Source organism: Ovis canadensis, chromosome 22 (genome assembly GCF_042477335.2).
Source record: "Ovis canadensis isolate MfBH-ARS-UI-01 breed Bighorn chromosome 22, ARS-UI_OviCan_v2, whole genome shotgun sequence".
In the NCBI taxonomy this organism is placed as follows: domain Eukaryota; kingdom Metazoa; phylum Chordata; class Mammalia; order Artiodactyla; family Bovidae; genus Ovis; species Ovis canadensis.
The window spans coordinates 65,911,880-65,972,827 of NC_091266.1; the positions used below are offsets into that span (position 1 = coordinate 65,911,880).

Consider the following 60,948-nt stretch of genomic DNA (forward strand, 5'->3'; position numbering starts at 1 on the left):
GAGAATGGCACTGCCCCCCTTGCCGGGGATCCTCTCGGGTGACAAAATGACTTTTCTGCATCCTACTGCAAGTGGTAAGCTGTATTTAAGACCTCACCTTGCAACTGTGTTAAGCAGACTAAATAAATCAACACTGGCTCTTCGTCCATTTAAGGGAAAAACCTGAACTGCCTCTAATTTAATAAACATCTGAAAAGTCAGAGCTGATGAACCCTTTAATGCTGTCCAAAGCAAGCAGATTTGACCTATGGTGATGAACATGGGGGTGGCGTTACCTGCAGAGCCCTGTGTCGCGGGCAGGGGAGGTGAGCGGATGGGCCTTGTTCTGGACCCGAGGTGGGAGAGAAAGACGGGGTCACAGGAGAGGAAAAGGTAACGGGGTGCACTTGGCAGGACCCAGCGTCCGGGGTTCAGAGACTCACACGCCTGTGCCTCTCCTTCCTGCTTATGAGCCCACGGGCTCGTCAGAGAGCAGGCTTTTCACAGAGCTGCCCTGCTGCCCTTGAATCAGCAGTGTCCCCGAGAGGTCTGTGCAGGGGGCTCTGCAGGGCCCTTGGGTCTCCAGGGCGCCACTTGCCGGGCACATCCCACAGCTCTGATCATTCCCAGGAAGAAAGCTCTGTCTCCCCTGGCTACGAAGTATGAGCGCTGCCACGGGGGAGGGCAGGCCAACCCACTCCAGTGCTCTCGCCTGGAGAAGCCCTTGCCAGGGGATCCTGGCGGGCTACAGTCCACAGGGCCGCAAAGGGTCAGACACGACAGCCGCACACTCACGAGCACTGTTAAGAGGCAAAATAAGCCCTAAGACTGAAATCGAGACCGACTTCCAGACGAAAGGTTTCAACACATTCAGACAGCCACATGTCCAAATACCACCACCAAAGGCCTGAGCCACTGAACCCAGCGACTCCCTCCTGGCTAGTGGGCAGGAAGGAGAGGGGCTGGGGAGGCCTGCCAGGCACCAGGCCACATCCCCTCGCCTGCAGGAGGCGAGGCCATCGGACGCTGAACTGCTCCCCCAGCGTCATCCAGGGAGAAGCCAGGGGTCCGGCCACCCATGCCAGGTGGGATGACACCTAACCCGAGGCTGCTTGTACTTTCTCCAGACTCAGAGGCAGAGAAGCTCACCACACCAGCAGTCTCGGGTGCGGCCTGGGGCTGCCTGCCACACGCAGAAAACATGCAAGTTTTATTCACTATTTTGCAATTCCAATATTTCACCCTATCAGGATACACTTTTGCAAAAGGCCAGCAAAACTTCAGGACCCTGAACAGAGGCGGCGGGCTCCCCACCCTTTAAATGAGGTGCAAGGGCGCCACCCCGTGGCGGTTCGCTCCCATCAGCCGTTTGCAGTGGGATTTAGTTCTCCAACCCAGGCTGAACCCAGGCCAGGCAGTTGGGAGCGCCCCAGGGAATTCCCAGCATCTTCCTCCTAATTTTCTTTGGGTGCCCGGGACGCCCTCACACCCCACCCAGCATGCACATCCGGCCGGAAGTGTCCAGGGGAGCCAGGCGGTCAGCGGACAGCCCCCCAGCTGCTCCCCGCGTTCCTTCTGCCCAGGGAGCCCAGACCCTGCCCCACCCTGGCCGAGGGGGCATCCCCCGAGAGAGCGTGTCTCTGGATGGCTGTCCCCACGGGGCCCGCCCAGAGCTCCAGCCACAAAGCCTGGAGGGTGGACGCGGAAGGGAGCTCCCTGGTCAGGGAACTAAGCCCCCACAAGGCGCAGTGCCTGCTGCCTGCTAAGTCCCTTCGGTCGTGTCCGACTCTTTGCAGCCTCGTGCACTGTTCCCCGTCAGGCTCCTCTGTCCGTGGAACTCTCCAGGCAAGAATTCTGGAGTGGGTTGCCAGTTCCTTCTCCAGGGGAGCTTCACAAACCACACAACACAGCCAACAACAACAACAAAAAGAAAAAACATTTATTCGGAAGCACATTAGATGCACGTGGCCCCCGGCGCTTGTGTGAGTCTGTGATGAGCCAGACTGTGCTCCAGGCGGGTTTCTGATTGAACGTACCTTGGCGTCACACGTACATTCTAGATCAGAGCAAGACTGACTCCCGTCACTTCTGTCGCTGACCTGTGGCCTCCTCACTGCGTGGCCTGACTACCCTGCTTACCCTTGACCCAAGTCGGGGCAGGCCCCCCGGGGCCACTGGGCTGACCTCACAGGCGCTGGCACGAGGCTCCATTTCCGCTAAGGAGCTCTGGAGGCTTCCTCCCGGCGGCCTGCCTTCCTGGACGGCCCTGGACGGGACCTGTATGTCCACGCCCTGCGGGGCTGGGAGCGCCTTGAAGCAGAGACCCCTCCCCGCCCGTGTTCTCCAGCTGTAGAGCGGGCCTCAGAGCAGAGCAGGGGCCGAGCTGATGTGCGGCAGTCGGACCCAATCCCCGCATCTCTTGCTTTAGAAGGAGGTCCCAGGAGGGACCCGCCCCTGCTGGGCCCCCTGGGCCCCTGGGGCGGAGGAGGAGCCCGGCTCGATAGGAGGGTGGGGCTGGCCAGCCCTACCGCCATCACGAGGGAGGCGGAGAGAGGCCGCCGCACAGAGCGGAGGCCGCGTGGGGCGAAGGCAGAGACCGCAGCCGGGCGCCAGCGGCCCCTGAAGCTGCGGAGGGCGCGGGGTCTCCCCTCGGCGCTCCGGACGGAGCGGGGCCCTGCCGGCGTCTCGCTTTGGTCCCAGCGGTTCTGATTCTGGAGCTGGGCCGCCCGGGCTGCAAGCGAACAGATTCCTCTTTTTCCAGCCAGCAGGGCCGCGGCGCTGTCACACAGCCTCGGGGCACTCGCCCGCCCCCGTCTCACTTCTCTGGACTCCTCTGTACATTTTGGATACAAGTCCTTCATCAAATGTTGTTTTTGCAACTACATTCTCCCGGTCGGTGACTTATCTTTTTATTTTCTTAACAGCGGTTTTCACAGAGCAGAAGTCTTCTTTTATTCCAATGAAGTCTAGCTTATCCATTTTTCTCCCATCTGCTCTGTAGACGCCCCTTCTATTCCCCCTCTGCTCCGGGACCCTTCCTCACCCCAATCAGACCCACCAGCTCCCGCCCATGAGCCGACCGCCCCGCCGCCCACCTCCTCCCTCTCTCCAGTGCCCTCGGCCACCTGAGTCTTTCCTTTAATCTGGAGAAGTTGCAGGCCACAGGATAAGCACAGTGGATTTAATCAAACCACTCTTTTCTTTTTCTAAAAGAAACATTTCCTTTCTAAAGTAGACTTTAAAATTACACACTATATGCTGGGCCGTGTAATACCTTCGTAGGCTTGTGTATCTGTGAACACCTCCTAGGTACAACCAGGGGCCTGCATTTGGCCAGGACTCAGGACACCCTCGCCCAGAGCGAGTTCCTGGGGTCTCAGGAAGCAGTGGAAGGTGGGCCTGGATGGGTCCCCAGGACACCCCCGCCCCAAATCCCTCCGGCCCGCCTCCCTCTGGGACCGACACTCTTGTAGGGGTGGCAAAGGCCCACAGGGAGATGGCAGGAGGCACCGGCGTCCACTGTTGGCAGGAGAGCCACCTCCCGGGGTCTCAGAGACCCTGACCTCCCTCTTCCTGGTCTCACAGGCTCACCTTGTGCTTCCCCTGCCCAGATTCGGGGAGCAGTGCCCCGCTTAGCGGGAGCTGATGCTGGAGACCAAGAGCAGACACAGGGGCTCTGGGCCGTGTCTGTGGCCGGGGCCAGGAAGCGTCTGGGGTGTGTGTCTGTGTAGGGTGTGTGCATAAGTCTGTGCGTGTCTGTGTGTGTCTGTGTCAAGACCACAGTCATAGGGCTTCCCAATCCCAGGTCCAGGAAGGTCCCACATGCCACACAGCACCTAAGCCTGTGTGTGCAGCAGCTACTGAACGCTCGCCCTGGAGCCTGGGAACTGCAGCCACTGAGCCCGGCCCCCTGGAGCCTGTCTGTGCTCCCCAGCAAGAGAGACCCCCACCAGGAGAGCCCATGGCCCACGACCAGAGAGCAGGCCCACCCCCCATGGCCTGGGCAAGCCTGCCGAGTGATGCAGGCCCAGCACAGGGACGGACGGTCAGATTCTCCTTCGACGACCACGCCCACGAAGTCGCAGCTTGACCCTCAGGCTTGCGCTCAGCGTCTTCAGTGAAGATTTGCTCCTCATCTTGGCCCCTGCCTGCGCAGCCCCATGGCTCATCCACTTCGTCCCACGAGGAGGGGCCGAGGCGACCGCTGGGCTTCAGCTCCACCCCCGGCAGGGACAACCGGTGGGGGGTGGGGGTGGCGTCCGGGAAGACGGGGCAGCCAGCACCCCCGCACACCCCCAGCCTGCGCACTCCTACCCCACCCCTTACCACCCCCACCACCAACACCCCGAGCCGGGCGGGTCTCGAACCCTCCCGATGAGCCTTGGGAAGACGATCCAGGCCACATTCGGCCGCAGCCCTGGGGCAGCGCAGGGAGCACAGAAAGGATGGGCGCCTGGCTCCACTCGGCCTCTCAGCCAGAGCCATGAGCCTCCTACAAAGCAGGGCAACTCACGCCTCTTCCTGGGGTGCGGACTTGATTTTTTTAATTTAAATAAAAGTAACTGAAAGGATGTGTTTCCTCCTAGGATGGCTCACATTCATCAAAACATCAGACTCACAAACACTCTGCAAGACACTGGCCGTGGGGTAGCCACGGCTCTCCAAGCAGAGGCTGTATTGCAACCGGTGATCGAAAGACCAGTGCGGCCTCCCACAGGGCTAGGTGCAGCCCTGAGCTCGGAGACCCCTGAGCGGGGAGGGCTCTGCCCCTGCTTTTCTGCGGTGGTTCTGGGCTGGTCGGGTGAACTGTCCGCCCCAGGCAGGCCTGGTCCTCACCACCGCTGGGCAAGTCCACCCTCAGCAGGTGGCCCCACGGCCTCTCCCTCCATTGCGGACGCGGACACAGAGCTCTCTGAACCCGCTGCTGCTCGACCGCAGTGCTCACCCGCCCCGCAAGCCGAGCCCCCAGTGTGGGCCCCGCCCCTAGGGTCCCCCGTTTCCAAAATGCTTCTGAGGCCACAGTGCCCAGCTCCCAGAGCAGCCCCGGGCTTGCTCCCGCAGCGGCCTCGCGCTTCCCCGCGTGGCCAGCAGAGGGCAGCCGAGGAAAGGCCCGGGTGCATCCGGGACGGCCACCCGCGAGCGGCCCGGGACCCTCGCCGCCCCCTCCAGCTGACCCCACTCTGCAGAAAGGGATCGGGGCGGGAGCGTGGCCGCCCGCTCTCTAAAGCTCAGTAACAAAAACCACCCACAAGTAGACACAGCGACAGTTTCCAGAGCTTTCCTCCGTCTTTCCTGTGACCTCCGTGGCCGCGCGGGGTGACTGCGCCTGTCCGCCAGGAGGCGGAGACAGACTCGCACTGGGGACCGAGCGCCTGCAGCCGAGTTGCAGGGCAGGCTTCGGAAACTCGTGACCCAGAGTCCGAGCGCCTTGGCCCCGTGTCCCCGGGGAGGGACGGGTGGACACCAGCCCCCACCCCGGGGCTGAGCACGCGGTCACCAGGCTGCCCATGCCGGGGCCGCCTGGGGCGCGCGTTCACCCCAGCTGTCATTCCCGGAGTTGCTGTGTATCGGGCGTCCATGCCCCAAATCCCCACCGCGTACGGGGCCTTGTTCTCAGAGCTCAGACTGGACTCCAGGGAACCGGCACCGTCCAGGGCGGGTCCTGGGAGCGACGCCCTCGCCCTGCGCATTTCCAGTTGGTGCTGGAACGCAGCCTGAACTCCTGGGTGTCGGGCCCAACTGTGTGCCCGCGAGGGACCCCCACCGTGCAATCGGAGGTCTGCACCGCGCACCCCGCACGGGAGGCCAGCGTCGGAAGCTCACCGTCACCACAGCAGAAAGAAAGCGGCCAGGGAGAGGGGGTCCTGGAGGCAGATGGGAGCTGACCAGGAGGCAGAGGAAGAAGCGCGGGGTCTGGGGCGGGGTGTGGGTGGGGGTGGGGGTGCGAGGTCTGGGCACGGGGTCTGGGCGGGGGGGGGGGTGTGGGTGTGGGGTGTGGGGTCTTGGATGCGAGGTCTGGGTGCAGGGTTTGGCATGCCAGGGCAGGCGGCCCTCCTCTGGGGCCTCCTGCAGGCTCCAGCCACCCCATCAATCAGGCAGTCTGGTCCCACAGGAGACCAGGAGACTCAGATTGTCAAGGAGCCTTTGAAGAACAAAGATCTTTCTCAATATACAGAATTCCTAAGTTACTGAGATAAATGGAGGGAGATTTGACATTTACTGCGCATAATTTAAAATTCAAAACTGCTCCCAGCAAAGGAAAATCGCCAGACAGCCTCAGCTGCGTGCTTTGGGGTCTGATCCTTCTGCCGACAGGAGGGCTCCATGCCGCCTTAGATCGGCCTTAATTTTTAGAATCTAGAGAACAAAACCACGTTGCAGAATATCATGATGTTCATGTTTTTGCTTTTGAAAGGAAGTTATCCCCACTGTGAATTATTTCTTTAAAAGAAAAAACACTTAAAATGAGCAAGTGTTTTCTCAATTTTAAATATCTGATTCAGAGATAACACCACATGACTGACAGTGTTCCAGAACACTGAGAAACACAGGTGCAGGTGGGTGTCTAATTTACAGAGAGATTTTTTTTTCCCCCAGGAAAACCTATGACGTTTCTCCCAGACCCCTCTGCTCAGGGACACTCGGAGATGGAGGGTCCAATCACCTCACACCCATGAGCTTGGTCTGTTGCTCCAAAAACCACAAAGGGCAGAGAAGCCCCTGAGTATTTCTGGACAAGACCACGGTGGGAAATCCCCGGCCGCCTCCGGGTCTGGGGGTCTGGCCGTGCCAGGTCCCTCTGCGTAGGCGGCGCTGGCCCAGGTGCCCCCCAGGTGTGGGCACTGGGCTCTGGCTCCGCCCTTGGCCTGAGCTCATCCCCTCAGGGGAACCCGAAGGGCTGGGGGCCCCCAGGCAGATTAAGCTACAATCGAGTGTTTCCTCCTGTGAGCTTGTGTGCTGGGCGTCCTGAAAAAGTTGGGGAACCAGAGGAAGAGAAGAGAGCAGTTGGTTCCGCTGTGAGCAGGACACTGTGGGTGAGGAGGGGGGACGGGTGTGAGCCCCTGGCTCAGAGGAAGGGCTTGGTGACCTCTGACCCTCCAGTGACATGCATGGCTCCCCAAATGTTACATTTTGGGGACCTGCCTGCAGTGTTGCTGAGATTCTGGGACACTTGGCCTGTCCTAATGCTACAGGAAGCAGCTGTGCTGCGTCATGTCTGGGACGCACCTACACGCCCCAGAATCGGGGTCAGTTATGACTCTGTCTCCCATCAATCTGAACCACGAAACACATCACCTGCTAAACACAAACACATCCCCGAGGGCACTGCTGGAGGGGGCCGGGCGGGGAGGCCAGAGGAGGAGTCCACGCCCCAGACCCGGAACTGCAAGTGTGACCCTGTTTGGGAAAAGGGTCTTTGCAGAAGGGATTACATTGCAGATCTAAGATGAGGTCATCCTGGCTTCTGAGTGGCCCTAAATCCAGTGACAGGTGTCCTTACCAAAGAGAGACAGAGGGACATCAGACAGAACGCTTGGGGGGAGGGAGGAGAGGCACCTGATGGAGGCAGAGGCTGGGAGGACGCCCCACAACCCAGGGACACTGTGGCCACCAGAGCCAGGGGGGCAGGAAGGGCCCTCCCCGGGAGCCTCTGCAGGCAACATGGCCCTGCTCACACCAGCCTCAGGCCGTGAGCACAAGGGCCAGTGGTGTGGACCCATCGGGCTGTGGTCATTCCACACAGCCACCAAGGAAGTCCTGTGGTTGCCTCCTCTGGGCTTCGTCCCCACAGAATCTTTCAGCCACGTCCCAGACCTGCTCCTCCAGGCTCAGCCACTTGGCAGCCTTCCCTCTGACTATCTTCCTAAGTGAGGTGACGATGACCCTGCTTGCCTGGGGCTGTCCTGGTTCTAGCACTGAGAGTCCTGCCTCCCAGGAAAAGTAGGACAGCAGGTCCCATTATCGGTGAGGCTTGTCAGATAGCGAGGCTGTCAGATACATACATAGATAAGAAGACTCCTGAGAGCCCCTTGGACTGCAAGGAGATCCAACCAGTCCATCCTAAAGGAGATCAGTTCTGGGTGTTCATCAGAAGGACTGATGTTGAAGCTGAAACTCCAATACTTTGGCCACCTGATGCAAAGAACTGACTCATTTGAAAAGACGCTAATGCTGGGAAAGATTGAAGGCAGGAGGAGAAGGGGACGACAGAGGATAAGAAGGTTGGATGGCATCACCGACTTAATGGACATGAGTTTGGGTAAACTCTGGGAGTTGGTGATGGACAGGGAGGCCTGGCGTGCTGGAGTTCATGGGGGTTCAGAGGGGTTGCAGAGTTGGACACAACTGAGCAACTGAAATGAACTGAACTGAACCGAACCAGATAGATAGCCGTGTGTGTGTGTGTACATATATATACATATATACATACATATACATATATATATATGGCACTAAGCGCAAGCGGCAGCGCCAGCGGGCCACATCCAAGGTCAGGGGCGGTGGCCGGGAGGAGCTACCCAGCGTCCCAGGCCAGTGGCGGCCGGGAGGAGACAACCCACATCCGAGGTCAGGGGTGGCCGGGAGAAGCCACCTTGCGCCCGAGGCCAGGAGCGGTGACCCTGAGGAGCCACCCCGAGCCCAAGGCCAGGGGCGGCAGCTGGGAGGAGCCACCCACGCCCAAGGCCAGGGCCGGCGGCCGGGAGGAGCAACCCGAGGAGGGTTGCACAGGAGGGCCTAGAGGAGTATTCCCACGTTGAAGGTCAGGAACAGCGGCGGTAAGGAGATACCCCTCGTCCAAGGTAAGGAGCAGCAGCTGTGCTGTGCTAGAGCAGCCGTGAAGAGATACCCCACGCCCAAGGTAAGAGAAACCCAAGTAAGATGGTAGGTGCTGCAAGAGGGCATCAGAGGGCAGACACAGTGAAACCATACTCACAGAAAACTAGTCAATCTAATCACACTGGGACCACAGCCTTGTCTAACTCAGTGAAACCAAGCCATGCCCACGGGGCAACCCAAGATGGGTGGGTCATGGTGGAGAGGTCTGACAGAACCTGGTCCACTGGAGAAGGGAATGGCAAGCCACTTCAGTATTCTTGCCTTGAGAACCCCATGAACAGTATGAAAAGGGAAAATGATAGGATACTGAAAGAGGAACTCCCCAGGTCAGTAGGTGCCCAATATGCTACTGGAGGTCAGTGGAGAAATAACTCCAGAAAGAATGAAGGGATGGAGCCAAAGCAACAACAAGACCCAGCTATGGATGTGACTGGTGATAGAAGCAAGATCCGATGCTGTAAAGAGCAATATTGCATAGGAACCTGGAATGTCAGGTCCATGAATCAAGGCAAATTGGAAGTGGTCAAACAAGAGATGGCAAGGGTGAACGTCGACATTCTAGGAATCAGCAAACTAAAATGGACTGGAATGGGTGAATTTAACTCAGATGACCATTATATCTACTACTGCAGGCAGGAATCCCTCAGAAGAAATGGAGTAGCCATCATGGTCAACAAAAGAGTCCGAAATGCAGTACTTGGATGCAGTCTCAAAAACAACAGAATGATCTCTGTTCGTCTCCAAGGCAAACCATGCAATATCACAGTTATCCAAGTCTATGCCCCAACCAGTAATGCTGAAGAAACTGAAGTTGAACGGTTTTATGAAGACCTACAAGACCTTTTAGAACTAACACCCAAAAAAGATGTCCTTTTCATTATAGGGGACTGGAATGCAAAAGTAGGAAGTCAAAAAACACCTGGAGTAACAGGCAAATTTGGCCTTGGAATGCAGAATGAAGCAGGGCAAAGACTAATAGAGTTTTGCCAAGAAAATGCACTGGTCATAGCTAACACCCTCTTCCAACAACACAAGAGAAGCCTCTACACACAGACATCGCCAGATGGTCAACACCAAAATCAGATTGATTATATTCTTTGCAGCCAAAGATGGAGAAGCTCTATACAGTCAAAAAAAACAAGACCAGGAGCTGACTATGGCTCAGATCATGAACTCCTTATTACCAAATTCAGACTCAAATTGAAGAAAATAGGGAAAATCGCTAGACCATTCAGGTATGACCTAAATCAAATCCCTTATGATTATACAGTGGAAGTGAGAAATAGATTTAAGGGCCTAGATCTGATAGATAGAGTGCCTGATGAACTATGGAATGAGGTTCATGACATTGTACAGGAGACAGGGATCAAGACCATCCCCATGGAAAAGAAATGTGAAAAAGCAAAATGGCTGTCTGGGGAGGCCTTACAAATAGCTGTGAAAAGAAGAGAGGTGAAAAGCAAAGGAGAAAAGGAAAGATATAAGCATCTGAATGCAGAGTTCCAAAGAACAGCAAGAAGAGATAAGAAAGCCTTCTTCGGCGATCAATGCAAAGAAATAGAGGAAAAGAACAGAATGGGAAAGACTAGAGATTTCTTCAAGAAAATTAGAGATACCAAGGGAACATTTCATGCAAAGATGGGCTCGATAAAGGACAGAAATGGTCGGGACTTAACAGAAGCAGAAGATATTAAGAAGAGGTGGCAAGAATACACAGAAGAACTGTACAAAAAAGATCTTCACGACCCAGATAATCATGATGATGTGATCACTAATCTAGAGCCAGACATCCTGGAAAGTGAAGTCAACTGGGCCTTAGAAAGCATCACTACGAACAAAGCTAGTGGAGGTGATGGCATTCCAGTTGAGCTGCTTCAAATCCTGAAACATGATGCTGTGAAAGTGCTGCACTCAATATGTCAGCAAATTTGGAAAACTCAGCAGTGGCCACAGGACTGGAAAAGGTCAGTGTTCATTCCAATCCCAAAGAAAGGCAATGCCAAGGAATGCTCAAACTACCGCACAATTGCACTCATCTCACATGCTAGTAAAGTAATGCTCAAAATTCTCCAAGCCAGGCTTCAGCAATACGTGAACTGTGAACTCCCTGATGTTCAAGCTGGTTTTAGAAAAGGCAGAGGAACCAGAAATCAAATTGCCAACATCCGCTGGATCATGGAAAAAGCAAGAGAGTTCCAGAAAAACATCTATTTCTGCTTTATTGACTATGCCAAAGCCTTTGACTGTGTGGATCACAATAAACTGTGGAAAATTCTGAAAGAGATGGGAGTACCAGACCACCTGACCTGCCTCTTGAGAAATCTGTATGCAGGTCAAGAAGCAACAGTTAGAACTGGACATGGAACAACAGACTGGTTCCAAATAGGAAAAGGAGTATGTCAAGGCTGTATATTGTCACCCTGCTTATTTAACTTATATGCAGAGTACATCATGAGAAATGCTGGACTGGAAGAAACACAAGCTGGAATCAAGATTGCCGGGAGAAATATCAATAACCTCAGATATGCAGATGACACCACCCTTACGGCAGAAAGTGAAGAGGAACTAAAAAGCCTCTTGATGAAAGTGAAAGAGAGTGAAAAAGTTGGCTTAAAGCTCAACATTCAGAAAACGAAGATCATGGCATCTGGTCCCATCACTTCATGGGAAATAGATGGGGAAACAGTGGAAACAGTGTCAGACTTTAATTTTTTGGGCTCCAAAATCACTCCAGATGGTGACTGCAGCCATGAAATTAAAAGACGCTTACTCCTTGGAAGGAAAGTTATGACCAACCTAGATAGTATATTCAACAGCAGAGACATTACTTTGCCAACTAAAGTCCGTCTAGTCAAGGCTATGGTTTTTCCTGTGGTCATGTATGGATGTGAGAGTTGGACTATGAAGAAGGCTGAGCGCCAAAGAATTGATGCTTTTGAACTGTGGTGTTGGAGAAGACTCTTGAGAGTCCCTTGGACTGCAAGGAGATCCAACCAGTCCATTCTGAAGGAGATCAGCCCTGGGATTTCTTTGAAGGGAATGATGCTGAAGCTGAAACTCCAGTACTTTGGCCACCTCATGCGAAGAGTTGACTCATTGGAAAAGACTCTGATGCTGGGAGGGATTGGGGGCAGGAGAAGAAGGGGGCGACCGAGGATGAGATGGCTGGATGGCATCATGGACTCGATGGACGTGAGTCTGAGTGAACTCCGGGAGTTGGTGATGGACAGGGAGGCCTGGCGTGCTGCGATTCATGGGGTCGCAAAGAGTCGGACACGACTGAGTGACTGAACTGACGTATAGATAGATAGATAGATGGCTTTCCTGGTGGTTCAGCAGTCAAGAATCTGCCTGCAATTCAGGTGACTCAGGTTTGACCCCCGAGTTGGGGAGATCCCCTGGAGGAGGGCATGGCAACCCACTCCAGTGTTCTTGCCGGGAAAATCCCACGGACAGAGGAGCCTGGTGGGCTGAAGTCCATGAGGTCGCAGAGTCAGACACACTCTGCACACACTGAGCACATGCGCAGGCACACGTATGTGTACACGTATAGAGAGAGACATTATGGAGGCTGAGGGCTGAGAAGCCTTAAGACCTGCTGTCTGAAGACCTGAGTCCCGGGAGAACCATGGTCTGAGTCAGAGGCAGGTCAAGACCAACGTGCCCGCTTCAAGACCGGCAGGCGAAGACAGCACAGCCTCGTACACTCAGCCTTCCGTCTGCTGTGTTCAGGCTCCGAGGGGCTGGCTGACACCTGCCACCCACATTCCCACCCCCGCTCGGGAGGTACCTCTACTCAGCCCGCCAACTCAGCGTCAGTGTCTTCCATGAATGCCCTCACAGACACGGGAGCGTGGCTCAGCTGGCCCCGGCCTGGAGCGTCCAGGCGGCCCTCAGCAGTGCCATCCCCCAGATGCTCTGGGGACGCGTGTCCCTCGGTTTTCCTTCCAGCTGTTGGCTGTTTCCTGGCCTTTGAGGTTAGTGGGTTGTGGAACCAGGGACCTCCTCGGGAGCCTGGCCCCGGCTCCTCCAGGCTGCCTGCACTCCTTCCTGTGCCTCCCACGTGGTCCCCCAGCACGGACAGGCCAAGGCCTCACACACCGCGAATCTGACTTTCCCGTCTGCGTGTCTCCAGCTGGAGAAAGTTCTCTGCTTTTTTACGCGCTGTGTGGTTAGACTCCACACAGTTGCTCCTGGATTACCTCTCTGTGCTCAGGTCTATAGCCTTTTCTTTCTTTTCATTGTTGCTCTTGCCATACCTCGCAGCTTGCAGCACCTTTCCAGGCTCTGAACCCACGCCCCCAGCAGTGGAAGCATGGAGTGCTAACCACTGGGCCGCCAGGAAGCCCCTGAAGTCTGTAACGATCCCATCTGCAAAGTCCCTTTTTAACATGTAATGTAGCACAGCAGTTTCACTTTTCCTCCCTTAATCATTTGGGGAAAAATCCAGGGATCCGGTCATTGGCAGGAGTAAAGACAAAGACAGAATAGCCTGGAACGCTAGTGGAGCTCCAGCAGTAAGGAGGCAGCAAATTATGAAGAGCCAGGGATGTTTACATCAGTTTTATTCAAATTACCAAAATTCGGGAGCAACTAAGATGTCCTTCCGTAGCTGAACGGATTAGTAGACTGTGGTCCATCCAGACAAAGGAATATTGCTCAGCAAGAAAACCGAATTATTTGTCAAGCCATGAAAAGATATGGAAGAACCAAATGCACATGAAAAGAGCTGACGGAGACCTTCTGGAAAAGGTGATACCATGGAGGCCCTGACAAGATCAGCACTTGCTGCAGGGAGGGAGGGAGTACAGAGGACTTTTAAGGCAGTGGAAACACACGGTGTGATGTCACAGCGATGGAGACGTCATGACACGTTCATCTAAACCCACAGAACGGACGCCATCAGGAGCAAGCCCCGGTCACACTGGGAACTCTGGGAGGTGATCTATCAACACGGGTTCATCCTAGCTCTCGCAGGCACCGTCCTGCTGAGAGATGCTGACAAAGGAGGAGGCTGTACAGGTGTGGAAACCCAGGGTACAGGGGAAACCTTGGCACTTCCTTCTCAATTTCATTGTGAACCTAAATCTTCTCTTAAAAAGCTGTCTTAAGAGTCAGAGGCATGACCCAGCAGCTGCACTCTGAGCCAGACACCACCCCAGGGCCACAGGAGGGGTGTGAAGGGCCCAGGGTAGGCGCTCCGGAGCTGCTCACACAGCCCGCCTGGCCCCAAGCAGCCCAGGGGTGGGGCCAGACACCCAACCCCAACGAGCTTCTGAATCAGGCTGCCCTACTCCAGGAGGGTCTATCTCTAGGTGGGCGACTGTGTCTCAACTGGAAAATAACCCTCATTTAGCTTGTTAAATGGCATTTAGTCCCTGAACTCTGAATACCTCAAAGAAATTTTTTTTTAAAAAATATAAGCATGCCGGGAAGATTAACAGGGCATGTTTCTCCATGATTTCTTCCAAACTCATAAGACATAAAGTCCTCTTTAGGCTTGGAGAAAAATTACACATATGGCAAGTTGTAAGCTATAATTTTAAAAAGCTATTTTATTGAGATGTAACTCACATACAGTAAGTAAAACGGACCCGCCTGCACTGCATGGCTCGGTGCTGAGGAGTTTCGATGGCTGCGTACGTGCGCTTGTGTAATCTCTTCTCCAGTAAGACCTGGAACGTCTCCATGACCCTGGAAAGTTCTCTCTTGCTCCTTCCCAGTCAACCCCCCTCCCTGCTCGGCAACTACCACCCCTACCACTAGCGGGTTGTTTAGCCTTTTTCAACTTTTATTTTGTATTGGGGTATAGCCAATTAACTGGAGGAAGAAACTGCAACCCACTCACTCCGGTACTCGTGCCTGGAAAATTCCATGGACAGAGGAGCCTGGTGGGCGATAGACCACGGGGTCACTAGGGTCGGACATGACTGAGCGCCTGAACAGCAACAACTGTAGCCAGTTAACAATGTCGTGCCAGGTTCAGGCGAGCAGCGAGGGAGCTCAGCCATACATACACCGGTATCAGTTCTCTCCCAAACTCCCCTCCTGCCGAGGCTGCCACACAACACTGAACAGAGTTCCCTGCAGGTTTAGCCTGTTTCAGAACTTCAGGGTTCTCCAGAGACACAGAGCCAACTGGATATATGAGACACATTAAGAGACTCATCTTAAGGAAACAGCTCACTTGATCTCAGGAGCTGGCACGTCTGAAGTCCGTGTTACAGGCTGGAAACTCACACAGCGGGGGGTTTTGCAGTCTTGAGGCAGAACTTCTTCCCTGAGAGACCTCAGTATTTGTTCGTGAAGTTTTCAACCGATGGGGTGAGGTCCACCTACATCACCAGGGGTCACCTTCTTCCCTTAAAGTCAGCTGATCCCAGGGGTTAACCACGCCTACGAAATACCTTCACAGCAACACCTAGATTCCCACGTGACTTACTCCTGGTCCTATGCCCTAGTGAAGCAGACACAGAAGACTCAAATCATCCCGCAGCTGGAATCACACAGCGTGTGCTCTTCTGGGTCCGGGTCCTTTCCTTCTGTGGAAAATTTCTGACTCGTCCCTGTTGTTTGTCTCCGTAGTAGGTTCCCTATTATAGGTATCCTCTAGTATGAATACAGTAAGCTAGATTCTAATACACACCAGGCATTTCGCAATTTAGCCAAGAGATCTACAAATAATAAAACAAGAAAATTGCTTCGTGATGCCCAGGGACTTGTAAGAATCCACCAGAGTAACTCGCTGGGTATTTCAAGTTCACTGGCATTATACAACAGAACGGTTTAAAATATCTCAATATCAGCTGAAGCACAATGGGACGCAAAGGAGGTGGCTCAGCCCTTTCGGGAAGGCATTCATTTCGTGTTGTTTTTGTTGTTTTAGGATTTTAATTTAGTGGCAACTAATTTACCAAAGAATACAGTCTAAACTAAAACCAGTTCTCTTGTGGTCACTTCAGAAGACTTCTCTGCAGCACACACTAAAGCAACTGCATGTAGGAGAGTCTGAGAGTGAGCCTGGGTTTCCAGCTGCCCAGGGAAAGACCAGCGAGATCTATCAGTTAAAGAGGAGGTCACCGCCCACCGCACTCCGCCTCACAAAGGGCTGCTGCCCCTCACCGCCTTCTCTCTTCCCTGACTTCCCTTCACCCCTCTCACAGCAGGCTGCACCAGCCACCCTGGCGTGCCGGCTCTCAGGTCAGCGCGGGCACGCACACGGCCACACGGCCCTCCGGCAGAGCTCCTCCCCAGGGGCCTGCGAGCGGGCCCCTCCCCACCCTGTCCGTGCTCCTGGTCCTCCCATAGGGCTCCTCCTCAGCCTCCTCCCGGGTTCTGACCCCGGTCCTCTCCTCCATCTGCCCTCCCTCCAAGGTGAGGAGCTCACCGGGCTCTTCTGGCTTGAAACGCCTCTACCTCCAGGGCCTCCGGAACATACACCTCCAGGGCCTCCTTCCCCAGGGCTGCAGATCTGTACCTGCAACCTTTGCGACCACTCCGCAAGTTCACGACCAGTCTCTGCGACGGCCTGCACGCCTGCGCCGGCCCAGCTGCCGCCATCTCGGGGCCAGGAGACTCCCTGGTCCCGGGCGCTCAGACCAAGGCGTGCAGCGTCCCTGAGTCCCTTCTCTCTCACACTGCGCCTACTTCACCACGGCCCCAAGCGCTCCACCCTCAAAATGCCGCTGATCCCTGACCAGCACTCAAGTCCTCTCTGTACAATCACCACATCCATGACGGCTGAACGCTCATCCCTCTGCCTGGACGGCCTTGGCTCCCTACAGTGTGTTCTCAGCACAGCAGTCACGGTGGCCCTGTTAAACGCCAAGCCACCCGTGACCCCTCTCTGCTCATGGCCCCACAGCTTCCCATCTTGCCTGGACTCCATCCCACTCCCCACACACACTCCTCCCACGTCGGCGTGGCTTGCTCCCTCATCCTCCTGAGCTCTTCTCCAGGCACCCTGTTTAAAACCGCCACCATCCAACAGGCACTCCCTCGCGCTCTTTCCCCCTCTAGTTTTCTGTCCAACTCCATCTGATCTACTACAAGATTTGCTATATTCCTGCTATTTTCTGTATCCCTAAACCAAGATGCATCTGCCTGCAACGCAGGAGACCCCAGTTCAATTCCTGGGTCAGGAAGATCTGCTGGAGGAGGGATAGGCTACCCACTCCAGTACTCTTGGGCTTCCCTGATGGCTCAGCTGGTAGAGAATCTGCCCGCAATGCGGGAGACCTGGGTTTGATCCCTGGGTTGGGAAGATCCCCTGGAGAAGGGAAAGGATACCCACTCCAGTATTCTGGCCTGGAGAATTCCATGGACTGTGTAGTCCATGGGGTCACAAAGAGTTGGACACGACTGAGGGAACTTCACTCACTCAAACCAAGACATGCACTCCCTGAGGGCAGGCATTTGCTGTTTACCCTCCAGCCTTCTGGGCCATGAGCAGTGTGGCACACAGCCTGAGCGAATCAAAATGCTCTATTTGTGGACAAATGTTCCTGATGTTGGAGAAGGCAATGGCACCCCACTCCAGTACTCTTGCCTGGAAAATTCCATGGATGGAGGAGCCTGGCGGGCTGCAGTCCATGGAAGAGTCGGACACGACTGAGCGACTTCACTTTCACTTTTCACTTTCATGCATTGGAGAAGGAAATGGCAACCCACTCCAGTGTTCTTGCCTGGAGAACCCCAGGGACGGGGGAGCCTGGTGGGCTGCCACCTATGGGGTCGCACAGAGTCGGACGCGACTGACGCGACTTAGCAGCAGCAGCTCCTGATGTAGGAGGGCCATCTTCTAGTGTGACACGCGGTCACCACCAGCTTTACAGTATCACTGAAAGTTATGACTTCAAACACATAAACCCCACAAATGAATAATCTCTGCGCAGGCCACAGAAAACACACCCACGAACGAAGGGCGGCTGGGCCACACTGCACTGCACCACCACTTCCCCAAGAGCGTACACTGACGGGGGCGCGGGGGCTGAAGGAACCCAGGCAGACCAGGCTGCCGTCAAAGGTGGACACCGGCCCCGGTCGCCGGAGCCGGGGGCGCGTACGGCCAGAGTCAGCGGGCCGGCAAGATGCCCTCAGGTGAGGGAGGCCCCACGTGGGCCAGGCGGGCCCGGGACCGTCTCGCGGCCTCCAAAGCTGCCCGGCGGGACGGGGGGCCAGCAGCAGCCGCGCGCGGGACCTGCAGGGCTGCGCCAGGCCTGCGGCAGCGCGCGCGGCGGCCCGGACTCCTCCCCGCGCGGGGCGGGGCGCAGCGCGGCGCGGCGCGCGCAGGCGCAGTCGGAGCGCCCGCGGCCCTGGCGGCGGAGAGCCCCGCCCCGCGCGGGCGAGCCTCCCGGCGGACCCGCCCCCGCCCGGGGCCTGAGGAGGCGGGACAGTGACGTCATCGCGCAGGGCGCCATTTTGGAAAGGGATAAAGGTGCCGCGGCGGCGGCGCGGCGGCCGGGGCTGGGCTGAGGTGCTCGAGCGGCGGCGGCGCGGCGGCCGGGGCTCCCGCTGCGCGGGGACGGGAGCGCCTGAGGGAGCGCCGAGCGCCCGGTGTTTCCGCGGGAGCCGGAGCCGGCGGCTGCCCGGCGGGCGGCAGCGACTAGCCGTGGTGCCGTGGACAGGCCGTGGCGGGAGGCGGGGGCGCGCGCCTGGCGGCCCCTGCGCTGGGCGAGCGGCCCGCCGGGGGAGGCGGCCCCGGGGTTGCCTGAGGAGCCCAAGGCCAGCCTCAGAGCCCGAGCGGACCGCGGCCCTCCCCGCTGCGGGTGGCTGCCGCCTGCGCTGGACCGCTCGCTCCGGTTTCCTGGCCGTCCTTCCAGTGAGGCGGCGGAAAGTGCCGACTGCAGGCCGCACTGCTGCACCTTATGGGACCACTCGAAGCCGGGCGGTCTTAGTCCCGGCGCAGAGCTTCAGGGCGCAGGGCGCTTCCCGCCGCCTTGTGTGTCGTCTCAGACCCTCCCGTGGTGCGCAGGGGGCGCGGTTTGTACTGTAGTGACTGTTGTGTGTGATCACGCTACTCAACTAGGGACCCTTCAGTTCAGTTCAGTCGGTCAGTCGTGTCCGACTTTTTGGGACCCCATGGACTGCAGCACGCAGGCCTCCCTGTCCATCACCAACTCCCGGAGCTTGCTCAAACTCATGTCCATCCAGTCGGTGATGCCATCCAACCACCTCATCCTCGGTCGTCCGCTTCTCCCGCCTTCAATCTTTCCCATGGTCTTTTCAGATGAATCGTTTCTTCGCATCGATGCTGGAGCTTCAATCCTTCCAACGAATATTCAGGACTGATTTTCTTTAGGATGAACTGGTTGGATCTCCTTGCTGTCCAAGGGAGTCTTCTCCAATACCACAGTTCAGAAGCATCAGTTCAGCGCTCAGCTTTCTTTATAGTCCAGCCTTTAAGCTTCTCTTTAAAAAGTGTCTTCCCATGAAGTATACCTTCTTTGCCCGGAGGAACTAACAGCCTCTGTCCAGCTGTCCGCCCCCTTTCCTCCACCTCGTCCCCTCCCATGACCTTTGGCTACACCCGTCTTCACTCTGCACCTCTCCCTGGTAGAATGACTTCTGGACACCCTTGGCCTGGGAGCGAAAGTGCCCAGGTTACTAAGCAGGTAAAGCTATGCTTGGGACATTTGTGCAGATGTATATCATTTGAGATCGAATTGTTTCTTTGTATTCAGTTAACACATTTTTCATTTGCAGTCTCAAATGAGTAACTTCAGTTCAGTCGCTCAGTTGTGTCCGACTCTTTGCGACCCCATGAATCGCAGCACACCAGGCCTCCCTGTCCATCACCAACTCCTGGAGTTGACCCAGATTCATATCCATCAAGTCAGTGATGCCATCCAGCCATCTCATCCTCTGTCATCCTGTTCTCCTCCTGCCCCCAACCCTTCCCAGCATCAGAGTCTCTTCCAGTGAGTCAACTCTTCACATCAGGTGACCAAAGTATTAGAGTTTCATCTTTAGCATCTGTCCTTCCAAAGAACACCCAGGACTGATCTTTAGAATAGACTGGTTAGATCTCCTTGCAGTCCAAGGGACACTCAAGAGTCTTCTCCAACACCACAGTTCAAAAGCATCAATTCTTCAGTGCTCAGCCTTCTTCACAGTCCAACTCTCACATCCATACATGACCACAGGAAAAACCATAGCCTTGACTAGACAGACCTTTGTTGGCAAAGTAATGTCTCTGCTTTTGAATATGCTATCTAGGTTGGTCATAACTTTCCTTCCAAGGAGTAAGGGTCTTTTAATTTCATGGCTGGAATCACCATCTGCAGTGATTTTGGAGCCCCCCAAAATAAAGTCTGACACTGTTTCCACTGTTTCCCCATCTATTTCCCATGAAGTGATGGGACCAGATGCCGTGATCTTAGTTCTCTGAATGTTGAGCTTTAAGTCAACTTTTTCACTCTCCTCTTTCACTTTCATCAAGAGGCTTTTTAGCTCCTCTTCACTTTCTGCCACAAGGGTGGTGTCATCTGCATATCTGAGGTTATTGATATTTCTTCTGGCAATGTTGATTTCAGCTTGTGCTTCTTCCAGCCCAGCATTTCTCATGATGTACTCTGCATAGAAGTTAAATAAGCAGGGTGACAATATACAGCCTTGACATACTCCTTTTCCTCTTTGGGTAACTTCAGCTTACTGAAAATTGCTTTTGGGAGTAAAGCAAAACCTGTTGGTTTATGGCTAGAGAGGTGGCAGGGCTTACTGTCTGTCTTAACTTCTAGTTTCTTCCCTTTTTATAAGAAGGTTTAGTTGATAACCTAAGTGAATTAAAATTTAAGTCTAACTAAAACGGTCTATTTTAAGTGTTGATGTTATACTTTGAAAATGGTATTTTTACTTTTAAACATCTTGACAAAAATATTTTGTTCTCTGAACTGAATTCAGACCTTCTTTCCCAATTTTAAATCCCTACTTTAACTAAAATTTTGAATATATCTAAAAGTTTGATATTTTGAGTTATCTATTTTCTTAGATCACTTTGTGGTAATTTTTGGTTGTTGTATGTATTCAAAGCTTTCTGTTTTACTCCACATAATACTTCAGTTTTAATGATCCTTCAGGGTTAACATTGATGACACTCATCATTTTATCAAACAGGTGTGACACTGTTTAAATTGTATCATTATCTTGAAAGTCCATGAGAAAGGAAGAAAAAGTAAAATGGCGTGATTGTTAAGCAACCAGAATTAAGAAGCCAAGTCGGTCCTGAAGCTGGTTGTGCCCAGACTCAACCTTGGTGAAGAAATGTTGATTGTGGTTGTTCAGAGTACGCTCGGCGTCTCTGTCCCTCACCATCTCCCAGAGTCTGCCCAAGTTCATGTCCAGGGACTCGGTGATGCCATCCAACCATCTCACCCTCTGTCGCCCTCTTCTCCTCTGCCTTCCGTCTGTCCCAGCATCAGGGTCTTTTCCAGTGAGTCAGCTGTTCGCATCAGGTGGCCAACGTGTTGAAGCTTCTGCTTCAGCCCTTCCAAAGAGTATTCAAGTTGATTTCTTTTGAGATTGACTGGTTTGATCTCCTTGCTCTCGAGAAACTTCTCCAGCACTAGATTCTAAAGCGCCAGTTCTTCAGTGCTTTGCCTTTTTTGTCCACCTGTCCTTTCCATACATGGCTAATGGAAAGACCGTAGCGCTGACTAGACGGGTCTTTGTTGGCAAAGTGGTAGCTCTGCTTTTTGACACACCGTCTGGATTTGCCGCAGCCTTCCTGCCAAGAAGCAGTCGTCTTCTAATCTCCATGGCTCCAGTCACCGTCTGCGGTGATTTTAGAAGAGGAAGTCTGTCACTGCTTCTGCCTTTTCCCCTTCTGTTTGCCACGAAGATGCCATGATCTTAGGTTTTTTAATATTGAGTTTTAAATTGGCTTTTTCACTGTCTTCCTTCACACTCATCAAGAGGCTCTTTAGTTCCTCTTCCCTTTCTGCCATTAGAGTGGTATTGTCCAAATATCTGAGGTTGTTGATATTTCTCCTGGCAGTCTTGATTCCAGCTTGTAACTCATGCAGTCTGGCATTTTGCGTGATGTGCTCTGCGTGTAAGTTGAACAGGGTGACAGTAAGCAGCCTTGTTTCTCCTTCCTCCATCCTGAACCAGTCAGATCTTCCATACGGGGTTCGAACTGGCGTCTGAACCCTCATACATGTTTCTCAGAAGAATGGCAGAATCGTAGTTTAAGGGAGGTGATTGTACACTGTCCGTCTGAAGGAGATCAACCCTGGGGTTTCTTTGGAAGGAATGATGCTAAAGCTGAAACTCCAGTACTTTGGCCACCTCATGCGAAGAGTTCTCATTGGAAAAGACTCTGATGCTGGGAGGGATTGGGGGCAGGAGGAGAAGGGGACGACCAAGGATGAGATGGCTGGATGGCATCACGGACTCCACGGATGCGAGTCTGAGTGAACTCCAGGAGTTGGTGATGGACAGGGAGGCCTGGCGTGCTGCGATTCATGGGGTCGCAAAGAGTCGGACACAACTGAGCGACTGAACTGAACTGAACTGATCGTACACTGATCCTTGGACTTTCGGACTAGAGGTGCAGTGAATTTATTTGTTCAGATTTGTGGCTGGTGAGTGTTTTGTTCCTTGAGGTTTTGTTATACTCCAAGCTCCACTTTGAAGAGTGCTCTGGTAACCTTAGAGTCCGGAGGTCATTCTGCTTTGCGCTGCGCTGGGGATGAGAAGGGGAGGCTAAGCTGAGCGCGGACAGTGCTGAGTGAGCGTGAAGGCACGGGGTGGCGTGGGCTCCCCTGACTTCTGAAGGCTGCAGGGTCAGTACAGTGGAGAGAAGCTTTTGATTTCCTTTCTGTTTTTAAAACTGTTAATTTTTGGAGACTCCTGAAGAAAGTATTATAATGTGTAAGATTTGATGGTGGCTTTCTTTCTTTTTAAATAACAGGGTATTGTTTGTGGGTCCGCCAGCTGTCGTGCTCCCCTCAGGCAGGGATAGAGGTGGACTCAGGACGCAGTCAGCGTCTGCTGCTGGTGCCGGATACGTGAGTGACGGTCGCTGGAGGCTGCCCTGCCTCCTTCCCTGCAGCACGCTGGCCCTGGTGCTAGGCCAGCCTGAAGGTGGAGCAGCTGAGAAGCATCACAGTAACAAAGCCGGGGAGGCTTCCAGACGGAAGTGAGGAGAGCTGTCAGCTCCCGCTCCAGGTCCTTAGGCCCTAGACTGCGACTGCTCTTGGGAAGCTGTTCGGTACTGGGGCAGATTCTTCCCACTTGGTGCTACTCGCCGCCTCCCAGCACTCTCCCTTCCCTTGGGCCTCTCTCACCGCACAGAGGTCTTTTGCAGGTGTCCCCCGTGTTACCCAGAGAAGGCAATGGCACCCCACTCCAGTCCTCTAGCCCGGAAAATCCCATGGACGGAGGAGCCTGGTGGGCTGAAGTCCACGGGGTGTCGAAGAGTCAGACACAACTGAGCGACTTCACTTTCGCTTTTCACTTTCATGCGTTGGAGAAGGAAATGGCAACCCACTCCAGTGTTCTTGCCTGGAGAATCCCAGGGACAGGAAGCCTGGTGGGCTGCCGTCTATGGGGTCGCACAGAGTCGGACACGACTGACGCGACGCAGCAGCAGCAGCAGCAGCGGCGGCGGCACGTGTTCCGGTTCTTCGCTTGTCCGTCTCCAGCAGCGAGCGCTCTGCTTGAAGCTGGAGGGCTGGGTGCCCCCTTCCCCGCCCCACCACCTTATAGAGCCGAGTCCCCAAGCTTTTTTGGCAGCAAAGGCCGGTTTTGTGGAAAACAGTGTTTCTGCAGACCAGGGGTGGGGGTGGGGTCAGGGTGATCCAAGCGTGTTCCATTTACTGTGCGCTTCGTTTCTAACCTGATGCCACCACGGGTCTGACAGGAGGTGCCGGTCCACGACCCAGAGGGTGGAGACCCCTGCTGTAGAAGACCCAACCCAGGGTCGTCGAGTCTCTCACGCCCAGAGCTTGCTGCAAGGGCCTTGTGTCCGTTCGTTCAGCCTTCACACCTTGGGGGAGGGCCTCTTGCTCTTCCCAGCTTTAGACGCAGAAGCCAAGGCATGGGGGCAGGGCGCTTGGTCAGCAGGGTGGCCAGGCCGGGGTTTACAGCTAGCCAGCTGGCTCCCGAGCCCACGCCTGCTGGCCTGAGTCAGCGGCCGTCTGTGGCCAGCACTGATGAAGCCCCCGCTGTGGGATGTGGCTGCCCAGCTTTGCGATTGCCCTGTCCTTCAAAAGCTCGGGAGAGATCTCCTCAGCAAGAATTGCAGAAAGTAACCTCTGAAAGAAAATGAAAATGAGATGTCTTTAAAGGAGGTGCTTCTCACAATGATGTGAGATGAGTAACAAGGGTTTCCGAGAGGCCATTCTCAAAGTCCTGGGAGAACACAACATAGACACGTCAGGTGCCAAGATGGCCTCTCACAGGACCACGGCCGCCCTCCTGCAGGGAAGCTCTGGCTCCCTGCTTCTGTGTGTTCACTGCTTTTCCTGATTTCCTGGAGGAACAGTGGGAAAGAGAGGAGGGGCTTGTCATGAACTGGTTCAGTTCAGTTCAGTTGCTCAGTTGTGTCCAGCTCTTTGTGACCCCATGGACTGCAGCATGCCAGGCCTCCCTGCCCATCACCAGCTCCCGGCGTTCACCCAAACCCATGTCCATTGAGTTGGTGATGCCATCCAACCATCTTATCCTCTGTCGTCCCCTTATCCTCCCGCCTTCAATCTTTCGCAGCATCATGGTCTTTTCAGATGAGTCAGTTCCTCGCACCAGTTGGCCAAAGTATTGGAGTTTCAGCTTCAACATCAGTCCTTCCAGTGAACACCCAGGACTAATCTCCTTTAGGATGGACTGGTTGGATCTCCTTGCAGTCCAAGGGACTCTCAAGAGTCTTGTCCAACATCACAGTTCAAAAGCATCAATTCTTCAGTGCTCAGCTTTCTGTGTAGTCCAACTTTCACATCCACACATGCCCACTGAAAAAACCATAGCCTTGACTAGATGGACCTTTGTTGGCAAAGTAATGTCTCTGCTTTTTAATATGCTGTCTAGGTTGGTCATAACTTTCCTTCCAAGGAGTAAGCGTCTTTTAATTTCATGGCTGCAGTCACATCTGCAGTGATTTTGGAGCCCGCCAAAATAGTCTGTCACTGGTTCCACTGTTTCCCCATCTATTTGCCATGAAGTGATGGAACCGGTTGCCATAATCTTAGTTTTCTGAATGTTGAGCTTTAAGCCACCTTTTTCAGTTTCATCAAGAGGCTCTTTAGTTCTTCACTTTCTGCCATAAGGGTGGTGTCATCTGCATATCTGAGGTTATTGATATTTCTCCCGGCAATCTTGATTCCAGCTTTTGCTTCATCCAGCCCAGCATTTCTCATGATGTACTCTGCATAGAAGTTAAATAAGCAGGGTGACAATATACAGCCTTGACGTACTTCTTTCCCAATTTGGAACCAATCTGTTGTTCCATATCCAGTTCTAACTGTTGCTTCCAGACCGGCATATAGATTTCTCAAGAGGCAAATCAGGTGGTCTGGTATTCCATCTCTTTCAGAATTTTCAGTTTATTGTGATCCAGTTTGTTATGATCTACAAGTCAAAGGCTTTGGGATAGTCAGTAAAGCAGAAATAGATGTTTTTCTGGAACTCTCTTGCTTTTTTGATGATCCAGCAGATGTTGGCAATTTGATCTCTGGTTCCTCTGCCGTCTCTAAAACCAGCTTGAACATATGGAAGTTCATAGTTCATGTATTATTGAACCCTGGCTTGGAGAATTTTGAGCATTCCTTTACTAGCATGTGAGATGAGTGCAGTTGTGTGGTAGTTTGAGCATTCTTTGGCATAGCCTTCCTTAGAGATTGGAATGAAAACTGACCTTTTCCAGTCCTGTGGCCACTGCTGAGTTTTCCAGATTTGCTGGCATATTGAGTGCAGCACTTTCACAGCATCATGTTTCAGGATTTGAAACAGCTCAGCTGGAATTCTATCACCTCCACTAGCTTTGTTTGTAGTGATGCTTCCTAAGGCCCACTTGACTTCACATTCCAGAATGTCTGGCTCTAGGTGAGTGATCACACCATCGTGATTATCTGGGTCCTGAAGATCCTTTTTGTACAGTTCTTCCGTGTATTCTTGCCACCTCTTCTTAATATCTTCTGTTTCTGTTAGGCCCATACCATTTCTGTCCTTTATCGAGCCCATCTTTGCATGAATGTTCCCTTGGTATCTCTAATTTTCTTGAGATCTCTAGTCTTTCCTATTCTATTGTTTTCCTCTATTTCTTTGCATTGTTGCTGAGAAAGGCTTTCTTGTCTCTCCTTGCTGTTCTTTGGAACTCTGCATTCAAATGGGAATATCTTTCCTTTTCTCCTTTGCTTTTCTATGCTCTTCTTTTCACAGTTATTTGTAAGGCCTCCTCAGACAGCCGTTTTGCTTTTTTGCATTTCTTTTTCTTGGGAATGGTCTTGATCCCTGTCTTCTGTACAATGCCACAAACCCTTATTTATATGAACATCCATCCATAGTTCATCAGGCACTCTATCAGATCTACTCCCTTAAATCTATTTTTCACCTCCACTGTAAGGGATTTGATTTAGGTCATAGCTGAATGGTCTAGTGGTTTTCCCCCACTTTCTTCAATTTAAGTCTGAATTTGGCAATAAGAAGTTCATGATCTGAGCCACAGTCAGTTCCCAGTCTTGTTTTTGCTGACTGTATAGAGCTTCTGCATCTTTGGCTGCAAAGAATATAATCAGTCTGATTTCGGTGTTGACCGTCTGGTGATGTCCATGTGTAGAGTCTTCTCTTACGTTGTTGGAAGAGGGTGTTTGCTATGACCAGTGCATTCTCTTGGCAAAACTCTATGAACTGTTACCCAGATTTAAACATTTTTTTGTATAATCAGTTTCTTAATCCATTATCTAATCTGTTCCTTTGAATTAGGCATTAATCTTTTTCTGAGGAAATAGTGCTTAACAAAATTAAAGGTTCATCTGCTAAACTCAAGCTTGAGTCTGGGAAGTTGTATAAATCATATGGGTATCTGGGTAATCTGGTATGGCCAGCCTTCCTAAATGGGTTTCCATGGATATTATGAAAGAAAGGAACATTTAAATTGGGGAAGGATACCAAAAATTAAGAGTGTTTGGGCATCAATAGCAGGGATGTTCAGTATGTTTCACTGACTGTTAGACACATATGATTTCACAGACATTAAAATGAGAGGAGATGTTGCATGCGTTTTCAGTCAAGGTCATCATTTCTGGAGCATTGAGTTGTTTCCTGTGGAAAGAAAAAACAGATGCAGTCTTTATCATTCATCTTTTTTTTTTTTTAAGTCACAGTGGGACACCTTATCTGATTGTTTGAATCGTTTTCAGTCTGGTGTCTACCTTCCATTTTAGAATTCCCATTTACTTAATATTTATACCTGTGTCACTAAAAAGAGCCTTCAGGAAAGCATCTTGTAGGGAAGGCCATCAAACAAGAAAACAATCTGGTAACATTCTTGCAGTTTCATTTAGGAGATTCTGCCTTTAGGAAATCAGAGACAGATGGTTTCCTTAAGATGGATGCGTTCGCCGCGCCTGCTGAGCACAGCTCGTTTTCATGTCTGCAGTCAGGCTGTGCCGCCAGGAAGCTGGACAGATCCTAGTTACATAATCAGGTGCAGGTTCGCAGGGTTCATGGCAGGGGCAGATCGTATCCCTTGACTTTTAAAATCTCTTGTTTTGATGGGAAGTTCTGGGTTCAGTTTGTGTCTGCTATTTATCAAGTTTGTAGGCCCTTTCTAGACTTCAGCTTGCTTATCTGGAAATCACATAATAAGATTTTTGTTGAGATTAAACAGTGCAGTGCTTTTGAACTTGTAAGGTGGTGTTGGAGTGTTAGGTCCAGCTGTTCATTAATTCTCATGTATTTTAAGGTGTTTGGGTTTGGTTGTACCTATTTTTAAACGTGAAAGTAGCAGTTTCTTATTTTTTCCTGACCTCCCGTTCCACTCACCCAGGTCCCTTCCATGGGGCCTGACCTCTTTTTTTGTTATTATTTAATGATCTTTCCCCTCGCTTGCTCTTGGCTCCTGTTTCTTACCCAGTGTAGAATACCTGTTTCCCCTGCCATCCTCTCTGGAAGAGCCTGTCTACAGAGCCCATCCTATCTGCAGAGACTTCTGTAAGCTGAAGTGGTGTGAAGGGAAGAGGCAGTTGCTTAAGACACATGTTGCTGATGGAAGCACAGAGAAGCCGAGGTGGAACCCAGACACTCAGACACAGTCCAGAGCTCCACCGGCCTGACGCTGAGGTGCTGAGTGTGGTTCCTGGAGATGGAGCTTGCCGAGCCCCGGCTGCTCAGGGTTCGCTGCCTGTGTGATCACTTTCTGCAAAACAGTTGCTGAAGGTTTTTTTTTTTTTTTTTTTTTTTCGCTAAAGTGAAAATCTTTGGGTATCTTTCAGTTAGCAAGGACAGGTTATTGACGCAGGTCTTTTGTTAAAGTAAAATAATATACAGCAAGCTTTCAAAAAGTGGGGAATTTCTCGGGAATTCCCTGGTGGTCTAGTGGTTGACATTCCAGGCTTTCACTGCTGGGGGCTCAGGTTTAATCCCTGGTCGGCGAACTAAGATCCTGCAAGCCAAGTGGGGTGGCCAAAAAAAAAAAAAAAAAAAAACTGAAGTGGCAGATTTCTGCACTGCTTTAGCTTCCTGTCCTCCCTCCACACCTGCTCATCCATCTGAATGCATCTCAGACTGGACCCATCTCATCTCAGCGAGCCACTGCCCAGCCACTCTTCGCACCCAGTGTTCTGTCTCCGAGCCTGACCTTCCTGTCACTTAGCAGGTCACGGTGTTTGGCCTTGGCTGTGTCCTGCTTGTTCTCCAGTTTTATCTTACAGGTTCGGCTTGCTCTTCTACTTGGTGTTAATCAAGATACAGACTTTGGTACGAATCCCTCTCGGCTTTCTGACTAGCTTTGTGCTAACCTGGCAGGTTACCTGCCGTCTGTTCCTCGTGAGTAGCAACAGGGGTGCTGTTTCCGGTGACCCTTACAGGCTTGTTAGATTCCAGAGAACGCAGGGAGAGCTTCGGCAAATGGCCCACAGTAACTGGTAACTGTGAAGATGCTGGTGTCTTTAAAAACAGTTTTTAATACAGTTTTTAAAGGTTACTTTCCGTTTACAGTCATTACTAAACGTTCACTGTACTCCCCAGGTTGCACAGTACACCCTTGAGGCTGGTTTACACCGCACAGCTTGTGCCTCTCGCCCCCCCCCCAGGTCCTCCCGTGACCTCTGCTTTGTTCTGTTAGCTCCTTCATTTTGTCCCCTTCATTCGCTTGTGGCTTTTGGATTCCACGTATAAATGATGACGTGCAGTGACCGTCTGACTTTTCACTAAGCACAGTCCCCTCCAAGGCCATCTGTGTCGCTGCAGACGGCAGACCCACCTTCTTCGTGGCCGAGTCATCGCCACTGCAAGCATGCACCACATCGTCTTTGTCCGTGCGCCTATGAATGGACACTGGGTTGCTTCCATTTCTTCTCTATTGTAGTGACGCTGCCGTGAGCATTGGGGCGCATGTATCTTTTCACGTTAATGTATGTCTTTGTCCTTTTCAGGTGTGTGCCCAGTGGTGGGATTGCCGGACCACGAGGTGAGCCCACCTGTGGCTTTTTGAGACTCCTCCATGCTGTTTTCCACAGCGGCTGCCCCAGTTCACATTCCCACCCAACAGGACACGGGGGCTCCCGTTTCTCCACACCCTGGACATTTGTTGTGTTCTTTTTGATGACAGGAAAATGTTGATTTTTTTTTTAAGAGACCCTCTTGCATAGGAGAACAACTTACTCTGGTGGTGACGCTGAGTCGTGTCCGACTCTTAACAGCCCCATGGACTGTAGCCCACAGGCTCCTCTGTCCATGGGATTCTCCAGGCAAGAATACTGGAGTGGGTGGCCGTTTCCTTCTCCATAACTCACTCTGTTACCTGATAACTTACTCCAGGAAGCCGGCCTGGGAGAATGAAGGGTGTTATGGGGGCTGACTTCTAGCTTGGTTCAGCTGCACAGTTCGCAGCGGAGTCATGAAGGGCTGCTTGTGTTGGGATGGAGAGACCCAGTGTCCGCCTCGGAAACTCCGTTCAGACAGGGACTGGCCGGCAGATGGGCCCTTGCCCCACACTGAGGGCTGGGTGTGTGGAGGGAAGGCACCCGTGTGCCCGGTACACAGACTCGGGTGGGGAGTGAAAGGGAGTCCGGGTGTCGGGAGAAGGAGAGCACCCAGGGTGAGGGCTTGGAGTGGAAATCAGAGAGGGCGAGGTGGGTGCATTCCGGGCAGCAGGACCTGGAGGGTTTGGCAGGAGCGGAGGGCCCGAGGTGGGAGGGGGCGCCTGGAGTTCCGTGCTGAGGACCTTTCAGATGCCAAGGAGAGGCGCAACATCAGCTTTTTGGAAGGTCACTCTGGCCTTTGGAAAATGGGTGGTGATGGGGTGAGGGTGGAGGCTGAAATGCTTAGGGCTGCGTTACTGCAGCAGTAAAGGCTGGGAATGCGGGCTTACTCTAACTCAGAAGGTTTTCAGTTCTTTTTAAAGTGCCCAAGCGTAAGTCTTCCAGACTTTGCAGGCCTGTCTGGTCTGTGTCTCATCTGCTCAGTTCAGCTATGCCTCAGGAAAGCAGCCGCAGGCCCCAGGGGCATGAGTGCCCTGAGCCCAGAGCAGCGAGGGTGGGGCCGTGGGTCGGTATGTACCGACCGGCAAGGGCCAGGTTTTGATTTCAGGTGGTGGTTGCCTGCCCTGTGCTAAGCCAGTGGTTCTCAAAGCCTTTTGGTTCAAAAACCTCTTGGTTTTATATTCTCAGTAATTTTTGAAGACCATGAGGGTTATATCTATCAATATTTACTGTGTTGGAAATTAGGACAACTGAAAATATTTACTATTTCACTGTGATAATCTATTACATCTTAACATATTTTAGTGAAAAACAGCTTTCTCGGAAGAGGACAGTGCCTCTGTCTTACACGGCGCAAGCGCTTTGAGTGTGGGCTTAACAGGGTGCAGCTGGGCTCCCGGATCTGCTTCTGCACTCAGTTAACAGTTGTTTTATTGAAATGCGTGAGAATTTGGCCTCATACTTACATGTCGTTAGAAAAGGGAGGGATGATTTAACAGCTTTCTCGTGTGATTATGGGTTTCCCACTGTGTTTGTTTACTTGTTTTGTATTTTGACCGTGCTGCATGGCGTACAGGATCTTAGCTGCCCCAACAGGGATTGAGCGTATGTCCCCTGCAATGGAAGTGGGGCGTCTTAGCCACTGTTCTGGCAAGGGAGTCCCTAATGCTCCCCTTTAGTACCAGCACCACAACACAAGTGGGCAGGTGATGGCTTCTTTAAGTTAGTCTTTGGATGTGTTGGTATTCACTCACATCTTCTGCTGCTGCTAAGTCGCTTCAGTCGTGTCCGACTCTGTGTGACCCCATAGACGGCCTCCCACCAGGCTCCCCCGTCCCTGGGATTCTCCAGGCAAGAATGCTGGAGTGGGTTGCCATTTCCTTCTCCAATGCATGAAAGTGAAAAGTGAAAGTGAAGTCGCTCAGTCGTGTCCGACTCTTAGCAACCCCATGGACTGCAGCCCACCAGGCTCCTCCATCCCTGGGATTCTCCAAGCAAGAGTACTTCACATCTTCTAAACGTTGATATATTTCATTGTCCAAGATCGAGAAAACGAATACTGATCTCATCAGAAAAGTCTTGAAAGTGGGAAGCTGTCAAAGTAGTAGTAGTCGAAACACTTTGCAAGAGTTCTGATTCTCTCAAAAGCTTGGATTTTATCATCAGCAGCAAACCCTGTCCAGTTTCTGTGTAGAGAGTAGCTCACTTTGTTCGTTTTTAAGAAAATTTTCGCCAGATGTCAAAGTCTGAATAAGCGCCGTTGTTCCGTTGCTGTTTCAGACGAGTGGCGCTCTGTGGACAGTGACTGCAGCGGCGCAGCCGCGCCTCGACTCCCCCTCGAGCCCATCGCGGCGCCCGGGACGCAGCAGACACGCTGCGTGCATGCCTCACGAAGGACCACAGACGCTGAGAAGCCTCACGCTCAGGCACTGGGACTGTAGGACCACAGAGACCCTGAGAAGCCTCACGCTCAGGCACTGGGATTGAGAAAATCGACTCGCTTGACAGGTCGTCAAGGATGTTCCTGAGTAAAACTGGCTTCTTCCCTTTCTTGGTGCCGTGGGTGAGGTGAACAGCAGGACTATGGCGTGTGCTGGGCGCCAGCTCCAGCCACTGCTGCTTTTCGTGGTTCGTGCAGCTGACAACACAGTGGAGACGGCAGAGGCGGGGTTCACAGTGTTATGGAAAGCGTTTTGCCCTCGTAGACCTCAGAGAGCTTCTGGGGAACCCCCAGGGGTCCACAGACCACACTTTGAGAACGACTGCTTTAAAGCTAGCCTCCAGCAATAGGAAGAACAGAACAGGGCAGGTTTCGAGATTATCTGTTGCCTCTCGTCTTTCCTGGAATTTGTTGGTTTTGTCTCAGAATACCAAAGCAGTGCGTTCATTATTTAAAGTAACTCAAATGATGCAGGGGTAAAAAGTGATAGCAAGCGTTCCCGTCATCCCTCCCCAGAGGTGACCACCCTGAGCAGGGTGCAGGCATGTTTTAGACCATTTCCTGTTCGCGTGCCTCTGGGCGCTCTTGCTTCAGGGCCTGGTGTGTGTGAGCTGCGGTTCCCAAGTCCCTTGCACACTGTGCATCCTGCTCTTGGTGGCATTCTGCTGCTGCCCGTCTGCGTCCCTAGTGGGTGATGTGAGGCGTGTGGTGCCGGGCTTGCTTCTGAGCTCTGCGTGCCCTCTGCCCACCCGCCCTGCACGCAGCCCCTGGAGCTGCGAGGGCTCCTGATGCTGTGTGTACAGGTGCCCACTGTGGATCTCAGAAGGTGTGGTCGCTGGCCCGGGACACACGGCTGGTGGTGCCGAGGCCAGGGTTCCAGCCCAGCTGTTCTGGGGCCAGAACCCAGCTGCTGCTGCTGCTGCTGCTTAGCCACTCAGTCATGTCTGACTCTTTATGACCCGCCCTGGACTGCAGCATACCAGGCTCCTCCATCCTTCACAGTCTCCCGGAGTTTGCTTAGTCGTGTCCATTAATGCTATCCAGCTATCTTCTCCTCTGCCACCCTCTTCTCCTCCTGCCCTCAATCTTTCCCAGCATCCAGGTCTTTTCCAGTGAGTCAGCTCTTAGCTTCAGGTGGCCAAAATATTGGAACTTCAGCATCTGTCCTTCCAGTGAATATTCAGGGTTGATTTCCTGTAGGAGTGACTGGTTTGATCTTCTTACTGTCCAAGGTACTCTCGGGATTCTTCTCTAACACCACAGTTCAAAAGCATCAGTTCTCCAGTGCTCAGCCGTCTTTATGGTGCAACTCTCACATCTATACATGACTACTGGAAAAGCCATAGCTTTGACTATACAGATGTTTGTTGGCAAAGTGATGTCTCTGCTTTTTAATACACGGCTAGGTTTGCCATAGCTTTCCTTCCAAGAAGCAAGCACCTTCTGATTTCATGGATTTTCATGGTTAAAAATGGTTTAAAAAGCTATGCTTTCTTGCATAGCTCAATTGGACCTTTTCTGATGGTTCCACAGTATTTAGTTGGATGAATTACTGATTTATTTAACAAGCCCTCTGTGACTGGGTTCCAGATTTTGCTGTTACAGAAGTTGCTGTATTAAAGAGACGGTCCCTCCATCTGCCCTGCAGGCATGTCTGTGGCTGGAAGACTCAGGACACTCACTCAGGCCTTGGGCGTTACCCCTCCGAGTGGCCCGGGTTGTGCTCCAGAGACGCTGCTCACCTAAACCTTCACTGCGCATGCCGAGAACCTCCGTCTTGTTCATCGTTGCTATTTTAATGTCAACTTTAATGTTGTAATTTGCATTTCCTTACAGTTATACAATTGAGATCTATTTCCATTCCTTCCATGAATTGTCAGATTGTATCTCTTGTCCATTTTTCTGCTGAGGTTTTAAAAAATCTTTATTTAAAAGCTTTTTATGCATTATAAATAGTAATCTCTGAATATTTTTTGATTTTTAATTTTTCAACTATACTGTATATATGTCTCGTAAAAGCGGATTTTTTTTGTTGCTGCTGTTGGGAATTAAGAAAAAGCTGAGATGCTTGTTTGGGTCAGTTAACGGTGCAGAAGAGGGACAATGCGTGGACCAAGAAGAGCGACTCACAGTAGCAGGAGGTCAGGGGCGACCATGGAAATAGGAGAGTCTGGGACCTTCAGGGCACCTGGTGAGGATGTTGCTGAGGCTGGAAACAGACTCCAGCCCATTTCGTCTAGCTCTCCAGAGATGGAAAAGTGAAAGTGAAGTCGCTCAGTCGTGTCCGACTCTTTGCGACCCCATGGACTGTAGCCTATCAGGCTCCTCCGTCCATGGGATTTTCCAGGCAAGAGTGCTGGAGTGGATTGCCATTTCCTTCTCCAGGGGATCTTCCTGACCCAGGAATCGAACCCAGGTCTCCCGCACTGCAGGCAGACGCTTTACCGTCTGAGCCACCAGGAAAGCCGAAGCCACAGCTGAAATGCAGGGGTGTGAATTCTGCATCTTGAGCTGCGCTTAGTAGAGTGCTGGCTCATAGGAAGTACCTTAATACACGGTGGCTTCTTAGTGAGTCATGAGGGTACCTGCCCCAGAGGTAGTAAGTTCCCTGAGAAAGATGTGGAAAATTTAGGTGAAAAAAAGAAATGATGAGTCCTCATTTTTAACCATATCTGTAAGCATGTCATTCACTTTTTAAAAGGGGTGAGAAAGTTAATACAGATCATCAAAGAAAGGGCATTAATGAGCATAAACATTTTAATTAAAGCAGTGATGAGGTTTTATTTTTGCTTTACATTTCTGGAAAGAGTGGGCTTCCCTGGTAGCTCAGCTAGTAAAGAATCCGCCTGCAATGCAAGAGACCTCAGTTCGATTCCTGGATCAGGAAGAGCTGCTGGAGAAGGGATAGGCTACCCACTCCAGGGTTCTCGGGCTTCCCTGGTGGCTCAGCAGGTAAAGAATCCGCCTGCGATGTGGGAGACCTGGGTTCAGTCCCTGTGTGTGGAAGGCCCTCGGGAGAAGGGCACGGCCGCCCGCTCCGGTATTCTGGCCTGGAGAATCCCATGGACGTGTAGTCCATGTGTAGGCCGTGGGGTCGCAGAGTCGGAAACAATTGAGCGACTTTTACTTTCTTGAAAGAGTATCTTGAACTCATTTTTCTGGAGGGCAGTTTCATGTTATCTGTCAAACTTTAAGCAAGGGTTGGGAGTATATGGCTTCGTTACCGGAATATGTCAGCATTTCATGAAGACATATTTAGAGTTGTGCATTGCAGCAATGTAATATCTGGAAAAGCTTACGTGTGCCACAGTCATGATGTAATCAAACGCTGTGTGTCACACCCATGCTGTGGGTTAAGGGGCCCGTGCCCGTCGGAAAGCAGCTTGTGGAATGCTGGGTGAGTTGGGTGAGAGGCAGTGCACAGGTCAGTGACCCCGTGTAAACTGCGGGGGTGCAAATGTTGGGAAGGCGCTGGGTGGCTGGCGTCTGGGGACCCGGGGCTGAGGGCTCGGGTTTGCAGCACAGAGGGGCTCTGGCTTCTATTCTGCACTGCCTTGTATTAACGTTCCACGCTGCGGAGGCGCCGTTTGTGATGATACAAAGGCCAGTTAAGAGGAGGGAAAGACTAGCGTTATAACGATGGAGAAAGGTTCCTCTTCCTGCTGCTTATGAACACGTACTGTTGAGACTGCCACTTGTCACCCTGGACATGGTAAGGTTTTTGATCTTGAGGGTTTTGGGTTTTGTTTCTTGAAGTCTAGTTGATTTACAATCCCATGTTAGTTTCAGATGTACAGCAAAGTCATTCAGTTCTGTGTATTTTTTCCCAGATTATTTTCCATTATAGGTCATTACTATAAGACGCGAGATACTGGCTATAGGTGTGCTACACAGTAAATCCTGCTCTTCCCTGTTTTGTGTGTAGTAGTTTGTATTCGTTAACCCTGCTTTTCCGAGTTTTAGTTCTGCCCCAGGTATCTATAACGACAAGACAGATGCCCATGAACACGTCTATTACTGAAGCTCTAGTGTTTGCCACTAGGTATGAAACAAGCAAAACGATAAGCCTGTTCGTAGCGATTGTTGGAAGGGGGCCTTCGGGGCCTGTGTGCGCCAGTGCGTTTGTACACAGACATCGCTTTATTAATCGTGGGGGCTGTTTCTGGCTTTGTTAACAGCCACTTGCACTGACCTGGGAATCTGCACGTTTAAAGAAATGTCGTAATCTCATTGTTTTTCTGATGCGCCTTACATATAGGAGAAATATTTTAAATCTTGAGACCATCATTTGCCACCTCACATTTTAATAACTATAGTTTGCTTTTACCTGGCTTCTGTAATCAGATTAAATTCATGTTGGAAATTAAAATTTTATTGGTTGTATTATTTTGTTAGTATTTAGTTTGTTTATTTTGATTTTAGAGTTCTCCTAAAAGCTACAGTGGATATTTCTAATTTTAAACTCATACATATTTACATAGCTTAATGAAAATAATTTTTCTCACTGCTGGCTGTCATGGAATTTCTCTTAAAAGATTCACACCATTTTAATTAAGTGTGAGAATCACTGGCAGAGCTGGATGCCATTAATTATATAATATTGTGCACCCCCTGGGTATAAGTGACATACGTTTTTCATCCCTTTTAGTCCAATAAGACTATTTTGGTTTCATTTAAGCATATTTGGTTATTTCACATAATTTAATTTAAAAGGTGACACTTCTAACAAAAAGCTTTATTCTTTCCCAAGGCTTCCTGAAGATTAAAAAAAAAAAAACCCAGCTGGCAGAATTCAGTACATTCTGGCTGCTCTTCAGTCGCTAAATCACGTCTGATTCTTTGTGACCCTAGGAACGGCAGCACTCCAGGCTTCTCTGTCCTCAGCATCGCCTGAAGTTTGCCCAGATTCATGTCTATTGAGTCAGTGATTCTATCCAACCATCTCATCTAAGTAAGAACTTATTTTTAGGAAGGATATCGTAAATTGACAAATATATGTTTGTGCAGATCTTTAAGAGTTGGGCTTCACTTGTGGCTCAGCTAGTAAAGAATCTGCCTGCAAGGCGGGAGACCTGGGTTGGGAAGATTCCCCTGGAGAAGGAAAGGCCGCCCACTCCAGTGTTCTGGCCTGGAGCATCCCATGGGCTCCGTAGTCCATGGGGCTGCAGAGAGCCGGACACGGCTGAACCACTGCCACTTTCACTCAAGAGTTCCGTTACCGTGTGGCCCCCTTTCTGGGACGTTCTTCAAGTCGTTTCAACTTCGGGGTCTATCTTCCATTAGTAGGTAAGTTGTGTATCACAGCTGTTTACACCGCATGTCTTTGAATGCTCTTTTCCTCTGTAATGCAGAGGTAGGACACCCACTTTGAGCAGGCCCCAGCCGCAGGTCTCTTGTGCTCCGACCCTTCCACGGAGCAGCCGGAGAGGAGAGTCTCTGCAGCAGCTGACTAAGATGAAGAGTCTACTTCTGGTCAGAAAACACGCTCACACCAGCCTCTCAGAAGACCAGACCCAAGGCTTTGTCCGATCGGTCTGTGCTCAGCAAAGCTGAACCCCAGAGAAAGTGGATTCCCCTGAAGCCCAACCTGGGTGTCCTTCCCGATCAGAAATCTGTGTCATAAACCCAGGTCCACCTCCTCTGCCTGAAGTGCTTGCCCCTGAACACCCGAGGCCTTTGCGGTCTGGGCTTTGCTCTTTCTTCCTGTGGCTTTACCCTCCCCGAGCGGCTGTCCAGATCTCTGTGCTGGCCGTGTCAGAAATCTCAGCGTCCCACTGGGTGACGATGCCATCCTTATCAAAGGCAGTGACTCCCCAGACCTGAGACTTTCGCTGGCGCTCGCAGTGACGCTGCTTTGTCCAGAAGCTGACCGGTCACCACACAGAGGAATGCACGTCTGTCTCTGTCACGTAAGCATCAGGTGTGTCTTTAAAGTGACGCCAGGCGTGGATTTTAAGTTGGGCAGCGGCCTTCTAGAGCCAGTTCTCCGTTTTTGCTTTCTCTCAAAATTAATTTCCTAAATTTCTACTCTGTATCGAGTAGCAAGACAGCCCAGTCTAGAGAAATGCTGATGTGCCAGGGACCCATGAACCCCTACGGACTCTGGGCTCCAGAGCCAGAAAGTGGATGCTGGATAATTACAGGCTTCTCGTGGAAATTGTCTTCATCCAGGAGAAAACTTCGTATGAGCTCATCTTGTCCAGCCTCTGCACTTGGACTCCCCAGCCGCCTGTGTGACTGCGTGCTCCCCGCAGACGGTGAGTGTTCTCAGCAGAACGTCAGAGCTCTTGAGAAAGTTACTTCCCGGTTCTGTGAAACCAGACTGGCCTCACTTCTCCGATTATTGGTGAGTGAGGATGCCGTCTGTTACCTGATGTCCATTTCTGTGACGCTTTGTGTCCTCTATTGTTTCCTCTCAGTAATCTGTGAGGACTGTCATGCGTGAAGGGTTTGTTTATGCAGTCGCATCTATCGTGGTTGTCGTAAAGATTCTGTCCCCCCATCAGGATTCAGATGCCCGTCTCGTGACCAGGCTCATAAAGCTGGGAACTGGCATGCGCTTCCTGGGGTCTGCTGGCACTCTTGTGCCTTGAATCCACTCACAGGGGGGAGCTGGTGCCCTGTGGCTCCTCGCCTCCCGCTTGACTTTCAGCCAGTGCCCAACCATGCCCCTTGGCAAGCTCTCTCCTGAGCTGGGTCACCATTGTCTCATTTTGGGGGTGGTTCCTCCCCCAGCGGGGGGGCGTCCTCAAAGGCCTGTGCTGACCAGTCCTCTGGAACCCACTGGCCTCTCAGTCCGATTCTGGGCTGGCCTGGTCCCCACTCTGCTTGGCACCTGGCGATGCCTGCAGCCGAGTGCTGGGCAGCGTCGTGCTCCAGTGCTTCGGGGCCCTGCGCGTGCTGTCTGACGGCTGCAGACGCTGCTGCAGGGTCACCAGGTATGTCAGCCTCCTCGTCCGTTCCTGCACGCCTGGCCGGACCCACAGCCGGGTCCACTCCTCCTCGTGTTCTCAGTCAAGCAGTGTCTGTTTGGCAGCCTGCCATGTGACCTTGCTCTGATAGCTTAGAACACGCTCTTGACATCGGATACCTCGACCCTGTCGGGATCCTTTCGAGTCTGGCAATGCTCCTGCGTCTGCGCCATTTCGTGGCTGTTCATGTGGGACTCGAGTGCAGTGGGCACTTGGCCGCTTTTCTTCCTTTTAATGTGTGTTATGTTGCTTTGAAAGTCTTTCATAGAAGGCTAGCAGTCACAATGAGGTGAAGGCAGCCCCCTCTCCGCAGGCGTTGCTGGATCTGATTAGTCCATTAACGTACATCTTCTTACGTAGCAGATTACAGTGCCTGTAATCGCCTCCTTCAAACACCTAAGCTCTTAAACCTCCTGCCTGCGAGCCCTGCCTTAACCATGCGCTTCCAGACATCATGGACAGAAGCCAGCCAACATGGAGGAGCTGACGGAGGTGGTCACAGTGGCAGAGCCCGACCCCCTCCAGTGTTGCCTGCTCATCCACAGCGGAGGCCGACCCCCTCCAGTGCCGCAAGCCCATCTACAGTGGAGCCTGATCACTACCAGTGCTGCCTGCTACGTCCACGGCGGAGCCTGCCCCCCTCCAGGGCAGCGCGCTCGTCTGCGGCGGAGGCCGACCCCCTCCAGGGCAGCGTGCTCGTCTGCGGCGGAGCCTGCCCCCCTCCAGGGCAGCGTGCTCGTCCACGGCGGAGGCCGACCCCCTCCAGGGCAGCGTCTACAGCAGCAGCACAGGGCCGTCTGCCCCTGTGACACGCGGTCCTCCGCCCCCGCTGCCGGCACGCCAAGGGTAAGTGCTGGCGAGCTCAGACACCTCGCATTCAGAGCCCGCCTTGTCCAGGCGCTCACCACCTCCAAAGACCTCGCGGTGCCTCCTATTGCCTGCGTGCCTGCCTGCACGGAGGCCCTGCTTCCTGGGTACCCGCGGTGGGGCCTGCAGGTCACCCCGGCCAGCCCCTCTGTGCACGGGGACCTCTGCTGAGGCCGAAGGCTGTCTCTGCGCCTGGGATGGGCTCTGTCCCTGCAAAGCTTTGCTGGCCTGGAAGCCAGTTCCCTCAGGAAAGTCCAGGCTTTAGCCCACTGAGCCTTGAGGTCCTTCTGGGGGAAAAGAGCTTTGGGTTTGTTATTTTTACTCGTAAGGAACAGGCCCTACTTTGTAGAAAACCAAGAAGTCTGTGTGTCATGACAGGGTGTGTGTCCTGGGAACTCTGCCAGCATGCCTCTGGGCGCTGAGCGCTGACGGCATCCCGGCCCAGAGTGCCGTGGATTGTCCTGTTCTGGACGCTCTGTCCTGCAGTGAAGTCAGTGTATCGGTCAGTCCGTCCAGAGCGTCTCCCGCTGTAAAGTGGGTCAGCTCCAGCAGAGCCTGCACATTTGGCCTGTGTCTTCAAGACAACACTCTTGAGTAAACAGGCTTAGATTCCAAGAATGGTTTTATTTGTCAGCCAAGTTATTTATGTGAGTAAACACTCAGTAAACGCTCAGTATTGCCGCTAGGTTGCTTAGGATGAACTTCAGATGCAGAGTCAATAAACATATAGGTTCTTTGTAATACATATATTTTTTAAAAAAGCAGCAGCTGAAAATGAAAGCAAGTACAGAGCTCCTTGCTCACAGCTCCCTGAGCCAGGACAGGCGCTGGGGTCTGGCGCACGGGCGGGTGGGGGGTAAGACAGGCACTTGAGTTATTGCTGATAAAGCAAAAGTGCTGGGGAAAGAAAGGTCTGCCCGGGAAGCCTTCAGAATCTTTCTGAAGGTAGTAGGTGGGTTTTGCTGCAGTGAGTCTCGCCCATCGAACGCTGAAGGAAACCCCTCTCCCGACGGGCGGTGGCAGGTGGGAGTGGCCGCAGTCCCGCCGTCCTTAGCCGAGGGCTGGCCCTGCAGGACCCGTGGCTCGGGAGTCAGAGGGCCCTGGGCCCGTGTTGGCCTCTCGTGGTGCCTGGCGTGGAGCCTGCCGGCCGGCGCATACCACACCCTGGCCCCCGGGAGCCACAGGCTGTGCGAGGCGTCTGCGGGGCGCCCGGTGGCTCTCCAGGTTTCAGGCCAGGGCCCGGTGAGCCCGGGGGCCTCACTTGCACTGCAAAGTGGGTTGTTCTCTGGCTTTTAAACAGAAGTGGAGACACTGTGTTTTCCGGTTTTCGAAGAGCCCAGCAGTAGGTCCTTCTCAGAAATCATCTCCTCCGTGTCCGACGTGAAATTCAGCCGCAGCTGTCAGTACGGGATGAGCCAGGACTGCCTGTCAGATGGAGGTGTGGGGCCTCGACACGGAGCGCCGGCCCGTTGAGACCCACCGGGCGAGGCCTTGGGGGCCACCGCCCCGACCTTCCTGCGCTTCCATTAAGGTCCACGAGCACCTGCGAAGCAAGCCGTGTCCACTCTGCGAAAATGACTGCATCTTCGATAACTGAGTGCTGCTGGAGTGGCCCCACCAGGTGAGGCCGGCGTGGGGACCCAGGCCTCCAGGGCCAGGGCTGGCGCAGGCCCGGCCGCCCGAGTGGAAACGGGGTCTGGGCACATTTCTCGCCGTGCCTGCGATTCCATCCGTGTCTGAACAGCAAGCACAGCGCTAGGTTCACACTGGCTGTGTCTGAAATGCTTAGAGGATGACAATTTCTTATTTTGTATTATTTCCAAGAGGAGTGAAAGGAGGAGGTGAGGAAGGTCATGTGGGCGGGTGGGATGGCCTTTGCCTTGGGGACGAGTGGAGGACAAGACCCGAGAATGCTGCGTGCGTGGACGGCAGTGCGGGGCTGGCGGGACACCCCTCTCTGCCAGGGCTACAGCCGTCTCTATGCCTCTGGTCGTCTGTGGGCACGTGCCTTAGGAGCGACAGCCGCGCTGGTTCTGCCTAGAGGTCTGTGTTTGATAACATTTGAAGCCTCTGCTGCCGTGAGATGGGAGGAGGTGCTGCCGTGGGCCTAGGATGGGAGGAGACGCTGCCGTGGGCCTGGGATGGGGCTGTGTGCCATGTGGAGCTTGTGCATGTATCCGAACTGAGGGCCTCCCAGTGGTGGTGAGGGGCTGCCAGACGTCCTGAGGCGCCCTGCAGCACAGACCCCGGGACTGCCGGCCGTGACGCCGCCATCCCTTGCGTGTGAAGAGGGAGGGGGAGTGAAGAGGGCACGGCACTGGCCTCGGGGCCTCTGCAGGACCCAGGACCCAGGAGCCCCGGCGGGAGGAGCCGTGACTGGACCCGCAGAGGTTGGCTCTTGAGACGGAGACCCTTGGGATCTGTAGAAGGCACCCATCTGCGTTAGGCCCCAAGGGAGACGCGTGTGTGAGAGACCTCGGGCTGGGGTGGACCACGTCCCCAGCATTGGTGAGCCCCAGTGCGGCTGTGTGTGTGTACGTGTGTTGATGTGGGGAGCACGCCCCGCGGGCCGCTCCAGGCACATGGGGCACAGACGTGTCAGGTATGGGCGCCTGCTCTTCACAGGCTGACGTGCCCCACGTGGTGCCAGCAGCGGGTGGACGGTGTGGTACCCGGGGCAGAGACAGGACTCCGCCCTCAGGCCTCGCACAGCCGCCTGGGCACTGTCAGAGCCCTGAGGGGAGTCCCAGGCCAGGCGGGGCCGCCCTCCTGGCGCGCTCGGCGTCACGGCAACACTTAGAGCTCGGGGTCCGCCCGGCTTCAGAAGGTGGAACACACAGCTGGGGCTGCGATGGGCCCAGGCCCAGAGCCTCACGAAGAGCTCGGGGTCCGCCCGGCTTCAGAAGGTGGAACACACAGCTGGGGCCTGCGACGGGCCCAGGCCCAGAGCCTCACGAAGCGCTTTCTCAGCAGACCCGCTGAGGGCATGCAGGGCCACGGAGGACTTGCCCTTCCCAGGGCGCCAGGGCCCAGGGTTCCCCTGGGTTAAAACCCCTGAAACCAGAGCTCACAGGTGCAGACGGGCAGGCACGCGTAGGAAGGGCAGTGTACACATGCCCCCGGAAACGAGAGAGCCTGGCGCTCCGAGAATCCTGCTTCCAGAGGCACGCGCAGCGGCATGTACACGGTGCAGGAAGGGGCCGGTCCGGGCCGTGCGCACGGCACTCATGTGGCCGCCACACTGGGAGGGGACCCCGGCTACTGCTCGGGACACGAGCTGCGTCCTGAAAACCCACAGTGGATTCAGCACCCCCTGTGCAGCTGAGGAGACCCTGAATTCACTGAAGATGGGAGACATTCTAGGGAGAAAGTCGAGGTTTTTACCTTTTTCAAAAACACACTGATAGAATTGAAAGTGCAGGCTCGTCACTGTCCGCCCTTTGATTCTGCTGTGTCTGTGCTTGCTGATGCGACTGTGTACGGGGCTCAGTGGGGCAGTCTCAGCACGGTTCTCTCCTGGCCATCAGCCTTTCCTGTCTGACGTCTGGAGACGGCGAGCCGCTTCATCCGGGCCCGGCGGGGCGGGAGGAAGGGCCCCTCGCCACTGTCAGGTCCTCGTCCTTCATGCAGCGCTGTCCTCACGGGCCCTACAACAGCTCCTCCTGGGTGTTCGACCGGTCCACCCGGAGGGCCAAGACACCGGAGGCCTGCAGGGTGAACAGCAAGCCTTGGGCCAGCCTGCAGCCTCGCAGGGCATGTGTGGGCGGGAGGCAGAAGGGTGAGGTGAGCGTGGGCAGCCTGGACCAGCAGGAAGACCCTGCACACACGGGCACCCGGCCAAGAATCATTGCTACGGCCGCCACCTGTACACCTTCCAGGACGAGGTCAGCTATGGCACACAGGGCCCCGCGTCTGCAGAATCACACCTGCTTGCTGTCGGAGCTCGGTGGCCGCCATGCCTCTGAGAAGCAGGGATGCCCTCCTTCCTCAGCACAGACTGCCTGGGGCTCCAAGCGGGGGCCCCAGCTTCTGCTCCGGGGAGCAGGGCCCTGGGTGTCGCTGCTCAGGTGAGAAGCCAGCTGGAAGCAGGCCTCGAGGCCGTGACTAACACAGACGTCTTTATTCAGGTCTGAGCCTGCCTTCCAGCTTAGAGACCAGACACTCACACCCAAGAGGAGTCGTCAGGTGCAGCCTCTCCTGCCAGCCCTCCTCCCCCCCTGCCATCCCCCGGGCCTCCACCCACGTGGCCGCGTCTGCCACCCACCCAGCAGCCTCGATGGCTCTGTGTCCCTGGTGTGGCCCCGGGCAGCTGCACTCCCCACTCCTGTGTCCACCGTCACCCCTTCTGGCGCAGCCACTTAATAAAAGCAACGCACTGTAAAGAGTGTCTTTAAGTCCAAAATAAGCATCACCTTTTTACTTGCTTTCATTGCACGTAATGAAATAATTATGCAGAATTAAGACTTTAAAACTCTTTTACGCTTCGTTGACAGAACAGTGGAATGTAGGTAGTGCCTAAGGCTCTGAGCGTGTGCATCCCCAAACTTCTGCAACCCTTGTTTCTGCAGAACTGGTACCGCTGACCCACCAGGTGAGGACTGGCCGAAGCCTCAGCTGAGAGAGAAGATCATAGGGAGCAGCCTCAGAACTCCTGCTGAGAAGCTAACACGGGGTTTAAAGCACACCGCAGATGCGCTGCCGTTGAAAACTTTCGTGCTTTTTCTAAACCTTTTTTAAAGTACTAGGTGCGGAGTGGAGGGATAACATACTTCTTTAAAATGCTAAAATTATACTCTGGATTTCACACTTAAAGGCAGCAAAAATTAAACCGTTTTAATTTCTATCCCTTGATGGTTTAACAGTAGGATCTTTGGTGTCAGAAATCACGATTTCCCCTGCCCCCCTCAAAAAATACAGCGGTAACAATGTCCCTGGAGCTTGCTCTGTGGAATTCCACACTGGAGCCGCGGCCCCAGTCCTCCGGGGGGCGGGCGGCTGGGCCCACACACTGCTCGTGGGCTCACTGTGCTGGCGGAGGCCCCATCAGCGCACATTTCAGTTGCAAATTGAGAACCAAAACATATTAGGTGGGTGCAAACATAACTGCGGCTTTTGCATTGTTGAAACAGAGAAGGCAGCGGCGCCCACTCCAGTGCTCCTGCCTGGAGAATCCCATGGGCGGAGGAGCCTGGTGGGCTGCAGTCCATGGGGTCGCTAAGAGTCGGACACGACTGAGCGACTTCACGTTCACTGTTCACTTTCATGCACTGGAGAAGGAAATGGCACCCCACTCCAGCGTTCTTGCCTGGAGAATCCCAGGGACGGGGGAGCCTGGTGGGCTGCCGTCTGTGGGGCCGCACAGCGTCGGACACGACTGAAGCGACTGAGCAGCAGCAGCAGCTTTGCTGAAATTTGTCGTTTGATACTGGAATACATCCTAGATGTGGTTGTTATATATCATTTCTTGCTTTGTTTTTCTGCTAATGACTGACTGCTGTGTATTTCATATTTGTCTGAGACTAGGGAAATGATGTTAGACAAAAAGCAAATTCCAGCAATTTTCTTATTCAGGTTCAAAGTGGGTCAGAAAGCAGCGGCGACAGCTCGCAACGTCTACAGCGCGTTTGGGCCAGGAACGGCTAATGAGCATACACTGCAGCAGGGGTTCGTTTGCAAAGGAGACGAGAGCCTTGAAGACGGAGTGCAGTGGCCAACCATCAGAAGCTGACAGCAATGGAGGGCCATCATCCACGCTGATCCGCTAACAACTACATAAGAATCTGCCACAGAACTCAAGCGCCAACTGTGCTACGGTCATTTGGCATTTGAAGCAAATTGAAGAGGTAAAAAGGCTAAGTGGGTGCCTCGTGAGGTGACCAAACACTTTTTTATAAATGGTCATTTTTAAGCCTTGTCTGTCTTCTCTTACTGTATGCAAAACCTAAGAACCACGTCTCAGTTGGATTGTGACGGGCAGTGAAAAGCGGATTTTATTCAACTGGCAATGACCAGCTCAGCGGCTGGACTGAGGAGAAGCTCCAGAGCACTTTCCAGAGTCACACTTGCACCAAAAATAGGTCAGGTCACTCGTGGTCTGCTGCCCCTCTGATCCAAGACAGCTTTCAGAATCCCAGTGAAACCATTCCACCTGAGAAGCAGGCTCAGCAGACCAAGGAAATACACCAACAACTGCAACACAAGCCACCGTCAGTCAACAGAAAGGGCCCAGGTCTCCCCAGCGACGCCCGACCACGTCTCACAAGCAGCGCTTCGGGAGCTGAGCGACTGGGCTGTGGAGTTTTGCCTCCCTCACCATATTCACCTGCCTCTCACCAACAGACTCTGCCTCTTCAAGCAGCTCAGCGACTTTCTGCAGAGAAAGCATTTCCACAACCAGCGGGAGGCAGAAGCTATTTTCCAAGCGTTCATCAGATCCCAAAACATGTATTTTTATGCTACAGAAATATTAACTATAACTATTTATTGCTCCTTGGAAGAAAAGCTATGATCAGCCTAGACAGCGTATTCAAAAGCAGAGACGTTACTTTGCCGACAAAGGTCCATCTGGTCAAGGCTATGGATTTTCCAGTAGTCAGGTATGGATGTGAGAGTTGGACCATAAAGAAGGCTGAGTGCTGAAGAATTGATGCTTTTGAACCGTGCTGTTGGAGAAGATTCTTGAGAGTCCCTCGGACTGCAAGGAGATCAGTCCTAAGTGTTCATTGGAAGGACTGATGCTAAAGCTGAAACTCCAATACTTTGGCCACCTGAACTGAGTGATTGGAAAAGCTGGGAAAGACTGAAGGCAGGAGAAGGGGCTGACAGAGGATGAGATGGTTGGATGGCATCACTGACTTGATGGACATGAGTTTAAGCAAGCTCCAGGAGTTGGTGATGGACAGGGAGGCCTGGCGTGCTGCAGCCCCTGGGGTTGCAAAGAGTGACTGATAACGATTTAAAATTCATGGTCTGAAATCACAATTACTTTTGCACCAACCTAATACACTTACTTTAAAGGTAGTTCTTTTACTCTGTTGGTTGTGATGCAGTTCACAAATCTGAGATATTGAACAACTGTCTTAAGTCCTTAAGCATTTCTGGAAAAATGGGGTTGTATATATTTGTTTCGCTATTTTCGCCAAAATTTTAATAACTTTCAAATGTTTAGCTGGATTTGTCCTGTGTAATTGGACAGTTTTTCCCATATTTCCTTCGAGACACATTTCCCACCGAACAAGAAACCAGCCTTCTGCCTCTCAGAGGGCCCTGAGCTGGGGTGTGCATGGCCAGGCAGGGTCCCTGTTTGGGGCTGGCGGCCCTCAGAAGTGCTCTTGAGGAGTATGAGATTTAAGAGATGCCCAGGAATCTCTCCAGGCTTCTTTGCCAGTTGGCACTTTTGATTCCATACAAGCCTCTTCCCCTCCTGACGACGTAAGAATCCTGTGGTTCATCGGACTTAAGTTCACCTTATTTTGGCTGCACTGGCCCTTAGCTGCTGCGTGTGAGCTTTGCCTACGTGTGCTGAGCACAGGCTCAGGAGTCATGGCCCATGGCCTTAGTCGCTCCACAGCACGTGGGGTCTTCCCAGACCCGGGATCGAACCCGTGGCCCCTGCACTGGCAGGCAGTTTTCAACCACTGGACCGGTAGGAACGTTCCCATTTCAATAGTGCGCTTCCCTTGTTATCACCGACTTGAATTAACGACTTTGGCCCTAAATGGAGCAGCCCTGTGGGCCTGCGAGGAGGTTATTCAGAGGGTCCCACCCCCTCTCCTGGCCACACGCCACCCGTGCAGACAGCCAGGCTCATTCATTTCTGGCAGATTGATCCCGAGTTTCTGGCGCAAATGAGCAGATGCGCGGCCTCTGGCTGCTTTCTGCACGTCGTTCAGTCGTTGTCACGTCTGACTCTGCGACCCCAGGAAACGGCAGCGCGCCAGCCTTCACTCTCCTTAGCTGTCTCCCAGTTTGTCCACATTCATTTCCGTGGAATCAGTGATGCTGTCTAACCATCTCGTCCCCTGCCACCCTCTTCTTTTGCCTTCAGAATTTCCCAGCCTCAGCCTCTTCCAACTAGTCAAGTCTTCAAATCAGGTGGCCAAAGTATTGGAGCTTCAGCATCAGTCCTTCCAGTCAATATTCAGGGTTGATTTCCTTTGGGACGGACTGGCGGGATCTCCTCACCGCCCAGGGCACTTGCATGAGTCTTCTCCAGCACAATCCGAACGCACCCGTTCTGCAGGGACAATCACTGGCACACACTTTGTCCCTCAGCCTGCAGTTAGGGCTCAGCAGACTCAGCCCTTCCCCCGGGGCAGCTCAGCGGGGTATGGACCGGCCCTGTGGCTGCCCGAGCTCTCCACGTGGGCCTGCTCACCAACGGAGGTGGGGTGGGGTTAAAGGCCGGGCCTCAGAAAACCCAGCAGCTGCTTATAAAACGGGGCACTGGGACGCTCCCTCACCGCTTTATTTCATGCTGGCAGCCGCACGGCACCGGCTCGGGGACCCTGTCACGTCTCCCAAGTCGTCATCTTTGTGCACACGCGTTGTCAAGTGCTAAACCACAAGTGGCCCAGACACGTGCCACTGAAGGTGCACCCCGCTTCCCACCAGGGCGGGCCCACAGTCTGCAGGCGCGCCAGGCAAGAGTCTGGTCGGGAAACAGCCGAGCACAGGCTTGAAAATCTTCTGGAGGATGTTGAGTATTTTGTGAACCTGCTTTTCAGTCAGTAAAATGAACGAAGTGTGATCTGCGTTAACAGGAGGGTGTACGGGAGCTGTCACAGTGCTGTCTCGTTCAAAAAAGTGAGAACACTCACACACAGTCCCACACCTTAAATGGACCAGACGCTCACTGTAACGTCACAGTGACGGGAGAGAGGCTTCAGGGACCCTGGTGACCGTGTTTGGCAGCTCAGCTGTGTCCACAACAGCGTCAGGCAGTGGGCAGAGCTGGGAGAAAGGATATGCAACCTGGGAGGGCAGGAACAGAGAAATAATCCCGCCAGAAAACAAGAGAGAACCACGGTTTTAAAAAATGAAACCAAAAGGAAGTTAGTGGAATCAATCATGGATTAAAACTGGTGTTCCAGAGAAGAAAGGGAGGATACCCTCAAGAGCTTACAACTCCTCACCCCAGAGCACCTCCTCGCAGCCTCGCTGCATGAAGCCGCCTCATTCTGTCACGGCCCAACTCACCCGTGCTCTCCAAGATGAGCTGGCCCTGGGGACCCCTGGCCTCACAGGAGGCACTGAGCACAGCCTCAACCATGCCCATCGCGGTGAGACATGCCCCTGGCCAGGACACGTCAGCAGGACGCAGGCTTCGCCTCTTTAAGACTAGTCGTGTAAAGAAGCTGACGCCTCACCTCCAGATGGAAGGCCTGCGGGTTACCTCCAAGGTCATTGTTTAAATATAAACCAAGTTTTTAAAAATTAGAATGTTACATTTATTGAACACAACTGAAATTTAGTGTGGAAAAGGGAAGCAAAAACAACAGCGTTTATTTATACAGTGTACGAAAGGGCATCCTTTAACCCCCGGCAGTGGGGATACACCTGGCTTCACCAAAAAGCTTGTATGCCGTTTAGTTTCAAACCATATGTTAATACCATAACCAAGGATTTGGCAAACATTTATTTTTTTTCTATTTCCAGCCTTTTAAAGTAGACAGAATAGTTTAGAATGAAGCTGATACTAAGAGCACAAAAAACTGAACACAGACTAAACTCCGCGATCCGGAGACGCGAGGAGACAGTGGTTGTCCAGTGGCTGCTGTCCGGGGCGGCGCTGACAGTCTCGGGGGGCCCGTCCAGCGCTGCCCAACTGCCCGGGGTGGGGACCGCTCGGTGCTGCCCGTGTCACGGCCTGGATTCTACAGGCTGCGCACCAGAGCCAGCAGAGACACTCAGTGCTAAGGGCTGTCTGCAGCGGACGGACGCGTCCACCGAAACGTCTGCAGCAGGGAGTAAGGCCACGTGTTTATTCAGGTAAACCCCTCAGGCAGTCCTTCTAGCATCAGCAGCATCCCTTCCCTCAAAATAGTGTCTAACGCGATCAAGGTCGCAGGTAATTCATTAAAATACTGCATACAACATAACTAGAGATTTTAAAATTATTTATACTTTGATATTTATAATATCTGAGGAAGGTTACTACCAAATTATTACAGTAGGTATTAATCAATGACATGCTTGTCGCTCGATCCCCAAGTCTGGCTGCGGGAGAGCGTGGTTTACTGTCTGTCTCTCTGAGTTAGGGAGGCGGCGCTGCCAGAAGAAACGACGCGCGGGGCAGCGGCCCAGGACCGAGACAGCTGCTTCTGTGCGCTGTGCGGGGCACGGGCCCCCGCGGCGTGGGGACACTGGGCTACAGCCTGCATCAGAACGTGCTGGTGGACGTGGTCAGGCGCCTTCCGATGTAGATCCTGACAGAAAAGGAGGCGGTCGTCACATGGCAGTGCGCCTCCCAGGGGCGCGCGCTGCTGAGACAGCAGCTGACCGGCCCAGCTCATTCACCGAAGGGGCCTGGCTGCCAGCACTCAGTGGATGCGTGGGCGTCACTCTTACCAGCACGCATTTCAGCATCCAATTCAGAAAAGGCCAGTTGTGTGCTAATAGCTTCGCAACGCACATACTCGGCACACACGAAGGCCAGCTCCTCCTGAGCTGAGAGGCTCCCTGTCTCCTCACTTTCTGACCTGATCAGACAGTCGCCCACAGGACAGCTGACAGCCCCAGGTTTATCGGCACATCTCACAGAAACCACTGCTGCACGGGACGCCCCAGGGAGCCCAGAACGGAGGGGTGTCGGGGGGCTGTCCGGGAGGAGGGCGGGGGGGAGGACATCAAGGGCCTGCAGGCCAGTAGGGGGTCTCCGCAGAGCAACGGGACAGGAGGGCTTGATCCTGACCCCCGTGAAGTCTCAGAGGGCAGACACACCTGCAGAAATCCATCCCAAAGTGAAGGCTGAAGCCTAACCCCGCCAGGCCCTAGAGGACCTGAATGCTGGTTCTGGACAAAGCTCCCTGCAGGACTGACAGCCCGACTCAGAGGCACTGGCCCACACAGTCCACACGCTGTGCTAAGGGGAAGGCAGGGCAGAGCCCAGAGCGGGGGCAGGCCATGGGCCGGGGCTCAGGGGGACGGGTGGGGGCCCTGCTCCCGCCTCCCCAAGCCAGCGAGCCCGGCATCTGCTCTGCCCCGTTCTCGAGCCTGGGGGCCCAGCCCGCAACAGAAGCCCATCCTGACAGCCGGGGGCCCAGAAGGCTGCCCAGGAGAAGCCCGTCCACCCGCGTCAGGACTGGGGAGACCAGCACCCTCCACGTGCGAGCCTCCCCAGCCTGCGCCCGCGGCCGGCACGGGCAACACTCACCCCAGCCCGATGGCCAGCAGGTGGGACAGCAGCAGCGACGGCAGGAAGACCTTGAGGAACTCGGCGGAGAAGATGCCGCCCTTCTTCATGACGCTCGTGTTGCGCATGCTGAGCGTGGGGGCGCGCTTCGGGTGCCTCAAGAGCAGGAGCTCCCTGCGGGGAGAGGCGGTCAGCGGGCGCCGGCTCCCGGCCCCAGAGGCCCCCGCGGACGCAGACTCACTTGGCTGGGGGGATGTTCTCTGGCCGACTGGACCAATCCCAAATCCAGTCTGAGTTTTTCTTCAGGATGCTTTCGACCTCTTTCCTCCTCTCCATGTAGTCTTCCTCGGACTGCGGGAGACGAGGTCGGTGAACCCGCTGCCTCCACCCCAGGAAGCTCGCCGCCCCCCGCCACACCCCCTGTGGAGGGCCCGCCGGACTCCAGCGGCCCTGAGCTGCAGGCACTGCCCCAGGGGGGCACCGGCCAGTGGGGACAGACGTCCACAGAGACGCCGGCTGTGGTCCTGGGTGTAAAAGGAAAAACAGAAATCCCCGAAAAGGCCCGCAACAGGAATGTGCCTGAGCTGACGGCACACGGCTGCAGTGAGCAGGTGCACGTCCGCGTCTGGCAGAAGAGAGGACCAGAAGCCCACACACACCCCTGGTCTCAGTGACCTTAAAGATACACATTATTAACAGTACGCTAATTAAAGAGCTTTAAAAAGATGCATTTCTTAGAATTTTAAAAACTCTGTGCCTGATCATAGAATTCCTCTTTAAATTCAGGGGGGGAAATTATGGAAATATTCTAGAACACGGTACCAAAACCAACCAAACACCTGGACACAGCAAAGCTGGGCTGGACCCTGCACATCTGGGAGCAGGCAGGCAGCACCCTGGAGAAGCCCGAGCACAAGGACTGCTGAGCCCCTGGGGAGGGAGAGCCTGAGGGGCACCCGGCAGGCAGCACGGGGACCAGTGGCATCGGCCGGAAGCTCGGTCCCCACAGCTCTCACAGTGAGGAAGGGAGCGGGGCCTTTCCCTTCTCCAGGAGATCTTCCCGACCCAGGAGTGGAACCGGGGTCTCCTACACTGCAGGCGGATTCGTTACCAGCTGAGCCCCCAGGAAAGCAGGGGCCCCCAGGTTCCTAGATCCCGACACCCCCGAGCATCACAAGAGGCAGCAGGCAGGGAGACGGCCTGGCGAGGCCGCACTGGCCACTGGCCCAGCCCAGGTCTCAGCAAGGCAGCTCGGGCCACAGCCCACCCTGCTCTCATGGACTTCCCCCCAGCCGGGGCTACGGCCCCAGCAACTCAGAGATTCTTAAAGGAAAGTCAGAAAACGAGGCTCAGCCTCCACCAGTCTGGTCAGCTCCTAACCCGAACCACACAAGCGCGAGTCAGTGAAGCCCAAGGCACGGTTTCTGGAAGCAACTAGTGCCGTCCCAGTGGGGAGGCCCTGGGCAGGCCTCCAGACCCCCAAGGGCCCCCACCTCTCCCGCCCCGCGTCCCCGGAGGGCGTGTGGGGCAGAGGGGGCCCTGGGCACACACCCTGAACCAAATGGCCCGGCTGCCTCCGGTCCACTCTGTGAAGTGCTGGAGACGCCCCACCCCCACAGCTGAGACAGGGTCTGAGGAAGCAGAAGTCCTGCTCTTAGGCCAGGTCCCCCAGCACCCGGTTCCGACAGATCACAAAGGCAGACCGTGCGCACCCTACCTGGGAGCTGTTCTTCTCTCCGAGGCTGTGCGCGTCTGTCTCAGAAGCTCTGTTAGTGTCCTGCGGGGTCTGTGAGCGGGGCGGGCTTGGGGGAAACAGCACACGTCCACCTTCCCATCAGGACACACAGACCCCCACACACAGGGGACAGCGTCCCGGGAGAAGGAAGTACTCCCGCCAGCCCCGGGGGGGGGGGGGGCCAGGACCCAACAGTCACAGCGGCCCCCTGCCTTCCCAGATGAGCTCGACACCCAGCAGGCAGCAGGCAGCAGCCAGACCCGGGGGGACCAGGGCCCAACAGTCACAGCGGCCCCCTGCCTTCCCAGCTGAGCTCGAGGCCCAGCAGGCAGAAGCAGGGGCAGGACCCCACGGGTGGTGTCCCCCGACCCGAGAGCAAAGGGCCCGCCGTCTGGGCGCTGACGGAGGCCAGGCAGGCCTGCGGAGCCACGCCGTGACGCGTGCATTCACCCACCTGTCACAGTGGGAGCTCTTGGAGCTGCTCCGGCCGGATTCGTGCTGCGCGTCCAGCAGGATCTTCTCCATGTCGCCGTTATAAATAGAAGCAGAGTCGGGAACACTGCCCCCGCTCCCATTACTGCCGAAGTGTAACTCTACCCAGGAGCCTGGTGGGGAAGAGAGAAGGACCGGGTTGCAATTTTCCGTCCATCCCGGAGTCTGCTGCTAAGATACAGAACTCACCCCGTCTGTTTCAAGAGGTGCCAGAGACTCCCACGGGCCCCTGCGGGAATCTGTCCGCAGTGCCCCGAGGCCCGGCTCGGGCCCTGTCCACGGTGAGCCTCCACAGGGACCCTCGGGAGCCGCACCCCAAACCATCTGCTCCGTCAGCAGAGGCCCTGTGGCCAGGACAAGCCCGCACTCAGCTCTCAGCAGAAAAAGGGCTCAACCAGCACCTCGGGGACTTAGAAATTAAGGAAAGCTTTAAAATTTCAACATTCCAGCCTCACATTCTGACCCCGAGGCCCCATAGATCAGTGACCAATTCCCACGGCTTAGCACTTGATAAATTCACCAGGGCAACGGCACCTGAGCCGGCGGGCCCTCCGCTCACCGGGTCGAGCCCCTCCCGGCCCCAGTGAGGGGAGGAGTCCCCAATCCAGGAGCCGCCCCCAGTGGGTCCTGGCAGGGAGGCAGCGCTGCAGCTCCCGGCCGGGTGCTGTGGGGGCTGACACGAGGACGAACTCAGGAGGAGAGCAGTGTGGCGAGTCCACGGGTGGACGGGGTGGACACCGGAGAGCTCCTGAAGCACGAAGGTCCCCTGCAGCTCGGACCGGAGGCCCAGCCCGGTGGCCCCACAAGGCGCCGCTGCCCGCTCCTCCGCGCTCAGCTGCGCGGCCGGCTGCCACAAGCTCTCACATCTGAACCACTTGGGGCGCTGGGTGTGGGCGGGGAGCCCTGCTGTGCATCCAATGTGGGACCACCACGACCCTGAGCAGCAGAGCAGCCCTCTGCGCCCCCGCCTGGGAGCCAGCTCTGAGACGTGGGCGCCGGTGGGCACGGTGAGGGGCTGGTCCTCACCGCGGGCGCACGTCGGGGGGGCGGGGGCAGGATGGCCGGCTTATTCAGCGCTGCTGCCTTCTCAGGGGTTGGGCATTTTCCCACAGGCCTGCTGGCCGAGGGGAGACCTTCTTTTCCACGTGAGCTGTTGAAGCCCACTCCTCTCTTCCGCTGAGCGGCCCATCCTTCTGCATCGAGCTCAATATTCGAGACTCGCAGCTTTCCTTTTTTTGGCCACATGGGAAGGCCTGCAGCACTGAGTCCAGCCTGACCACTAGGCCACCGGGGCCCGCCGGCACACGCCTGTCTCCACCCCAGTGTGATGCTGGCGACTGAGGAGAGACTGCCCTTCCAGCCAGATCTTCAGGTGAGAGGACGAACCACTCTTGCTTTTAATTCCGTCAAACCTGAGGCCACGAAGGTCCACTGCACCGCCTCGCTCCGGGGCCCCCTGCACGTGTGCGCTGGCGCGGTGGGCTCAGCCCGGCCCTCCACTGCCCAGCTCACTAACGACACTGCCGCCCTGCCCCAGCCTCTCCCGAGCCGGCCGCTCGCACAGCTCTCTTCCCGGCCCAGACTGTCCACTGCGGGTCACGGTCCGGCCTCCCCAGGTGGGTGCAGGCCGGGAGCACCCAGGCCGGCGGCAGACCCCGGCCCTCCAGGGCCCCGCCCCAGGGCTGCTCTGCACCCCCTGGGGGCACCACCCGACACCCGGGCCCCAGGTCCAGACCCCCGCCTCACCCCTCCTCTGACAGTCCTGCCCCGACAGCTGCCGGCTGCAGACACCTCACAGTCATCGAGAAAGGCCGATCACAGGAATAAACGTCCACACACAGCACAGGCAGCCTCCCACGAGCTGCCGACCACATGGTCACAGCCGCCAACCGGACGCACCATCTTCTCTTCAGCCCCTCCAGTTTCCTCACACCGGCCTGGCCCACACCAGGCGGGCCACGGTGTGTCCTGGAGCCTGGGGCGCCCTGGACACTGCCCGCCCCCAGCCTCCGCAGGTCAGCAGAAGGAAAGCCCCGAAGCTCACTGAGATTGGCTCCGTGTGGACGCCTTCACAGCCCCCTCCTTTCCGGGGCGAGGGGACACTGCCAGCCCGTGCTCGCCCCACGACAGGGCCGGAGCCCCAGGCCCTCCTCCAGGCGCAGGTCCCCTCTGCTGGGTTCTGGGGGGCCCAGTTCCGGGCCTGGCTGCCCAGACTGCCTTTACATATGGCGTCTGACACCACCTCGGACATGAAATTGGGGGGTGGGGGGGGGCTTTTATATCAATAACCAGTTTTCCAGCTCCAACGGGCGGCCCAGCAATTTGGTTTTGACACTACCTGTAGTGGTCTCAGTCCCCCCAGACTATCCCCGCAGGGGACACCTCAAACGCCTGACAACAAGAATTCAGGGGTTCCCACAACCCTCCCTTGTCAGCAACTCCCTGGGACAAGTCACAGAAGTCAGGACAATACCGTGCTTGCGCGAAGGCCTTCTCAGAAGGGCAGGCACACAGGCAGTGGTGGGCGAGGGCAGTTCTGCGCCCTCTCCCGGTGTGTCCTGTAACCCAACCTCAGCGCCCTGGGGAGGGCAAGTGCTGATTTCCGGCCATCCCCATCTCACCCCACCCTGAGGCTACCGGGGGCCTAGGCAGTCACCTCACTAGCACAGACTGAAGTGTTTTCCAAAGATCTCAAGACAGTCCAAGGGTTCCTAGAGCCGAGCTGTGGATCTGGAACCAGGAACAAAGATTAAACACATTTTTCAAATTAAAATATAAGTGACACACAACACTGTCAGTTTCAGGGCTTTGCTGGAGGTCCAGTGGTTAAGAATCCACTCTGCAATGCAAGGGACACAGGTTCAGCCCCTGGTCCAGGAAGATCCCACATCCCCGCAAAGCAACTAAGCCCACGGGCCTCGACTACCCAGCCCGTGTGCCGGAGCCCAGGAACCACGGCTCCTGAGGCCCTGGGGTCCGTGCTCCACAAGGGGAGACGCCGAGGGGAGGAGCCCGCCCACCGCAAGGCCAGGAGCCCTGCTCGCTGCAGCTAGGGAAGACACGGGTGCAGCAGCTAAGGCCCAGCACGGCCACAAGGCAGGATGTTCTTAAAAAAAAAAATAACAACACAGGGAGCTTCAGGCGCAGGTTTAGATTCCGCTCCAGACTCCATGGAGACAAGCACGCTTTTCGGAACCATCTCACTGAAAGTGCTGGGCACCCTTTAGAAAGACCTCCACCCGGGCTGTCTACAGCGGAGCTCTGTCTACAGCACAGCTCAGAGGCTGTGGTTCACTAACCGACCAGAGTTTATGATTAACCTGCAGCAACTACACAGGGGAGCAGCTCCCTGGAAAACGAGGACAAGGGGCCATTAAGCTTCTTTCACCTGCAGCTAAGCTCACTCACCTTCCTAAGCAAGAAAGAGGGGCTTCAGGTTGCTTCGTTGTTAGTCACTAGGTCGGGTCCCACTCTCTGCGACCCTGTGGACTATAGCCAGCTCCTCCGTCCATGGGATTCTCCAGGCAAGAGCACTGGGGTGGGCTGCCGCTTCCTCCCCGGATGCCCCAGCCCAGGGATCGTCCCCGCGGATGACACCCGCCACGCCTCCTGCACTGCAGGCGGGCTCTTTACCGCCGAGGCACCGGGGAAGCCCTCGAGCTGCTTTACAACCTCAGACCGCTTCCTCAGAACCCCAAACAGCCTGTGAGATAATCGGGCCGCGGGAAAAGGGGCGGTGGTTGCTGATCCAGGCGAGTCTCGCCCTGACTCAGGCCACTGGCCACACTGACCTGTAATTCACAGTGACAAGACATGGGGCAGGGGGACTGGGCAGATGAGACGGGCGGGGAGCCTCGGCCAGTGCCCCGCCACTGCAGAAGAGAACTACAAGCCTGCACGACAGGCCATTTCTCACATAAAACCTCCTGCCACCCCCAGGATACTTGGTCCCAAAAGAAGAAAAGCCCGCATCTTGAATGAGACAATTCGTGGGCCCCAAAAAGATCTGTAACCACAACGCTGTCCCGTCTTCAAGCTCTGGAGAGGCCACAGGAACGACCCAGACAGAACCACTTACTGACGGGGCCACAAATGCCATGAATTCAGCTGACCTCGACTGCCAGTAACCGGGCACAAGCTGTGATCACATGTAGAGTGTTAAACAGTTCCCTGAGCCACTGCTTGGCAGGCTGGATGGTTGACTAAAGCTTCCAGTTCACCCTAGCCTGAAAACAGACAATGCCAATTGTCTTTCTTAACTTGTGGAGCCTTACCCTATCAACTAACCTCAACACAGCACCTACACTTTCTATCCTATTTTGCACAGAGCTTCTCACAGTCCCTGCCTGCACTGAGACTCCCTGCTCCTGGCCCCAGGACAACATCCCTCTCCAGCACCCCCCGCAGAGCACCCCACACCCCAGTCTGGGGCAACAGGTCACAACCCCGGCTATGACAACCACCTCTGGTGCTTTCCCTGTTATCCAGCAGTCTCACCCACCAGCCAGAAAATCCTGATTTGAAATGCTACAACAGAACCCTGGTACCTTTACTTTGAAAAAGCCACAATGGTGACGGTGGGCAGCCAGGGTTGAAAACTACAGGGGCATGACCTACAAGACGCTGGGGTCTTTGGGACAGGTGGAACCCGGAGGGCAGCCCTGGGGCAGCGCAAGGGCTACGCCTGGAGGCAAGGACCACCCGCATCGGAAGGCTTCTTCCCTAGGAGAGGTGGGACTTAAGAAATCCCGGTTTTTAAGTTTCTTGAGGCGGTACAGGAACGAGAGGCTTGGCATCTGGGCAGGAACTGGTGGGCACCCCTTCCCTCTGCCTGTCTGCCGCCTTCTGCCACCGAAGCCGGAGGAGCCTGGCACCCGAAGAGCCCTAACTGCTGTCACCTGCCTGCCGTGTGCTCTGCCTTGCCTCACGGCCTCACTGTGGCCATCTGAAACGCACAGGGTAGGCCCGGGTCTCCCTGCCAGAAACCCCGTCCCTCTCAAAGTGCAGGACGCGAGACCTGCATGTTCTGTGCCTCTTCGTGCACCGCGCCTTCACCCACGGTGGGGGCCTGCAGCAACACAACCCTCTGACTGGCTGCAGACAGACCAGCAGGTGAGCCGTGCGGGCCATCTGGGGTAAGCCGGGCCGCCTGCTAGCACAGCACTGGGGGGCACCTCTGGGAGGCTAAGTCTCGCACACCCGCCCACGATGCTGCGAGATTACACTACAGAACTCCACCTTCCCCCGGGGCACGTTAGGGGGTGTTTATCTGAGACAGGAAAGGCATCTAGGACATCTTGCTGCTCGTCACCAGCTTTAACTAGAGCGGACCAGGGAGCAGAGGCAGCAGGGCTCAGGGAAAGCATCTGGCCAGAGACAAGCAGAGCGGAGAGCGCTGGCCTTTGTCTTCGGCCTCAGCGACCAACTGCGCCCAGTTCTTTCCGAGGTAAACAAGAGGTAATCAAATCAAAACCGAGCCCAGGGCAAGTGTCGGCCCAGCCACCAATCCCCGCCCGGATTCGGTTTCCCAGGGCGGCCGGGCCCACGTGACCCCTCCCACACGGGCCAGAGGCGCGAGTGCCCGGCTGCACGTACCCCAGACCGCGACCCAAAGACTCCTCGACAGTTTCCACTCACCGTGTAACCGTCTTTTTATAGAATACACAAAACCGAGGAGCGAACCTTTTAACCCATGAGCTGGCACCCTGCGTTGCCAATGACTCAGCAGTTGGGTCTGCCAACCAAGGACTAGCGATGAAGCCGCTCTGGACACTGCGGGCTCTTCGGCCCGACGTGGCCGCTAAGGGAACGCGCCACGGTAGGGGCAGAGTAGTCCGCTAACAGGACTGATCTGAAGGCGGTTCATCAAACACTCTTTAGATCTTTTATAAGGCAAAGATTCAGTCCCTTAAACTGTCTCAAAGAAAATAACCCATGTCGAAATTTAAGAAAAGATTATAGGATTTTTAGGCTGTGATTGCGGTTTCACAATATACGACGAATTTTGCCAAGTCTTGGCGAGTAAAATGCTGTTTCAAAGAATACAGAAAATTAGTGGCTCAAATTCAGGCAGTGTGATGATTTTTAAATCTTAATGAACCTTTAAAATTCTCTACGGTGTCCACGGTCCTCTCCAAACCTTATTTACGCGCTCCCGCGTTCCACTTAACTCTTGCTTCAGAGAAGGGTCGGCGCTCGGCCCCTCCTCCAGCCGCGGCCGGGGCGGGGGTCCAGGCCGCCCCCCGTCCGGTTCCGGGGGCGGGGGTCCGCTCGGGAGTCTGCAGTGCGGCCAGCTGCCCCGTGTTCCCCGGCAGGCCGACCCGCGACCCCGGACGAGCGATCGTGAAGGAGGAGCGACCCCCGCCGCTTCCCCTCAGGCCGCCCTGCCCCGAGTCCCAGGGCGCGTCCTCCCCAGTCTCCCCGGGCGGGTACCGGCACCGAAACCAGCACCGGGCTGCGCCTCGGAAGACCAGCACCCGCGGGCTCCGGCCGCCTGGGGGTCCTCTCCGCAGGCCGCCCCGTCGCCGCGGGCCCCTCGCCCGGGCCCCCGCTCACCGTGCAGGCTCTCCTCCTGCAGCCCGGGGCTCTCGCTCTGCGACATGACGGCGGGGCGAGGGCGCCGCGGCCGGCGGGTCGGGGTCTGCGGGCGCGCCAAGGGAGCGCAGGGGCCGGAGCACCTCAGGCAGCGGACGAAGCGTCGTCGGCCCGCGGCCCCGACTGACTGACGCCGGCGGCCGACGCACAGCAGATAAGCAGCGGCGCCGCCCATTGGCCGCGGGGCGGGGCCTGCGCGTGCGCGAGGCGCGGGGCGCGTGCGGCGCGTGCGACGCGTGCGCGAGGCGGGGGCGGGGCAGGGCGGGGGCGCCTGAGGAGCGGACCGCGCGTGCGCGGCCGGGGCGCGGGGGAGGGCTCCGCGCGTGCGCAATCGGGGAGCGGCGCGGGAGTCCGGCAGGTACGCGCGGGACGTGCGGGAGCCGCCTAGAAACTGAGGCGGGCGGCGGACGGGGCCTGGCGGGGCGGCTCGGCCGGGCGAGGCAGCCTGAGGCTTGGTTGCCGAGGAGGGGCCGGCAGGCTGACCGTAAAGCTGCCGGGAGAGCCGGGCCGGTGCCTGTGGCCCCCGCCCCTCGGTGCGAGGCCGGGAGGGGCCGGCCCTCAGCTGCGGTGACCACCCGCCGTCCCGCAGGCCGGCTGCCGGTAGGACGGTGTCTGCGGCGGCCGCCCTTCGGCCCCCGTGACGGGCGGGCCCCCGTCCCTCAGGACGGGCCGCAGGAAGCCAGACGCGGCCAATCACAGCCCCCAGCCCCGCCTCCGAGGGCCCGCCCTGAGTCTGTGCAGACGCGGGGCGCCCGCTTTCCGCTGGGGGTCTCCTTTCGGGGTGAGGACGCGCCTAAGGGCCGTTGGTCTTCCCGGCTCTCTGTCCGGACGGGGAAGCGCCTGCCTTCTTGCAGCTGGACCCTCAATCCTAGCTGCTCACCGTGCATGCACCAAAGCCTGTCCCAGCGCTGCGCTACGCTAGAGGGGACGGTCTGGGTAGCAGCAAGCAGCGCCCAGCAGAGGACAAATTAAAAAGCCCCCGGACCTCCGGCTCGTCCGGCCTCCCCCGCAGCGCCCCTCCCCGCCTGGTCCTCCGCCCC

The 60,948-nt window shown here is 54.9% G+C and overlaps 1 protein-coding gene and 2 long non-coding RNA genes across 4 annotated transcripts; 2 read left to right on the forward strand and 1 right to left on the reverse strand.

Moving 5' to 3' along the window:
- The first annotated feature begins 18,278 nt into the window (after positions 1-18,278).
- LOC138427748 (uncharacterized) lies at positions 18,279-33,849 on the forward strand. 2 transcript variants are annotated; one of them, XR_011252156.1, is made up of 4 exons: positions 18,309-19,430; positions 29,409-29,443; positions 31,737-31,964; positions 33,545-33,849. It is a non-coding gene; the product is annotated as an uncharacterized lncRNA (long non-coding RNA). The 2 variants fall into 2 exon arrangements; XR_011252157.1 differs by lacking the exon at positions 31,737-31,964 and having other exon boundaries at positions 18,279-19,430.
- Positions 33,850-39,046: 5,197 nt separating this feature from the next.
- Positions 39,047-44,577, forward strand: LOC138427747 (uncharacterized). Its single transcript, XR_011252155.1, has 3 exons — positions 39,047-39,713; positions 41,035-41,355; positions 44,303-44,577. It is a non-coding gene; the product is annotated as an uncharacterized lncRNA (long non-coding RNA).
- A 4,582-nt stretch (positions 44,578-49,159) lies between these two features.
- On the reverse strand, positions 49,160-60,563 carry BNIP3 (BCL2 interacting protein 3). The gene is made up of 6 exons (XM_069567629.1): positions 59,870-60,563; positions 53,277-53,427; positions 52,805-52,889; positions 51,329-51,438; positions 51,109-51,261; positions 49,160-50,161 (listed from the first exon to the last, which is right to left on the reverse strand). The coding sequence occupies exons 1-6, from the start codon at positions 60,081-60,083 to the stop codon at positions 50,116-50,118; spliced, it is 759 nt and encodes a 252-aa protein (XP_069423730.1). The 5' UTR covers positions 60,084-60,563; the 3' UTR covers positions 49,160-50,115.
- Positions 60,564-60,948: the final 385 nt, after the last annotated feature.

Bases quoted from the DNA above. Each gene is read 5' to 3' on its own strand.
- BNIP3 (XM_069567629.1), bottom strand. From the start codon at position 60,083: ATGGGCGGCGCCGCTGCTTATCTGCTGTGCGTCGGCCGCCGGCGTCAG. The intron at 53,428-59,869 runs GTGAGCGGGGGC...CTTCCCCACCAG, and splicing joins GCAGGAGGAGAGCCTGCACG to GCTCCTGGGTAGAGTTACAC. The intron at 52,890-53,276 runs GTGGGTGAATGC...GTTTCCCCCAAG, and splicing joins AAGAGCTCCCACTGTGACAG to CCCGCCCCGCTCACAGACCC.